Source organism: Oreochromis niloticus, linkage group LG3 (assembly GCF_001858045.2).
Source record: "Oreochromis niloticus isolate F11D_XX linkage group LG3, O_niloticus_UMD_NMBU, whole genome shotgun sequence".
Taxonomy (NCBI): Eukaryota; Metazoa; Chordata; class Actinopteri; order Cichliformes; family Cichlidae; genus Oreochromis; species Oreochromis niloticus.
In genome coordinates, this window is record NC_031967.2 from 27,305,970 (window position 1) to 27,363,044 (window position 57,075).

The 57,075-nt window shown below is 38.4% G+C and overlaps 3 protein-coding genes and 1 long non-coding RNA gene across 4 annotated transcripts in view; all 4 read left to right on the forward strand.

Moving 5' to 3' along the window:
* The first annotated feature begins 3,406 nt into the window (after window positions 1–3,406).
* Window positions 3,407–7,209, forward strand: LOC112846272 (uncharacterized). The gene is made up of 3 exons (XR_003219171.1): window positions 3,407–3,450; window positions 6,675–6,715; window positions 7,185–7,209. It is a non-coding gene; the product is annotated as an uncharacterized LOC112846272 (long non-coding RNA).
* Window positions 7,210–7,225: 16 nt separating this feature from the next.
* On the forward strand, window positions 7,226–8,751 carry LOC109198758 (C-type mannose receptor 2-like). The gene is made up of 3 exons (XM_025904780.1): window positions 7,226–7,571; window positions 7,729–8,088; window positions 8,405–8,751. The coding sequence occupies exons 1-3, from the start codon at window positions 7,307–7,309 to the stop codon at window positions 8,749–8,751; spliced, it is 972 nt and encodes a 323-aa protein (XP_025760565.1). The 5' UTR covers window positions 7,226–7,306.
* Window positions 8,752–16,615: 7,864 nt separating this feature from the next.
* Window positions 16,616–26,662, forward strand: LOC109198759 (putative C-type lectin domain family 20 member A). The gene is made up of 5 exons (XM_019354108.2): window positions 16,616–16,644; window positions 23,654–23,694; window positions 24,073–24,444; window positions 24,592–24,942; window positions 26,154–26,662. Exons 2-5 carry the CDS (start codon window positions 23,661–23,663, stop codon window positions 26,498–26,500), a joined length of 1,104 nt encoding a protein of 367 aa, XP_019209653.1. The 5' UTR covers window positions 16,616–16,644; window positions 23,654–23,660; the 3' UTR covers window positions 26,501–26,662.
* A 14,062-nt stretch (window positions 26,663–40,724) lies between these two features.
* LOC100709484 (C-type mannose receptor 2) overlaps window positions 40,725–57,075 on the forward strand; it is a 75,527-nt gene continuing 59,176 nt past the window's right edge. Inside the window, exons 1-3 of the mRNA XM_025905668.1 lie at window positions 40,725–40,812; window positions 41,033–41,413; window positions 41,569–41,922. Coding sequence (XP_025761453.1) covers window positions 40,779–40,812; window positions 41,033–41,413; window positions 41,569–41,922 — 769 coding nt within the window. The 5' untranslated portion in view covers window positions 40,725–40,778. The remainder of the gene's footprint in view (window positions 40,813–41,032; window positions 41,414–41,568; window positions 41,923–57,075) is intronic.

The window sequence follows — 57,075 nt, forward strand, 5'->3', positions numbered from 1 at the left end:
CGCCTCCTCCCCCCCAGAGTCAGTGTCGGTCGACCATGCATCACCGCTGGGTGCCACGCAAACGTTACACAAATTTACTGGTCGCGAATGCATCCCCGCGTACTGCCCCAGTAAGCTGTGGAACCCCAGCCAATTCGTGCCCAAAATTAGGGGATGCAACAGGCACAGGCTAACCGCCGCCTTTATCCTATGCGTTTTCCCCCTGAATTTTAGCAGCAGCGACACTATCGAATACTTGTGAATATCGCCGTGCACACATCTCACCTACCCCCACTCTGCTTCGAACAATGCCCCGGGGCGAACCAGGCTTTGGTGAACCAGGGTCTGCGTGCAGCCCATATCCACCAAGGCATGTCGTATACCCCCTCAACACCTTACTGGTATGCGGGACGTCCCTGCTGGACCAGGGGCAGGTGCTGGAGTCCCGGCGACACAAAACAGTCTGACACAAAACTATAACTGTAATCTCAGCCAAACCGATTTACCCATGAACAAATAAAACACTGAAAAAAAATGGTAAATGGCCTGTATTTATATAGCGCTTTACTAGTCCCTAAGGACCCCAAAGCGCTTTACACATCCAGTCATTCACCCATTCACACACACATTCACACACTGGTGATGGCAAGCTACATTGTAGCCACAGCCACCCTGGGGCGCACTGACAGAGGTGAGGCTGCCGGACACTGGCGCCACCGGCCCTCTGACCACCACCAGTAGGCAACGGGTGAAGTGTCTTGCCCAAGGACACAACGACCAAGACTGTCAAGCTGGGGCTCGAACCAGCAACCTTCCGATTACAAGGCGAACTCCCAACTCTTGAGCCACGATCGCCCCCGAAAAAGCCAAACAATAACATTTTTAAGTTATCTAAGTGACTTATATATCATGTTTAACCTGAGTAGCTAAAGACCACAAGGGGTTTGAAAACGATGTGCGAGGAGTTTGCTGTTATCACCCCAGTTAGCCATCGAGCTGGTCGGTAACATACGTCTCCGAAAACATCAGAGCACTTTTGCAAATATGTGATATCTTGATAAACCGAGCAGATATTTGAAGTTTACACAGCTACATTCTCGCCTGAAAATATCTTAAAAGTTTCTTTTGTGACCCAGAAAGAGTAATACGAGTAATATAAAAACTTAGTAGCGGCTGCCATTGTTGAAAACTGTAATTGGCTGGTCCGCGCTATGAATTCTGGATATAGTGGGCCACAAAGGATACACCTGACCCATCCTTCAAATTCTGAGAAAAGGAGGACGCATTTGTCCGCTGCATTCGGAGGAGTCTACGAATTTGGACAACCTTCGTCGCGTCGCTGTGACGTAATCGGTCTACAAATGCGGCCTCAGGAGGATGCAGCCCATGAATTTGGACACCCCCCGTGCCTCACCTGCCTACCCTCCTTCCATCACACTCCCTTGGAACCACGGAACCTCAAGTCAGCCAACTCACACCATCTAAACTAGTCTCACCTGGACTCACCTGGACTCACGCCGCCTCTCCCTCCAAGCATCTTTCACTCCGCCTGCAAGTAAGCTAGAAATACAGCTGCGGTCAGCTTCTCTAGGACTCCCTTTTTACCACTATTCTAACACTGCTCTCCTCTCTACTTAGTGTGATCATTACACGTAACCACCCCCCACGACCAAGTTACCACGCTACGCCATGCCCCTGTTACAGTCTGAGCTTCGTTGTGTTCAGTTATTGACAAATATTGACTTGTGCTAGTACAATAAACATTGTTAAAACTTTCTTGTCGCCTCTGCTCTGGGTTTCTGCGTTTGGGTTCAGTTTTGGTACCGGCATTCGCCCCTATAAGAACCATTCACCCACTTTTAACTAAGGCAAAGGTTTTTTTTCATTTCTTGTCTTCATTTAATGCTATTTTACTTCAGTTAGATTTTTCTTTAGCACATTCTCAAAAGGAAAGTCATTTTAGCACAATCCCTCTTAAACTAGTTATACAGAATACTTACTCTTTAAAACTGTTTGTCAATCCTTTTTCACTAAATCATACACCTTAAAAGTCAGACAGTCAGAGATCAGTGTGTCCTGTGTGTGCTCTCATTCACACACACACACACACACACACACACAGACACACACACACACACACACTTTCAAAGCCATTCTATTGGACTGTAATTTAAAAATACGAAATAATGTTAAAGGCTGTCTCTCAATGGAATAATTAATTACCATTAAACACAACAAGTGGAGGCTTCACATTGGACAATCATTCATCATCAAGCAACAATAATTTGAATTCAGGAAACGCTCCTTCTCAAGTAACTTCTATGTTCCCAGTCAAGTATTCACATCGACTATGATAGTAAAATCTTGCCATTTAGTGGCTAAACAGGTTAGCAGCAGAGTAAATATGAATTTCTGATGTGTCTACAATACACATCATACACAACATTAGTGTTAGTTTGTAGGTATCTACTACAAACCACCACAACATCTTTAAAGGTTTAGAAGGAAATAATGGAAGTCTACTGAATGCTGATGTACAAGCCAACAGACATTTTATCCTCTATGCTTCATACACATTTGGAAATTGTATGAAGGGGGGAATTGGAGGGGAATTGGAAAAACTAAAATTAAAATAAAAAACTACTTTTGAAGAAATAAAATAAAACTTACTGAAACGATTTTGTAACAATTAGAAAAATTATCTCTACATCCACATGTCTTCTCCCATTTGACCTTTTCAGGACCGTGTGTGGGAGTGGAGCCGATCCCAACTGTTGTGGGGTGAGAGGCAGATTGCACCATATCTGAGTATTGATGCTGACAAGCTGCATCCTGTTGTCTCGATAATTCAGATTTCTTTTTAAAAATTACTTTGTACATAGTAGAATATTAAATGTATAAATAAAATTTAAATTGATTGAAATTGAATTCACATTGTGCATTTCATCTTCTTTTAATGTTTAACATTTTATATTATGTCCTTGACGTCTCTGCATTTCATAGTGAACCAGTCCTATATTTTATTTTTGAACCTGTGCTTTCTGTGCTCTAAGGGAGAGTTAGTTTTATGTGTTTGGTTTTCAGTTTTGACTTTAGTATTTACTTTTCTTACCTCCTTTGTGTGCTTGTATCTCGGCATTTAAGGGATAACTCTAACAGTGTCACTGAACATTGTGCGATGAAGTTAACCTGGAACATTTTGCAACAACTATAAATGGGGAAGACTTATTTGTTGTTATACATTTTGTTTCCTCTTCCTGCTCTTGCTCGTTCAACAGTGAACAGTGAGTGTTATTTTTGTGTTTTACACAGTATTACATAAAACCCCCTTGTCATATCTGATAAAAATTGGATCCTTCTGGTAAATTATTTTAATATTCAAACGCTGACCCTTGGCAAACAAGATCTTCTTTTGACAACAGCCTCTATGAACACACTGAGGAGAGACATCAAGGAGAGAACTAACCAGATGTAAGTTTAAACTTTCTTATGTCATTTAATCTTTGTTTCTATGCACAGGTCGAGTGTAGATGATGTCATTGCTCAGTATTTCTGACAGTGTTTCTGTTTTTCTGGTTTTCACGTGATTCAAACATTAAAATTAATCAATTTATATTTTGTGACCAAATATAAAAGCTAAAATATTTGACATGAGTATTTTTTTTATATATATTATATTATATTACTATATTACTGACACTATACTATATTATATTCAATGACCAAATATTAAAAAATAAAATATTTTACATAACTAATTTTTAAGGACAGCTGAGAAGTGAAATGTTTCAACTACACTTCTCTAGTATGGAAGCTGTCCAGACTACGAAATCTAAAATTTGGGACTGATTGTGGATAAAGGTTCACTCATGATTAGCACAAAAACACAGGATCAGACCAAATCACAAAATGAGTCTGCACTTCTTTAACTAAGCAAAACTTTTCAAAGGTTTGTCTTTATAGCCTTAGGAGCTTGGAAAGAAAAGCGTCTGGACTTCTTTAAGTTGCTTGAAGACGTTTCACCTCTCATCCGAGAAGCTTCTTTAGTTCTAGGGTCAAATGGTGGAGAGCCCCAGATTTAAGCCCTGTGGGAGTGTCCCCACGAGAGGGACAAAAGGACACCCTAATGATCCTCTACCTAATCACATGAGCCAAGGTGTGAAAACAGGTGTAGGTCACATTCAGCCAAGGTTTCGGGTGAGCTCATGGTGAAACCTAACCCCACCCTATCATGTAAATTAGGTAGAGGATCATCAGGGGGTCCTTTTGATTGTCTTTATATTTAACCATCATGTGTAAGTATTAAAAACTTCACAGTCACTCAAATATATCACACAATATAAGACACATACAAGTACATTATAAAGTGCACATTAATTTGTGCTTTTGAATGACCTGGAATTTGGCACTAATTTACAATCATTTAGCTGCAGCTAGTCTTTAATGTTTCCCTCTGTCCTCCTCCTTTCTTTATTCCTCAACATTAAGCTGAGGGACTTGTTTAATGCAATGTGTGGCGAGAGTTTAAAGTATTTCAGTTATTTTATATTACCTCTATAATAAATGCCTGATTAAATAAAAAAGGACCAGATTTGGAAAAATAGATTAAAATAAATATGTTTCTGTGTTGATCTGTTTGATTGTCGTTTACATATTTCAGCCTGACATATGCTGTTCATGCAGCACAGAACAGAGTTGTTACCAAACTTTCTATATGTCATCTCAAATATGTCTGACATAAAAGATGCTGTGGAGTTTATTTCTATTTATTCTAATTGGTGATTCAGCGTTCATGTCCCCAGTGCTACTTTATTTATTTTGGTTTTTTATCAGCTCTAGTTCAGCTGGTTTCATCAAAGCATTTGGACTAGTGGCACTATTTATGAACCCTGTGGCTCATTTATGGCCCCGTTTGATGAATTTGAGTTCATGATTTATCAGACTGCTAACAATCAGATTGCCTTAATCACCAAATAATTGAAAACAATGTCTTCTGTTGTTGGTCAGTGCTGCTTCTTTACATGAACTGAGCAATATACAGACCAGAGTGTTTGACAGGACAGACATGATCAGACTTTGTAACTACACACAGAATCAAGGAGAAGCCTGGATTGGACTGTACAACAACAACAATAAATACTGTAATGTAGCATCACCTCTCTTGCTTCTATTTAGCAGTTCAACAAAAGATGATTTTACCTGGTGTGTTTATAGAAAACAGAAGTTCAACTAATATTCACAAAGTCTTTTAGAAAAACTTGGTAAAAAATATAAAGTGTGATAACCTGAGAGTATCAAGTCTATATGCACAATGAGAGTCACCTTTTCACTGAGCATGATATTTGTTTCCCACTCACAGCACAGAATTTGTTTACAACTAAAAGCAGAAGTAGAGTTAGAAACTCAGCCTAATTTGCATCAATACACAAATTTATTAAAATTACTCAAGTTTTAAAACAAGAGACTTTTTATGTATATAAAAGTGTAGTTTTATCAGAAATACTTGGAAATAAACATAACCAGCCTCTCACAGAGACAGCTGGAAGAACCTCCAAGCTTGCCTGAAAGTCTGAGTTGGATAAGCGGTTAAGAGGATGGATGTTAACAGTATATATTATAATCACTTTAAGTTTATGTTTTTTATTGAATAATCTTCATTTAGTTGATCGTCTGTAGCTGAGTAACTGAAAAGTGGTCAAACCTAGAGTTAGAGTTATTGTTATAAACACCTGCTTCAGATCATATTATGTCATCGGGGTCATCTCTATGGGGCTGATAACATCCAGAGTGTTTGTATATAAACTATTATTGTACATAGACAGACTTGTTTGCTCAGTAAAAACTTACTTTTAGATGGAGTTTGGATTAAAAATGAGTAGATATTTGACTAGCTGCAGCTGAAGCTGTGATATATTCTCATTATTGAGTAGATCAAGTTCTCCCTGTGCCTCACACCCAGTTTAAGATAATGGATGAAGTTATTAAACAACACAAATAAGGACGACATGTTTATATGTTCTTGCTTGTTGAACAGTTAGCAGTACAGTGTTTTCTGCCACTTTTTTCTTAATGATCATAAACATTTTTAAATTGCATTTGTAAATGACCCCTTCCAATTCAATTCAGATGGAATTTTTTTTTTTTGTTTAAAAATCCCTCTCATCAGTCGATCATACTTTCAGGGAAAATAGTCACACGCTTGTACTTTAATATTCAAATGCTGACCAGGACAAAGAGAGCTCTCTTTACTGTAGAGAATAAATTATAACATGTGAGTTTAAAACCTGTAATATCATTTCATGTTTGTCGTACAGAGGTGATGTGTACAGAATATCTGACATGTTTTTTCTCTTTGTATTCAGAAAAAAAATATTAGATTTATTTTACGCAACTCTTATTGAAAAGATGAACAGGCTTAAAATGACAAGAGCTTTCAAAGTGAGTAACATTGATGCTTTAAAAAGCTTGTTAATGAGCTGCTAAATTATTAAAAATTAATTAATTTTTATTCTGGTTCATAATGATAAGCATTATTTTTCTTTCCCAAGCTTGTTCTTTTTTTATGTATATTTCATATTTCCTACCATCTTGAATTGATCCATCTTTTCTTTTCTGACATTATAAAGTGTGCATCAAAGAAGCTCCATTCAAATCTTTGTTTCCTTGAGCAATACAACATCACTTTCATCTGTCAGATCAAAGATGCAGTGGAGTCTGTATCTGCTTATTCTGATGGGTAAGTGGATTGTTTCACCAAATATACTTTGTGTTTTTAATCTGAAATAAATGTTGATTCATTTCAAATTAAAGATTTGGAATATTTCTACCAATACATTCACCGAATATTGATCCATCGTTATCGAGCGTAGCTTTTATCCATCATCTAAACTTCATATGATTAGTTTCTTGTATTAGCACGTTTTTTTCTTTTGCTGTTTTTAGGTCAGTCTCTCTTCTTGACAGGTCAGCTGTATAATTATCATTTTACTGAAGAAGCTCCTGGATAGAAATAAAACATTTCAAATAACTCGGGAAAAGTCTTTGACTGATTTATTTGAATTTAGTCTCATCTGTGTGACGGTTTCAACCTGTAATATGATTTGCAAATCAGGTTTTTATGTTTATCATATTTCTTGTTTTTAATAATTTATTCTTAAAATACTTTCCTTTTTTTTCTTTTTTTGTATCATATTTCTGTATTTTAGGTCAGTGTTGCTTCTTTACATGCCAACAGTATGAGTACCACTTTACTGCAGAAAACAAGAGCTGGTATGAAGCACAGAGATACTGCAGAGAGAAATATACAGACCTGGCCAAAGTGTTTGACATGACAGACATGAGCAGACTCCGTAACTCCACACAGAATCAAGGAGAAGCCTGGATTGGACTGAACAACAACACAGGTGGAAACAGGACGTGGCATTGGTCTCTGCCAGGAGTGGAATACATTCAAAATGACAGCAGCTGGAATCTGACTGGAAGACAAGACTGGGAACATCCTGGGAACTGTGTGAGGAAAAGATACAATCAAGGAGATAAAAAGCTGGCAGATGTTTCATGTGACACTATGTTTTGGTTCATCTGCTATGATGGTGAGGAGATGTGAATAATATTAAATATTATTTTAATATCAAGATATAAAAGTATAATGACATTACAGAATAGTTTTTTAAAGAAAAAAAGACAGAAAGAGCTTCAGGAGACAAATTATTGAGGAATGTCTTTGTGTGTTTTCTGTTTGTTTCACAGAAATGAAGAAAGACAATAAAACATTGTATTTGATTCAATATCCAAGACTAAATTGGACACAGGCTCAGAGTTACTGCAGATATAATCACACTGACTTGGCCAGTGGACTCGATCAGGTTGATGGAGAAGAAATTGAGGCCGTGATAAAAGGTTTAACCCCTCCATTTAACCTCTGGATTGGTCTGTTCAGAGACAGCTGGAGGTGGTCAGATGGGAGTAATTTCTCTTTCAGATACTGGGATATGCAGTTATTCAATGATACACAAAGCAACAAGACATGTGCTATGACTCTGTTAAACAGATCAGGAAAATGGAGCTCTGATGAATGTGACAAAGAAAAACCCTTCTTCTGTTATGATGGTGAGTTTGTACAAAAGTTTTTTTTTCATTTTCCTCAAAATGCAATACCACTGTCATTACTGAGAAGATTCATTATAATATATTTGTATACTTTGTATACTCATTATAATATAGTTATTTCTTCATTCAAGATGGATTTATTTTAAAAGACCAATTTTATTATCTGGTAGCAAATTCTCAGGAAGATGTGTATAAGTGCAAACTTGGTTTTCTACAATTTTATTCTGCAGTTAACGTTTCTAATCTTCATTTTGAAAATAAAAGGAAAAGAACTGAAAGTGAACTTAAAAATCTTTTTAACTTTTTTAACTATTAGATAAAATAATCCTGATCAAAGAAAACAAGGCCTGGGAAGAAGCCTTGAATTACTGTGAAAACAACTACAAGAGGCTGGTTTCTATCACCAACCCTGAGGTGCAGGGATGGGTCCAGGAAACAGCCAAGAATGCTGACAGTCCCTATGTTTGGATCGGACTGAGCTACAAATGCACTCTGGGATTATGGTTATGGGTCAGTGACTACGTAGTCTGCTATGAGAAGTGGGCCACAGAGGGGAAGACTGAAGGGTGTGACATGTCTGTAGGCGTGGACAGAGGAGGACAGCATGAGTGGATCAGTCGCAGGAATAATGAGACGTATAATTTTATTTGTTCTAAACAGTAAGTTTTAAACTTAAACTCACTGCTGGGTTAACTTTAATCTTACAGCTACTGGGTTGCCGCAGCAATCCCTAAATTTAATCATGAGAAATTATCTCATGTTATTATGTCCAGTTAAAATCAAGAATGTACTCAGCTTTGTAACCTGGTAAAAGAAATATATTGTATATGGATACATTTTTTTTAACTGTTGTAACTACAACAATACTGACATTTTTTTTATTTACAAAGACATTTACTCAGTCATTTGATGGACAGAATGTCTCCACGCGGTGTAATTTTTGTTTTTGTAAATTTTACTTTTCACTGTGGACATTTAAAGACACAGAATAGTTTGTTGCAGATGAATGAAATGTAGACAAAAATATTGCAACGATAAAAATAGTATAAAAGCAGAGTGATTATTAATATACTCAGAAATGTAAATACCGCTAAATTAAAAGGAAAATATAAACTAACAAAAGAGGAAGTGATGTGGACGTGAAGACAGACATCATTAGGTGGAAAGGTCTGTCATGGTCCCCGAGTCTTGGACTGTTTTTAGATTTTCTCTCTGTTTTTATTGTTGCTGAACTTTGGATTATGGTTGTGTTTTCTGGGTTGTTGATATTTAGTTTCCTGTTATTTCTTCTTTATTTTCTTTATAAATGATACAAATGTCTTTGACATATTTTCATGTCTTTAATTCTGAGCTTCTGTTCCAAAGATCTTTAGATTCATTCTGTGTTTTATGGGTTTATGACTTCCTCGTGGTTTTAGGTTTGTTGATCTCCTTTTGTGCTCCATTCTGTTCCTTCAGTCTCATGTTTGTCTTCTGCCTCTGTAAAGTAATGATGGGAAGTTTGGCTCTTTACAGAGAGCTGGCTCTTGTTGCATGGCTCCCAATGAAGAATCGGCTCTTTTGATTATCTAATTTGATTAATGTTTTTTTTTATTTTTTTTTATTTTTATTTGTAAACATGACATACAGACAAAGGTAAACTCAGCAATTAGCGGGATAGTCGGAACTACAATCACCTTCTGCTTCTCACTCATATGAGAGCACCGCAAGTGTGTGAGTCAATGAGAAACATGAGGCTCAAAACATTAGACCACAAAACACGCAATCTTGACATTGTTCACAGATCATAATTGCATTTAAGCTCAGCATAGAAACTATGCTGTGTGCGATGTATGTGGGAATACAGTTAAACACTGTGGCAACACAACAAACTCCTCGATGGGAGTCGGCTCTTCTGATACTCTACAAAGCATCGGCTCTTTCAGCCAACTCAATACTGTCCAGTTTATATCTTTGAGTCTTGGTCTCAGTGTTTGTTATTTCCTGTTTTATTTTGATGTTCTGTTGTCACTCGTTTTTTGTGTTTAGTTCTACTTCCCCTGTCTCATCCTCTGTGAGTAGTTTCAGCTGTCCTGACCTGTTTCCTCTCCCCTCATCATCTGCTGTGTATTATTGTCTCAGTCTCTCCTTGTCCTTTGTTGCTTGCTCTCTCATAAATGTGTTCCTCCTTCTGGGTTTATTTCTGGAAGAGTTATTGTTTTGGATTCTTTATGGCTGATCTGCATTGGTTTTGTATCTTATAAAAGTTCATCATTAAAGATGCCTAAGTTTATGCCAGTCTCCTGAGTCCTACATTTGTGTCCACATCCTGGTTCTTGTCACAGAATCCAGTATACTGCTGATTGATGTACATCTGCATTGCATTAAATACCAGCCTGTAGGTGGCAGCAAGTAGTAACGTTGATGACTATTTACCACTTATGGCATAAATGCTCAAATAGTGCATTTACAATGTGTTTTCTGTATTTGTTGAATAATTGTCAGTGTATAAAATAAGTTGATAAGTAAAATGTTAAATAAGCTGCTAGAGTGTAAAAAAAAGTCTGCTCTGATGATGACCAGGCTGCAAATGAAATGATCAGGAAAGCAAAATAGATCTGTGTGCTTGTATTAACTGTGAGTGCTGAATGTAATAATGTGAGACTGCACAGCATATCTCAAAACTATTGGTGACAAAGTGAATTTTACTTATTTAGACAAGAACTTTTGGGTAGAGCAGGACAAAGAATGAGTAAGAAGGCTCCTCACATCCCAGACATGAATTGTTCATACCTGCTCTGTCAGGTTCCCACTCATCTTTAGATATTCAATCTGTGTTTACATAAAATCCGTGTTAGCCAGGCCCAATAATCCTCTCCCTCTCCAACCATTGTCTTGATCTCCTTTGTATCTGCCCCTGGGCAGGGCCGTCAGATCTTCAATAGCTCCACTTACCTGGAGCTGATTTGAGGCAATCAGGCTGGAGAGATTCAAGCCGTATGCTGACGTTCCTTCTCCACCAGTTTGTCAACTACTTTATGTTGGTAGCCGGTTCTAATGTTCTACGATCTCTTTGAAAAGTGCTTTACTTACCTTGTTTTCTTCTCCGGACCCTCCTACCGCTCATCTCTTGAACCTTGGATAATCTACCTTTTCGCTGGAAATCTCTCCATGCCTCACCTGCCTGCCCTCCTTCCGTCACCTTCACTCGGAGCCTACAGAACTCAAGTCAGCCAACTCACACTGTCTAACTCACCTGGATTCACACCGCCTCTCCCTCCAAGTGTCTTTCACTCTGCCTGCAAGTAAGCTAGAACTACAGCTGTGCTCAGCTTCACAGCAAAATCACCAGTGTGAAATTGACACTGTGTTTAATTGAACACTAGAAAAGTGTCCATATGTGTTCACTCTTTTGAGTGTTAAATTAACACTTTTCAAAGTGTTATTTTTATAAATGAGCTAGTGTTATTTTAACACAGTGCAGAGTTAAAAATTAACACTGACTAACAATATTGTGTCAACAATATTCTACACTTGTGTTAATTGTTAGAAAATTAGCACCGAATAGTGTTGGTAGTACTTTACACTAGCCCTGGCATTTAAAAATGTAACACTTAATAGTGTTGATTTTCTAACACTAGTGTCAGACAAATCTGCGATATCTCTACTGCTACAATTAATTAGAATGTATTCACAACTACAGACACTCTACCCATTACAAGAAAATACAAGACATTAACGTTCCAAAATACTTTGTATTCAAATACAAAAAAGTAAACGCATAAAGTTATAAAAAACTACAATATGGGACAATGTGCATTTGGTCATCAGTGTCATTCAAAAATTGCCAATTGTAAGGTCTATAATAGACCACATCATCAACACAGATTAGTGCAAAGGCATCCAATATATCCTCAATAACAAGTGCATTTTATTCCTGCATGTAACCAGAGTACGTGCAAAAGATAAATGAACATCCAGGCTCTCCACAGGTCAAACGTAAAAACTTCCTGGGTACAAACTATGCTGGAACTTCAAATGTCTAAATAACACTGAGCAACTTGTTTGGTGTATCCCGCAAATGAACATTTCCGGGCAAAATGCTGTATATTCTTTGTCTTTAGACTGCAATGAAGAACTCTTGCTCTGATTTCCCTAACCTGAGGACTCTCCTTCACGTTGCCAACATCAATGCCATACACGGTGGTCCTTGAAAAGCTCATCAAAACCTGCAACTCCCGTCTGCATCACACAGGGAATGACCTTTTGATCTAGGACAATGTAGAAACTTTGGATGAAGTTCTTTCTTTCTCTAACACACAGGAGGAATGGCTGAGTGGGGCCATACTTAAGAAACGTCTCCATGTGACCTCCCACCTGAGGGAGAGAAAGAAATCAAGTGATTCACATTAAACACAATTGGTAATCTGATGTTGAGTGGTAGCATTGCTGCCTAAAATTAAGACGATATTTAAATGTTCCACTCCGGGTGCCCAATTACTTTTGTTCCACACTGTTAAAAAAAAAAAAAGAAGAAAAAGAAAAACAGTAATATTCCAGCAGCTGGGGCGCCAAAATAATACCATCAAATAACAGAAAATAACTTTCTCATAAAAATACGGTTATTTTCAGTAATGACAATACAGTTTGTTGCCCTAATTTTACATGGGATTTTGCCTTTTTCAAGTGCTTTTAAACATTAAATTAGGAACATTTTAATGTGATTAAACAATGAAATTACCTATAAACAAGGTCAATGAATGTGGCAATATGAATAATAATACTTAAATGTACAGAAATATACAGTTAACAGTTGGTTTAAATAATAATGGATTGCATGCCCTGGGACAGACTGAGGCTGCCATATTGCATCATCGGCTCCTCTGGCCATCACCAGTAGATGAAGTGTCTTGACCAAGAACACAACGACCGAGAGTGTCCGAGCCGGGGCTCGAACCGGCAACCTTCTGATTACAAGGCGAACTGCCAACTCTTAAGCCACGATCGCCCTAAATAGCAATAATAGTAATAATTATTTGATGTTGAAAAAATTCATAAGACTAACTTCATATATTTTTCCATAGCATTACATTTGAATTTAACAGTTCAATCTTTCAAATAACGGACAAATATTTGTCACATCATGATACATCTGTGAATGTATTTTAACAATCTAAATATGCATATGTACAGACAAATACATTTAAAAAACAAGAAAATTATGTTTTATTACATTACAGTGATTTTATGTTAATTTACATTTGAAATGTGAAGTCACAGTCTATTTATGTAAAGTTAATGATATTCTAGAAGAACAGAACAAAACTGTAAAATACACAGTAAAATACTTTTATATCAGGACTTTTTCTTACAGTGCAATGTGTACATGTAGTTTCAATAGAAACAATGATGTGTCAGTGCTGCAACACCAAGCCTGTCTGGGATAGATACATCTGCTGCACATTGGATCCCCTTGCCATCTTAAAACATCAGCCCTTGATAATCTGCATCTGTTCTCATTAAAAGAAAATATACGTTAACACAATTCAAATAATCATACCTTCATGAATTTCATTAGGTGGTGAGCAGCATCTGATGTGCTAATCTTTGAAGACTTCCTTCCCCTGAATGTTGGAGGCAACAAGTGAAGCAGCAAAAGCATGGGAGCCACCTCGCAGTCCCATACTATAGAATAAGAATTAAGATAATCGCAATTACTGTCATTTAAAGGAACACAGCAGTCATTTTTTCCATGCTATATAACACCATGATGACATTTTAGATAACTGACAGTTATGAAAAATATGATATAATAATTGTGATAGCTGCATGCAACCACACAACTGAAATACTTGGGTAATATTCATGTTTACCCTTGTCTTATTTTTACATTGTGTTCAAAGGTTCTGTGATCATTAGTAAACCAATTTAAAACTGAGTTTATCTGTAATGCATGACAATACTAAGCTACAGTCCAAACAGAATCTGTTTGCATTGTTTGTTATTTTTATATTGGTATATTCAATTCAATTCAATTCAATTCAATCCTATTTTATTTATGTAGCACAAAATCACAACAAAAGTTGCCCCAAGGCGCTTTATATTGTACAGTAGATACAGAGAAAAGTCCAACAATCATATGACCCCCTATGAGCAAAAAACAGTTTGGCGACAGTGGGAAGGAAAAACTCCCTTTTAACAGGAAGAAACCTCCGGCAGATCCAGGCTCAGGGAGGGGTGGCCATCTGCTGCGAGCGGTTGGGGTGAGAGAAAGAAAACAGGATAAAGACATGCTGTGAAAGAGAGACAGAGATTAATAACAGATATGATTCAATGCAGAGAGGTCTATTAACACATAGTGAGTGAGAGGTGACTGGAAAGGAAAAACTCAATGCATCATGGGAATCCCCAGCAGCCTACGTCTATTGCAGCATAACTAAGGGAGGATTCAGGGTCACCTGGTCCAGCCCTAATTATATGCTTTAGCAAAAGGAAAGTTTCAAGCCTAAGCTTGAAAGTAGAGATAGTGTCTGTCTCCTGAATCCAAACTGGAAGCTGGTTCCGCAGAAGAGGGGCCTGAAAACTGAAGGTTCTCCCTCCCATTCTACTTTTAAATACTCTAGGAACAACAAGTAGGCCTGCAGTGCGAGAGCGAAGTGCTCTAATAGGGTGATATGGCACTACAAGGTCATTAAGATAAGATGGGGCCTGATTATTTAAGACCTTGTATGTGAGGAGCAGGATTTTGAATTCAATTCTGGATTTAACAGGAAGCCAATGAAGGGAAGCCAAAACAGGAGAAATATGCTCTCTCTTTCTAGTCCCTGTCAGTACTCTTGCTGCAGCATTTTGGATTAACTGAAGGCTTTTCAGCGATTTTTTAGGACATCCTGATAATAATGAATTACAGTAGTCCTAGAAGTAATAAATGCATGAACTAGTTTTTCAGCGTCACTCTGAGACAGGATATTTCTAATTTTAGAGATGTTGTGCAAATGGAAGAAAGCAGTCTTACATATTTGTTTAATATGTGCATTGAAGGACATGTCCTGGTCAAAAATGACTCCAAGGTTCCTCACAGTGTTACTGGAGACCAAGGTAATGCCATCCAGAGTAAGAATCTGGTTAGATACCATATTTCTAAGATTTTCAGGGCCGAGTACAATAACCTCAGTTTTATCTGAATTAAGAAGCAGAAAGTTAGCGGCCATCCAGCTCTTTATGTCTTTAAGACATTCCTGCCGTTTAACTAATTGATGTGTGTTATCTGGCTTCATGGACAGATAGAGTTGGGTGTCATCTGCATAGCAGTGTAAATGTATACTATGACTTCTAATGATACTGCCTAAGGGAAGCATGTATAATGTAAGCAGAATTGGTCCTAGCACTGAACCCTGTGGAACACCATAAAGTAAAGAACTTTCTAAACCTGATAACTTGATGAAATTGGAGAATTTATGTGAAGATCCAAAACAATAGAAACAATACTGTTAACAAAAACATTAAACAGCTGAGCAATAATATACCAAAGCTGCAACATGATGTATATTCTGAACTTTCTACACGTTTCTATAACAGACGTTTTCCCAAAGCGAGAGACTGAGCAACTGCCTCAGCTATCACCTGTGCAGCTACCTCATGGAGTCGCTGAGCGCCAAACTGAGCCTCCTTCTCCATCTCAACCACTCCATGCACAGCCTCGGCCTCATGTTGTACAAACTGCTCTGGTACAGAGAGCAGAAATGGTCTAGGTAGGTGAACCAAGAATACCTGACTTCAAAGAAGGTGAGGATCTTAAAAGTTTCTTTGTACGATTAGACGGCAAAGCTAAAACCCACCATAGGTGAGATTGAGAAGAACTTAGTGCTGAAGCTGCAGCGGATCCCACATGATGTGGGGTGAGAGGCAGAGTGCAGCATATCTGAATGCTGATGCTGGCAAGCTGCATCCTGTTGTCTCCATAATTTTGATTACTTATTAAAAATGTATTTTCATGGACATTTTCATGGGTTTGGTCTTCTTTTTATGTTTATTGATTTATTTTAGAGTTTTTATCTGTCCTCGATGTCTCTGCATTTCATTGTGAACCAGTCCTATATTTCATTTTTGAATCTATGATTTCTGTGCTCTAAGAGTTAGTTTTATGTGTTTGGTTTTCAGTTTTTAGGTCAGTCATGTTTAATATTTACTCTTCTTACCTTCATTGTGTCCTCGTGTCTCAGCAATTAACAGAAAACTCTAACAGTAACTGAACATTGTATGATGAAGTTAACCTGGAACACTTTGTAGCAACTATAGATGGAAAAAGATTTATTTATAGTTTTACATTTTTTCCTCTTCCTTTTGCTCATTCGATGTTCAACAGTGCAGCGGTTTATTTCTGTTTCCACAGCATTACATAAAATCCCTGTTTCATCCCTGAAATATACACTGGATCATTCTGGTGGAATATTTTAATATTCACATGTTGACCTTTGGCAAACAAGATCTCTGTGTTAGTGTAGCATACAACCTTCTTTTGACAGCAGTCTTTATGAACACACTGAGGAGAGACATCAAGGAGAGAACCAACCAGATGTAAGTTTAAAGTTTTTTAAGACATTTAATCTTTGTGCATATGCACAGGTCGAGTGTAGATGATGTAATTACTCAGTATTTCTAACAGTGTTTCTATTTTTCTGGTTTTTAAATTTTGCGACCAAATATAAAAAATAAAATATTTTACATGAGTATTCTTTTAAAGCAGCAGAGCACTTAAATTTTTCCACGACACTCATCTAGTATGGAAGCTGTCCAGAGGACAAGAGCTAAAATTTGGGAATGATTGTGGATAAAGTTTCAATCATGATTAGCACAAAAACACAAGATCAGACAAAATCACAAAATAAGTCTGCACTTCTTTAACCAAACAAAATTTTTCTTGAAAAACTTAAAAGTCACTGAAATATATCACACAATATAAGACGCATACAAGTTTATTAAGTGGAGATGAACTTGTGTTTTTGAATGACCTGGCATTTAGCATTAATTTACAATCATTTAGCTGCAAATCTTTATTCTTTTCCTCTGTCCTCCTACTGCCTTTATTCCTCTACATTACGCTGGGTGACTTGTGTACTGTAATGTGTGGAGACAGTTTAAAGTATTTCACTTATTTTTATATTACGTCTTTAATAAATGCCTGATCAAATAAAAGAGGGCTAGATTTGGAAAAATAGATTAAATAAATATGTTTCTGTTTGACTGTGGTTTACATATTTCAGCCTGACATATGCTTTTCATGCAGCACGTAAGAGTTATTGCTGTCTCTATGTCAGCTCCAGTAGCGGTTTTAGATACGGGCGACACGGGCGGTTGCCCGGGGTGGCATCGTGATGGGGGGCGGCATCACGGGCATCGGCAAAAAAAACAAAAGAAAAAAAAATGCTCGTACTCATGCTGCCCCGACGGCAGCCAGCGCATATTGGGAATGTCATAGGCACCGATCGGTTTTCTATCGCCCATTTGCTGGGAGTAAGGGCGCCCTCCGTTTGCGAGGTGCGCCTGCTGCTTGCGGCACAGGGAGGAGAGGGCGGGGCGGCGGGGGATTCTCTGGCTGGCTGGAGCAGCATCTAATAACCAACTCGCAAAATAAAACAAAATAAAAACAAAACAACAAACACGAAAACACCGGACATTATGATACAGACTTATAATTTGCACCGATGTTTTTTCGAAATTCTATACACGAAAACTGAGCACGAGAGCCCTCGGTGCGCCTGCGCGCTGCTGAAGACAAAGTAAACTTTATTGTCATCTCCGCTACATACAGTCCAGTATATTAGTGATGGTAAATTTGATTCTTTTTACTGAATCAAGTTTTAATGAGTCACTCACCAAAGTGAATCGGGTTTTTTGAGTAATTTGAGTCACTGAGTCAGTTGACCAGAGAGTGCAAAAAATTTACATTTTCACTCAAACTTAATTTGTTTCTCTTTTAATGTAAATCCTACTGCTAAGATGAGTGATTCTTAAAGAAAACAACTATTTTATAGAGCAAAAAAGACCAAAAGAATTTCTAAAGGGAACATTTCTTTTGTTTATTTTTATTTTATTAGTATTTTCCTTACATGTGTCAAATATATATTTTCTCATCTAAATGTCCACTGGCGCTGTGAGCCAGGGGGCGGTAGTGCGCCTTAACATTGGTTGCCAACCAAGAAGAAGAAGTAGCTGCGAGCCAGGAGGGAGGGGGTGAGTGAGTGAGTGAGTGATTCGTTCGCTCTATGATTCAGCACAGGAGGGAGGGGGTGAGCGAGTCATGAGTGATTCGCTCGCTCTATGATTCAGCACAGGAGGGAGGGGGTTAGTGAGTCCTGAGTGATTTGCTTACGCTACGATTCAGCACAGGAGGGAGGGGGTTAGTGAGTCATGAGTGATTTGCTTCCCCTACGATTCAGCGCAGGAAGGGAGGGGGTGAGTAGCTCAGATGTGCTGTTAGCATGTTAGCAGAGCGATGCTACTGTGAACCGAGGAGCTATTGTCTTGATGTGAGCTTCTACTCAGGGTTTTTTCTTCCAGTTCAGAGCAGAAATGTTTTTGTTAAGATACTGGATGTTGTGTTTTTCTTCACAATTTGAATTATAAGCTAGATATATTTCTACTAATGAAATTAGTTTGCTAACAGCAACAGGGATGAGTCAGTGAGTCAGTTGCGCTTGTGAATCATGATTCACGAGTCAGTAAAGTGATTCTCGAGTATTGAACGATTCGTTCATGATTCGCGCATCACTACAGTATATAGAGAGACGAGACGACGAGGCTCCAGTTACAGCAGTGCAAATAAACGAACAATAAATATAGTAGAGTAAGAAAATAAATATACACTTTAGGACTCGGGGTAAAGGGACCAATAACAATCTAAAATTTATAATTTACAGTTTGATGATTTAAAGTCTCACACAACCCGTCGAAAGGGGAGGGAGACCTGCTGCTTCCAAATAGAGCACATTTCATTCATAATGTAGTAAATCCAAGTCCATTATGTATTCATGATTTGAATCCTGGGTTGTGTGAAATCCCAGAAATACACCCTAGACAAAGTTAATCTGTGAACTAAGGTGTAGGTCTATTAGGTTATGTTGTGGTGATCCTCTGGTTGAGGGATGGGTGTTCATACTGGAGTGCAAAATTGTGCAAAAGTGCAAAAGTGCAAGAAAAGTTCAAAGCCATCAGGTGCTCAGTTTAGAAAAAAGAGAAAAGAAGAGGAGAAGAAACGAACAAATGATACAGGTAAACAGATGTGTCATTGGATAATGGCAGGTCATCCTGAAACAGTCAGAATCAGAATACTTTATTAATCCCTAAGGAAATAATGTGGGTTACAGTTGCCCCAAGAAGAAATGGTAAAAAATAGTAACAGTAACAGACTAAACTCCAAACAATACATTATGTTACAGATTTTAATATTAATTAGTCATTGTCAATTGTTGATTTGTCCTGTTCTCATTGTATGACGAATTATGATGGCTGTTTGGTAGCCGTTTGCATACTATGCATACTCTCTCTCTCTTCATATGTGTGTGTGGACAACAGTTTTATGTTAATGTACAATCCTTAACATGTTTTGTGTGTGTGTGTGGGGGGGGGGGGGGCAGAGGGAGTGTTCGCCCAGGGCGCCAAACAGGCTAGGACCGCCACTGGTCAGCTCAAATGTATCTGACATAAAAGATGCTGTGTGTTACTTTCTATTTATTCTGACTGGCAAATGGATCATGTTAGTGCTACTGGAATTTATTTATTTTTTTCTATTCATCAGCTCTATTTCTGCTGGTTTCATGAAACCATCTAGATTACTGACACTATAAACCCTGGTACTCAAGCTGCTCAGTTCTGATCAGTTTGATTCTATGATTTATCAGATTCTTTCTCCTATCAGCAACATTAGGTCAGGGTTTCTTCTTCATGTCTCACCTGTACCACTTTATTAAAGACAAGAAGTCAATTCAATACAAATCTTTTTTTATATATATATATCACAACAACATTTTCCTCACAGCACTTTATATTGTAAGGTTAAGACTAGAGATGGACCGATCCGATATTACGTATCGGTATCGGTCCGATACTGACCTAAATTACTGGATCGGATATCGGTGAGAAATAAAAAATGTAATCCGATCCATTAAATTTCAAAAAAGCACCTCACAAAACTTGTGACACGGCGTAACTCTGCTCATAACCGTAGCACGTCGGAGCAGTGTGCTCATGTGATAAAGCAGCTGTGTATTTGTAGCCTCGCTACCAAACCAGCATTTCATCTCCGAGGAAGTTATCCCAGAAGTTATCCCAGAGAGAAGTAAAGCAAGTGTGTAAGTTCATCTCTGAATGTTTGTAAAGCATTCCCATGTTATGCTTAACAACCGATATATGGAGCGACTGCCTCTCTCTCTCCCTCACCTTCCTGCTGCTACTTCAATTGTGACACTGCTTATCAGCTGATCGGCTTTTCTGTCTCGAGTCCGTCTCTCTTCTTTGTTTTTGGCCCACTTTGCACCAGAAAGAGGAAACCAGCGGCTGAACAACAGCAGCACGTTTAAGCTTGATAAGCTGCTGTTAGAATTTTTATTTAATATTACTTTCTAGACCAGGATCTTTTTCTACGTAGCTGACGGCTGGTAACTGTGCAGGGGCGGATCTAGCAAAGTTTAGCCAGGGGGGCCGATAGGGCATGAACAGGGAAAAGGGGGCACAAAGACATACTTTACTTTCTTATTCTCATTTAAAATGTCTAGCTTTTAATAAATAATTATGTGAATCTTACACCCAAAGTTTTAATCTGATGTAAAATGTATAGAAGTCCATTACTGTATATAGTAACTGTTAAGTCTAATATACTCTAGTAAGCTATAGTACTTTTTCCTTTGGGAAGGTACCATCTGTGAATTCTGCAATTCTGTTGAAGAAAGATGTTGCATCTATTTAATTATTCTTGAAAAATAATTTATTTCTGTGCTTTTTTTTCACCCTGCATTAAATTGAAGTTGATTACATCGATTAAGCATCATGAGGTGGAGGGTGGGGGGTGGTTCCCTATTTTCTTTTGCTGGGGAGTTTGCAACCCTATTAGTTAGGTTGCTTAATATTTCTGCTAAGTACTCTTTAAAATACCAGAATAGGAAGGATGGAGTAGGTTTAAGTTTATTAGATTGATCAGTGTTGCTGAACTATGAAATATTTTGGGTGCAGTGTATTTTTTACATACAGGTATAACAGAATAGCTTTAGTGTTGTTGTTTAGTTAAACTTGAGTATGAACTTATACAAAATGCAGCAAGATATTAAAAAAACAGTTCTATTGATTAAAAAACACACTATATCGGATTCATATCGGTATCGGCAGATATCCAAATTTATGATATCGGTATCGGTATCGGACATAAAAAAGTGGTATCGTGCCATCTCTAGTTAAGACCGTACAATAATTAAAAAAAAGAAATGAAAACACAGAAAACGTCCTGAAAAGACGCACAGAAATACTGCAGAGAGACATTTGCAGACCTTACCAAAACGTTTGACATGGAAGACATTACACTCCACGCAGCATAAAGTTGAAGCCTGGACTGCACAACAAACAGATAGAAACATGACATGGCATTGGTCTCTGCCAGGTGTGAAATGCATATTTTAAAAAGCAGGTGGGAAAGTTTGGAGTCATAATCTTCTGCTTATCTGGGGCCAGCAGCCTAAGCAGAGAAGACCAGACTTGCCTCTCCCCAGCCACCTAATCCAGCTCTCTTTTCACCTCAATGTTTTAGCACAGTGTCCACATCACTGCAGCCACAGCACCAATCCGTTCATAGATCACCCTCTCCCCTCACTCATCAACAAGACCCCAAAATACTTAAACTCCTCCACTTGGGCCAGTAAGTCACCCCACTCTGGGAATGCTGGTGAAGCTCTGTCGGAGTTGTGAGCTGAAGATCTTGAGAGTTGAGAGCATGTCAGGCACCTGTGTTTGTCCCTGACATGCGCGCCATGTGATGTTTGTCATCACATCTGTGTTATACCTGTGTCGCTGGTGTATTTTTCTCGGCTGTGTGGACCAGTTCAGCTCAGTTTTCTCTGTTTTTTCTTGTCTGCTCTTTGCAGAACTTGAAAGACTTTTTTATATGACATGTTCAGATTTGATAAGACTTTACACATTTTATATCTTAGAACGTAGCAACCCGCCCTTCCAACTGCTACAATGTGGAAAGAAAATACCTAATACTTAAAGTGCAGTTCAATGTATAAAAACAAACAAACAAACCAAAAAACCAAAAGAAAAAGAAAAAAAACATAACAAAACATTTCAAACATTTAACTGTAATGTTACATCACCTCACCGCTCTTAGTGTATGCTTATGTAAAACAGTTCAACAGAAGCAGATTATACCTGGTGTTTGTTTAAGGAAAACAGAAGTAGAGCTAATATTCATGAAGTCATTTAGAGTAATCTGGTAAAATAGTCAAGTTTGAAGTGAGAGTGCTGGAAGTAGAGACCTGACAGTCACACATTAAAGTCTTGCACATGCAAAGCATTATCTTCATCTCCAATTTCCAGCACAGAATTTATTACAACTAAAAGCAAATTAGAGATAGAAACTCAGTCTAATTTGCATCAATTTAAAAATTACTCAAGTTTTTATGTATTTTTATGTATATAAAAGTGCAGTGTAACCAGAAATACTTTTAATTTTTATTTTCTCCAATATCCCACCTTAACATTACATGTTTTGTTAAACAATATAATAATAATAATAATAAAATAAATGTAAGCAGCCTCTCACACACAGTCAGCTGGAATATCCTCCAGGCTGGCCTGCAAGTCTGAGTTGGATAAGTGTTTAAGAGGATGGACGTTAACATTATATAAAATGAGTAGATCATGCTCTCCCTGTGCCTCACTCCCAGATTAAGATAATGGATGAAGTTATTAAGCAACATAAATAAGGAAGACATGTTTATATGTTTTTGCTTCTTGGACTGTTAGCAGTGCAGTGTTTTCTGCACCTTTTTTCCTGTTTCCTCATCATGTAAATGACACTTTTTATAACTCTCATATAAAAATCCCCCCATCTGTCAGTCAGTCTGTCAGAGGAAATAGATACACTCTTTAAAAATTTAATAGTCAAATCCTGACCAGCACAAAGAGAGCTCTCTTTTAGTGTATTTTAATACTTACTTGAGAGCTGTCTTCATGAACACACTGAATAGAGAAGAAATGATCACATGTAAGTTTAAAACCTTTAACATTATTTCTTATTTGTGGTACAGAGGTGACGTGTAATGTACATTTGTGTATTCAACAAAGAAAAAAAAACATATGTTATACACAATTATTACTAATAACAGTTAAAATACCAAGAGATGAGTAACATTAATGGTTTAATCAGCTTGTTCATGAGCTGCTGTCTATTCTGGTTCATAATGGTTCACATGTATTTCATATTTCCTACCGTCTTGTATTGATCCATCTTTTCTTTCCTGACATAAAGTTTGCATCAAAGAAGTTTTGTTCAAATCTTTGTTTCCTTGAGCAATAAAACATCACTTTCATCTGTCAGATCAAAGATGCAGTGGAGTCTGTATCTGCTTATTCTGATGGGTAAGTGGATTGTTTTACAAATACACTTTATTTTTTTAATTTGAAATGAATGTTTATTAATGCTGATTAATTAAACATTTGCAATAATTCTACCAATACATTCACTGAATATAGATCCATATTTATCAAGTAAAGCTTTTATCCATAATCTCAACTTGATATGATTAGTTTCTTGTATCAGCAGTTTTTTTTCTTTTGTTTGTTTGTTTTTTGGTCAGTCTCTCTTGACATGTCAGCTATGTAATTATCATTTTACTGAAGAAGCTCCTAGACAGGAAGTCAAAGATATATCAAATTACTCTTTGACCAAGTTCTTTGAATTCAGAGTCACATATTAACCTTTAATATTTCTATATATGTAATATTTCTGTATTTCAGGTCAGTGTTGCTTCTTTACATGCCGCCTGTATGAGTACCACTTTACTGCAGAAAACAAGAGCTGGTATGAAGCACAGAGATACTGCAGAGAGAAATATACAGACCTGGCCAAAGTGTTTGACATGACAGACATGAGCAGACTCCGTAACTCCACACAGAATCAAGGAGAAGCCTGGATTGGACTGAACAACAACACAGATGGAAACAGGACGTGGCATTGGTCTCTGCCAGGAGTGGAATACATTCAAAATGACAGCAGCTGGAATCAGAGTGGAAGAACTGATAAAGAAAAGCCTGGGAACTGTGTGAGGAAAAGAGACAAGCTGGCAGATGTTTCATGTAATCATACTCTGTGGTTCATTTGCTATGACGGTGAGGCAATGTGAATAATGTTAAATATTATTATAATATCGTAAAATACAAATGTAATCATATAATTTTGATTTTAGAAAAAATTCAGAATTTCGAGAGACAAATTATTGAGGGATGTCTTTGTGTGTTTCTGTGTTGGTTTCACAGAAATGAAGAAAGACAATAAAACATTGCATTTGATTGAAACATTTATGAAGTGGACACAGGCTCAGAACTACTGCAGATATAATTACACTGACTTGGCCAGTGGACTCAATCAGGTAGATGGAGAAGAAATGAAGGCTCTGTTCGCTGGCCGTGTCATGAGTGTGTGGGTCGGTCTGTTCAGAGACAGCTGGAGGTGGTCAGATGGGAGTGATTTCTCTTTCAGATACTGGGATATGCAGTTATTCAATGATAAACAAAGCAACAAGACATGTGCTATGACTCTGTTAAACAGATCAGGAAATTGGAGCTCTGATGAATGTGACAAAGAAAAACCCTTCTTCTGTTATGATGGTGAGTTTGTACAAAAGTTTTTCTCAGTTTTCTCAAAATGAAATACCACTGTCATTACTCAGAAGATTCATTATGATGTGTTTGTGTAGTCATTATTGTATCGTTATTTCTGCATTCATGCTGAATTTATTTGAAAAAGACCGATTTAATATCTGGTAGAAAATTCTCAGGAAGATGTGGATAAGTGTAAACATGGTCGTCTACGATTTTCTTCTGTAGTTAACATTTCAGTTCAATTCAATTTTATTTATATAGCGCCAAATCACAACAGCAGTCGCCTCAAGGCGCTTTATATTGTAAGATAGACCCTACAATAATACATACAGAGAAAACCCAACAATCATATGACCCCCTATGAGCAAGCACTTTGGCGACAATGGGAAGGAAAAACCAGGCTCAGGGAGGGGCGGCCATCTGCTGCGACCGGTTGGGGTGAGAGAAGGCAAACAGGATAAAGACATGCTGTGGAAGAGAGACAGAGATTAATAACAGATATTATTCGATGCAGAGAGGTCTATTAACACATAGTGAGTGAGAAAGGTGACTGGAAAGGAAAAACTCAATGCATCATGGGAATCCCCGGCAGCCTACGTCTATTGCAGCATAACTAAGGGAGGATTCAGGGTCACCTGGTCCAGCCCTAACTATATGCTTTGGCAAAAAGGAAGGTTTGAAGCCTAATCTAGAGATAGTGTCTGTCTCCAAACTGGAAGCTGGTTCCGCAGAAGAGGGGCCTGAAAACTGAAGGCTCTGCCTCCCATTCTACTTTTAAATACTCTAGGAACAACAAGTAAGCCTGCAGTGCGAGAGCGAAGTGCTCTAATAGGGTGATATGGTACTACAAGGTCATTAAGATAAGATGGGGCCTGATTATTTAAGACCTTGTGTGTGAGGAGCAGGATTTTGAATTCAATTCTGGATTTAACAGGAAGCCAATGAAGGGAAGCCAAAACAGGAGAAATCTGCTCTCTCTTTCTAGTCCTTAACAGGAAGCCAGCTCTTTATGTCTTTAAGACATTCCTGCAGTTTAACTAATTGGTGTGTGTTATCTGGCTTCATGGACAGATAGAGTTGGGTGTCATCTGCATAGCAGTGAAAATGTATACTATGTCTTCTAATGATACTGCCTAAGTGCAGCATGTATAATGTAAACAAATTGAAAAGGAAAAGAACTGAAAGTAAACTTAAATTTCTCTTTTTACCTGTTACAGATAAAATGATCCTGATCAAAGAAAACAAGACCTGGGAAGAAGCCTTGAATTACTGTGAAAACAACTACAAGAGGCTGGTTTCTATCACCAACCCTGAGGTGCAGGGATGGGTCCAGGAAACAGCCAAGAATGCTGACAGTCCCTATGTTTGGATCGGACTGAGCTACAAATGCACTCTGGGATTATGGTTATGGGTCAGTGACTACGTAGTCTGCTATGAGAAGTGGGCCACAGAGGGGAAGACTGAAGGGTGTGACATGTCTGTAGGTGTGGACAGAGGAGGACAGCATGAGTGGTTCAGTCGCAGGAATAATGAGACGTATAATTTTATTTGTTCTAAACAGTAAGTTTAAAACTTACTTACTGCTGGGCTAACCGGAATCTTACTACTACTGGGTTGCCGCAGCAATCCCTAAATTTAATCATGAGAAATTATCTCATGTTATTATGTCGAGTTAAAATCAAGAATGTACTCTGCTTTATAACCTGGTAAAAGAAATATATTGTATATATACATATACAGTGCTTTTTTTTTAAATGTTGTAACTACAACAATACTGACAGTTTTTTTTATGTGCAAAAACATTTACTCATTTTATGAACAGAATGTCTCCACATTGTTTAATTTTTGTTTTTGTAAATTAAAATTTTCCCTGTGGTTCAATGAAACCTAGCAGACATTTAAAGACACAGAATAGTTTGTTACAGATGAATGAAATGTAGATAAATATACTACAGCCATAAAAATAATGTAAAAGCAGAGTAATTATTGAAATACTCAGAAATGTAAATACTGCTAAATTAAAAGGAAAATATAAATTAACAAAAGAGGAAGTGATGTGGACGTGAAGACAGACATCATTAGGTGGAAAGGTCTGTCATGGTCCCCGAGTCTTCGACTCTTTTTAGATTTTCTCTACGTTTGTATTTTTCTTGAACTTTGGATTATGGTTGTGTATTCTGGGTTGTTGGTATTTAGCTACCTGTTATTTTCTTTTTAATGTCTTTATAAATTATACAAATGTAATTGAGATTATTTCATGTCTTTAATTCTGAGCTTCTGTTCAAAGATCTTTAGATTCATTCTGTGCTTTGTGGGTTTATGACGTCCTCGTGGTTTTAGGTTTGTTGATCTCCTTTTGTGCTCCATTCTGTTCCTTCAGTCTCATGTTTGTCTTCTGTCTCTGTCAACTTCAAATTTTTGAGTCTTGGTCTCAGTGTTAGTGATTTCCTGTTTTATCTTGATGTTCTGTTGTCACTCGTGTTTTGTGTTTAGTTCTACTTCCCCTGTCTCATCCTCTGTGATTAGTTTCAGCTGTCCTGACCTGTTTCCTCTCCCCTCATTATCTGCTGTGTATTATTGTCTCAGTCTCTCCTTGTCCTTTGTTGCGTGCTCTCTCATAAATGTGTTTCTCTTCCTTCTGTGGATTTTCTGGAAGAGTTATTGTTTTAGATTCTTTGTGCCTGATCTGTGGTGGTCTTGTATCTTGTGAAAGTTCATCATTAAAGATGCTTATGTTTATATCAGTCTCCCGAGTCCTGCATTTGAGTCCACATCCTGTCTGCCACACACGGTTTTTGATAAAGTCACAGAATCCAGTTTACTGCTGATTGATGTAAAGTACATATGTTTTAATTACTTGCCTGTAGGTGCCAAGTAGGAGTGACTTTGATGACTGCTAAGGTCTTACAGCATGAAATAGTGCATTTATAATGTGTTTTCGGTAATTTGTTGAATTATTGTATGAGTCAGTGTATAAAATAAGTAAAATGTTAAATAAACTGAGAAAGACCTGGTTTCTAGTTTTGAACACCACCGTGATGGCAGCGCTGTGAGCTCACGAGGGAACCTACGACTTTGAAGAGCTAACCCACAGAAATGACCACATCTCAAGACCAAGACCACGCAAATTTGTCCTTCGACAGAAGGGCGTGAGCGAAATACATTAAACCGATATTCCAGGCTAGCTACCTGGGGCTGTCCCAAGATGAAGTTGAGGGCGGATCGTTCCTTAGGCCCACCATCCCTGGGCGATGCGCCCCCGTGATCTATTATTGTGAAATTCTTCAGCTTCAAAACACAAGAACTCCTGCTACGTAGGGCATGGGAGAACAGAGGATTTACCCTGAACAGCAGACAAGTGAGTTTGGATCATGATTATCTCCCCAGATTCTAAAAAAAACAAAGAGAATACGCAGACGTGCGCAAGATACTGAAAGAGCAGCAGATCCCCTTCCAGACCCTCTTCCCAACTCGGCTTAAGAAAATGTACAATAAGGCGGCGAAGGCCCCTGAAGACATGTCCATTAGAGGCTGTGAAGGTGGTTAAATCATCAGAAACAGCTCTGGAGCAACTGAAGCAGCTAACCTGGAGCAAGGTGGGCAGAGAACCAGCGAGTGCAGCAGTGAACAAGAAGCAACATCCTGAGTACAAACAAAAACTCAGAGCCTTCAGGAATAAGGCACTTTCTCCCTCGGGAAATTGAGGTTTACCCACTCTACACTGAAACAGGGTCTCATTTTGATTTTTGTTCCTTTTTGATGTTATTTTTTTATATGTTCTATGTTCAGTTTTTATAAGGCTGAGCATGGAGCCTATCAAACTGTGTATAACCACAGAAACTATAACTTAGATGAGTAGCAGGTCATTACAAATATTGTCAATAATATCAATGGCTTACATAGTCCAGTGAAAAGATGGAAAGCCCTCTCTAAGTTTAAAAGAGACAAAGTGCAAATTGTTTTGGTGCAGGAAACACATCTAGCAAAATTGAACAAACTAGGTTTTCAACATGTTTTTTATTCTTCTCACAGTTCTGGGAGGTGAAGTGTGGTGGATTTTTGTGTGACATGAATACCTATATAACTATAGGGCTTTGGAGCATGATGTCACGGGGGTGGGCGTGGAAAGGATTTTGGCCCGATCCGCCATTTTGGGGGTCTAAACAAAGCGCATGCGAAAAGGGAGCGAAGGCTATGTGGTCCGCTGCAATGTTCGATCGCACGACCGGCAAGAGAATAAGCTTGAAAAGGGTTTGTCTTTTCATTCTTTCCCAACCTGGAAGCAACATGAGGCAGCTCGTGTATCGGATGTTACCAAACGAAGGCGTCTAGCCTGGATAGCAGCTGTGAGACGAGCTGATATCCAGTTCTCTTCCATCTCCAAATATCTGTTGGTGCTCCAGACGGTTTCATTCCGGTAAGTTCTAAATATGTTCATATCACTCTTTATAGCCTATTAGTTTTGTTTTCAACGCGCTCTGAGGTCATAGCAAATTAGAACAAACATCCTACTGAGTGATTTTGCAGAACTACCTTCTCTTTATAGAGTTTCTAATTATTTGGCATTATTGCAGGCAAACCAGCCTATGAAATGGATGAAACACATCGTGACTGGGTTCCAGCGCTACATAACGGACCTGCTTCAAACTTACCACCATGCCAATCAGATTACTTCTTCCATGTGAGGGTGAAGAGGTGACCCTTCTGGATAAGATGGTGAAAGTTTGCTGTGTTTGGTGAACAGTGTGGTAGTAAAACCAGGGAAAATGAAACTGGCTCCTGTTAAATATTCTTAAGTCTTGTGCTGTTTAAATAGTGGTATTTTTTTTTTCAAAAGATACAGTAAATAATGTTAGTAGTGGGTGATATCATGTAAACACTGTCATGATTTTGTGTAAACATTTTGTCTTTTATAAACTATAAATGACATGGATTCTACATTGTAACTGATGTGATGTTCTATAAAGTGGTTTTAATTAAAAAAAAGAGGCAAAAATTAGTTTGTTTCTTTATTCAACTTTTGAACAGTGGTACTCAGTCAGTACATATTCAGTAAATGCAAATTATTTACATGGCAGTGCACTTCAGGCATAAATCTAGACCCCTATATAAAACATTATGGCATTATAGCAGTGACAACTCCTCCACAGTAGCAGGTGGGATTTTTCTTTTTTGAGGACGGCTCCTTTTACCTTTCAATACGAATGGTCTGTTTATGTTTTGATCAAGAGCCTTTTTTTGGGCAGCTGAAGAGGAGAAGTCTATCTTATGGCCAACCTCTGGCTATATCTTGGTCACATAACCCAGCAAAACCCAGTATGCAGGTTCATCTGTAACAGTCCTTGTGTCACGGATCCGCACTGTTGCTTCTACATTAAACAGAAGAGCAGCGACATGGGTGCAGGTCTCTGCGACTCCGGCCATACAGGTGCAGTGGGCGGCTTCAACCTTCCCTGTGATGCTCACAGTGACCCATGGCTGCAATGCCGGTTCATTCAGTCTTTGAGAGTGCAGCACCTGAAACACACACAGACAAAGTTCATTTAAAGACAAGAACTATGAGCCAAGGCCGACATAAATGTGTTTTATCTACTTTATCATAAATGTAACAAAGTGTTTAGAAAGTTAGCACATACAAGTAATTTTTCATTTCTTTATGTGTCCATCTATAGAACGCTGCATTTTATATTCTAAATCTGCCTGTTCTCTCTCAGAAACCTGCCTGCAGAAAATGAAGCAAGATGTATAATTAGAATTATTTATAATAAATATGAATAAATTATTGCAATTTCTATAACCATAGAGAACAACTAAATCCTTCAGGACAATGTCACATCAATGCACTGAACTCACTATGTTATCCACCTAACAGCCTCCACATGTTCTCACTGCAATTTCTCCCTCATGAATGAATTAATGCTGCACTAATCTGAATGTTTGCAGGGAAATCAAACACATTTCACTCGCAGTACTCGAGCTGACTTACCTTTGTTTGAATGACGACTTGTACGCGCTGATTCCACAGATAAGGTACGAAAATATGTCAGGCTACGTCAATAGCGGTTGGTCTTCAGGGTTTCTATTCCACGACCGTATTTCATACGGGTCCACATTTCCAATGCACGCTATTTTCTGCAGGTACCGCCGCTTCGCCTCTGAACGAAATCGGTTTCAATACAGTCCGTTTTCTTTTGAGCTGCTTTTAAGCATCTTTCTTGTAGTCGTCGTTCCAACACAGTGTGTTTGTTTTGATTCATAGACCCCGAAAATGGTGCCGCGCTCCCACAATGCATTGCGGCGTGACGTCAACTCCAAAGCCATATACCATGGTGGCCATTTAGAAGTCGGCCATCTTGGATACAACTTTTGTTTTTTTCAATAGGAAGAGGGCCATGTGATACATCAAAAGTATTAGTAATGTCACAAGAAAAACAATGGTGTGCTTGGTTTCCAAGATGGCCGACTACTAAATGGCCACCATGGTCACCACCCATCTTGAGGAGTTCCCCCCCTCACATATACTAATGTGCCACAAACAGGACTTTAATATCACCAACCATTCCCATGTTATTACGGTGTATCCATTTAAATGGCCCACCCTGTATATCTATGTGCACTGAACATATATTTTAACTTTCATGTAGAGTCTTAAGCACAAGACATTTTGCTTCACCATGGTTTATTAAGGTGGTACAGTAACAGGGCAGTTAATGCTGCTGAGAGTTAACTAACTCTCCAGCTCCGGTAACTAACCTCCCCCAATACACACTCAACGTCTTGCAGCACAACCAAAACAGTAACATTGTAACAAAGATCCTGAACACATCACGATTAAGGCTACGTCCACACGTACCCGGGTATTTTTGAAAACGCAGATTTTTCTATGCGTTTGCACCTTTCGTCCACACGTAAACGGCGTTTTCGGTCACTGAAAACGGAGATTTCTAAAAACGCCTGCCAGGGTGGATATTTTCGAAAACTCCGTTTTTGCATTTACGTGTGGACGAGAAAAACTGAGAAAGCGCAGCGTCAAAGGTGTGCGCCTTTTTTGACGTCACACTGTGCGCCACGTTATTGTTTCGGTGAAATGAATTTCTACAATAATGTTACTGTTACTGGTACTCTCTGCGGTGTTTAAATGCTTACATATACACACACAGTTACTGTCCCTCCACACATACGACTCGGTTCTGCTTCTATGCCCCATCTTTGTTTACTATTTCACACCGAGGCTTCTAGACTTCTGATTGGCCAACATTTCTACACGGTTAGGAATATATCGCCACCTGTTGTTTTGGCATGCTCCTAGCAGCGTTTTCCTTCATTTCTGCAATTACGTGTGGACAGGATTATTTTTTTAAACGAAAACGGAAAATCTCCGTTTTCAAAAATACCCGCGTACATGTGGACGTAGCCTAAAATATCATACGATATAATCACACACACACACACACACACACACTGTGAACCTACACTGAAGTGTTTTTATATATGAGAATCACCACGTTAAGTATGTAACATGAGTAGTTATAAGATTGTATATTCTAAGATTGTGCCACTCACCGTGTAAGAGTTAATAATTATGATTAATGTGCGATGTTTGACCATGTCATGACCTATTGTGATAAGCCAAAGCCAAAGGGTAGCTGGAGTCTTGCCAAGACCTTGGCCGCTTCCTGACCCCTGCAGCTGTGTTTGGCTGGAGGACGGGTGGGAAAGTTACCCAGCAGCAGGGGGCAGGGATACTGGTCCCTATATATTAGGGGACCAGAGGACACCCCAGCATTTTTTTCCCCTCTGCTGTTTCTCTCTGTCCGTCTCTGTGTTACTCTGCTGCAGGGGCGATTCTAGGATCAGAGCTTTGGGGGTGCTGAGCACCCAGAGAGCTGCCCATCCAGGCAAGGTAAACTTTACTCGTCACGATGAGACTTCTTCCCTGTCTCTGTCAGTCCCTGCATCCTTAAATGTCTCCAGTTGTCCCGAGTTCCCTCTGACTGTCTCTTTGGTGCATTTAGACCCCTGTTCCTCCCTGTCCTCATCGTCTGTTGTCTTCATCTCCATTATCAGTCATCATAATTTTACCCTCTCTGTGCAAGTCTGCAAATTTCTTTATTAAGTCATAAGATTCTTAAATTCATCAAGTCTCTCTCTGCCTGGGTCCTCGTCACAAAACATGACATCACTGTTTTGTACATTTTAACACAATTTAATCCCCACATTTGTGAAAGAAAAGCAAAACACTTTTTTGAAAAGTCTGTAACAAAACCATCAAATCTGATAAAGGATATTTAAATGCTGCTAAAGAAGAATGGATTGGAATTTAAAAAAAAAAATACATATTCTAACCTTAATTACTGCTGGAGAATAATGAAAGATGCTCATAGTCAGTAAAAAGTAAACTGAGTGCATTTTTTGGACAGAGATTCACTTTTAATGTGTATGTATAATATAATACAGATACATAAAAAATACACTCCAAAAATAGAAGAGTCCTTGAAATGTACAAAATATTATTAAAAAATTAAAAAAATGGAGACACCTTGGCCTATGGTACAATGTATACAATGTATGAAAAGATCTTTACTGCAGATACTACTATGGCTCTGCAGATTTTTTCTTTTCTTTTAACCTATGTTGCCTCACCTTGAGGTTGGCAAATCTGTCTATCACATTTTGGTGGTTAAGTCTCTCGAGCATCTCTTTCTCAACTGACATCACAGCCAGGTGCTGGAGTCTGCTTTGACTCATGGTCCTTCTCAGCCAGGTATGGAGCTGACTCAAGACACTAAAAGACCTTTTACAGCTACAGCTGCTAACTGGGTTTGGTAGGGCAACCTGAATAACAGTTTTCAGTGTGGGGAAGATCTGATTATCCAGAAGATTCTACAATGTTAACATATCTGGAATGGCACCAGCCTCACTCTTGAGCTTCAAAAGGTTTTTGGCAACCGTGACTTCCTCTGACTGAAGTTCAATATGGTAATGCAGTGCCAGGGCTGACAACCCAGCTTGTTTTGCAGATTCTGTATAGCAGCTTTAATATAGGGAGAACACAACTTCCAGATTGTATGAGTAAAATTAGTTGGGGTTTTTTCTTTGCCAGTTTAACAGTTTCTGTTTTGCCTGTTAGTATTCCCTGTCTGTTTTCTTACCTGGTTCTTCCTGACCTTGTACTTTCTCCTCATGTTCCCCTCTTTCCTCTCTCCCTCTTTGGACCGACAATCATACACAAATAGATTGTATTCAATTAGATTAAAAAAAATACTATTAAGATCACTAATAAAAAAAGTCCTCTCTCAGTGTACTTTCAACCAAAAGGCAAATAACCAAACCGCATGTACATCTAATAAAGGATATAAATATTGAAACACTGATCCAACATTATCCTTTATTGAGGGATAATTTGACCTTACACTTTTACCTAAATGTGGCTTCTTTTTTTGAAAAAACTTCCTCATATCCATTATGAACCTGGCTGTCTCTCTGTACACAAACACACACACACACACACACACACACAACAGTGGAGTTATAAGGTTAATGGGCATCCAGCCAGTTAGCTAGTTAGTACCTTGTACATAGGACAAAATAACCAGTTTCTCTCATTACATTTCAAACAGGACAGTGGTAACAACAGTAGGCTACGGACAATGTTAAGTTTTAGATTTTAAATAGGCTGTATACATTTAAATGGGAGCAACAGGACGGTCAAATGTCGCTGATGTTACTACAGAATAGGACGGATTGTAGGGTAGCAAACATAGTCGGGAAACACATTTTCAACACAGCAGGTTACCTGGGTGTAATGTTTTTCAGCTAAAACGAAACATGGTCTGACTCCTACCTAACTATATAAAGAGTAACTGAAGGTTAAATGCAGCTAATATGTCCTGTTTTAAGGCAGGCGCTTCCACCTCCGCTCCGCTGCGTCTCAGCCACCATCGCTCTGGCAGCAACGGCGCTAGAGCCAGAGCAGGCCCCAAGAGCAGGGGAGAGCCGAGCTGGAACAAACCACTTTGGGAGGGGGAGAGGGGTTATCTATACTTTTGTTGTTAAAATGGTCCATCTCAATTACGTACTGTATGCTTTTTATATTTTTAGTAGTGTGTCACACAAACAGCAAATATTGTTAAAAAAAAGTAAGAAATCTTTGGGGGTGCTTTGATTCATTCCCCAAAAATGGGCTAAAATCGCCCGTGCTCTGCTGTCTGTGCTTAAGGATGTACACCCCAGAGTTTGGCTTTGCTTGCTTTCTGCTATGTAACTCTCTTGTTAAATGTCTGTATGTATTTTTCCTGCTGTTCATATGATTCAGTGTATTAAACTCTGGCCAAGGTAACGAGATAGTGCAAACATGTTGAGGGATTGGCTGTGTTAGTTCAGTGACAGATTTATTTGGAAAGGAAACAATTTTCACTTGCAGTCAAAAACTAATGTGTACGCTTATGCCTGCATTTTTATTTTGTTAAATACAAACAAAATTGTACCAATAGTGCTGCCACGTTTGTGACCAGAAAGAGCTGTTTAATTGGTAGTTCAATGAAACTACTGTACTATACTGCTGAGTGACTGTCTTCTGCTCGTCAAATACATTTCATTGCAATGTTGACCCTGCGCTAACTTGCATATGACAAATGAAACTGAAACTAAAAGGCTTCAGATAGTTAAGAGTGAGAAAAAATTGCTTTCATTTTTGCAGTTTTGTCTTGTTACACAATATTTGGAATTAAATAAAACGAACAAAACACTACATTTTAGGAAATATTAGTGGGTGTTTTCATGATTTTTTTTTTTTGTACTACTTGAACACTAAAGTGGCCCTCCAATGAGATGACGGTGCCAGAAGTGGCCCGCGGCCCGAGTTTGAGACCCCTGCAGTAGAGTATTCACATTGACTATGACAGTCAAACAGTGCCATCTAGTGTAGGGCTGTTCGATATAACGATATATATCGGATGATGATATAAAAACGTCTATCGTTGCATTTTACGCTATCGTTTGTTTCGTGGTGTCGCAAAATAAACTTTTATGGCAATATTTTTTCATTATTTTGATGGTCACTGTAGTGGCTATATTAATTTCCTAAAGTTCTCTCTTTCTCTTATATTTAATATAACCACACTACAGACAGACAAGCGCCTGTTTTTATGCGTTGTCGTTAGCAACAACGACGGTAAAACCACGGCGAGTCTGCTTGTTTATTTTCCACATAAACCTTTCACAATAAAGCTCAAGATCCTGTTGAGACTTTTCAAAATAAACTGAATCACGTGAAAGATGCAGAGTATTTACGGATGAGAAGCAAAAAAGAGCCGCCAGGTGCTAAAAAAAAACCTTAGACTCAAACGTTAGAACAGGCTTTTCCCCGCAGCACGCTGTGTAATAAATACTCACAAAGAAAACGGCGGCCATTACAACCTATGTCTAAAAATTTATCGTTTCATGCATCAGTTCGACTCCAGGTACGCGACGCCCAGCTGGAAACAGTTCACGCAAGTCGAGCTGCCCGAGATTCACAGAATTTACAGAAAATGATACATTGTTGTGATTTATATCGTTATCAGACGATAGATGTCTTAATATCGGGATATGAGATTTTGGTGATATCGCACAGCCCTAATCTAGTGGCTATAAAGGTTAGCAGCAGGGTAAACATGTATTACATTACTAATGTGTCTACAGATGTGACTGTCAGGGGCTGATCTAGAAGGGTGGAACGTGCCATCCTAAAATGATCTCTTGCCACCCCAGTTTTGCATATGACAGTGTTGTTTATTAAAATAAGATAGCATTAACACTTTGACCATATTAGGAAGCACTAAGTCCTTCCCCATCTCACCTATGGTGGGTTTTTAAAATGTAAAATGAGTGCTAAACACACCTGTGCACCAAGATGTTTGGATCCCCAGGTCAGACCTCTGTGGCAGCCATCTTGTCTTGTCGGGAAAAAGGAAGCCCACCTCATATGCAGCACTTTTATTGGATGTGAGCTGGCAAGAGTAGGAGTTTGGTTTGTCAACCATTAGAGACATGTGAAATGACCTTTAAATTGTGTATGTGCACATATGACATATCTGCTTCGATCCCTGACAAGTGATTGATAATTTTAGGATTCCATCGATTCATCCAAGGATTATTTGTGAAAACTAATCTTCTTTGTTTTTCTTTTTCATCTCTGGGAGGATTGTCATAGGCCAGTTTGAATTGAGAAGGCGTGGTCTGAGAGTGCGTTAAGGTGGAATGTGGGATGTGGGAGAGAAATGAATAGCTTGCAATTTTTGGAAGTCGCTGTGTGTGTAAAAGACTGATAAACTAAGGTTGTCCTCTGTTTAGTCAAGTCAGAGTGATGGAAATATACTATTTTCCACATCTCACCTCTCTGCGTAACAGTGGTGTCAACAGGGGTATTAATTACTCCTAAAGAAGAAAACACACTAAATGAGAGGAGTAGGCCATAGAAAATCTGTGGGACAAAGAAAAGCCCCCTTTCTGACAGGAAGAAAAGAGAAGGTGGAAAAACAGTTGAGCCAGATAGCTGGTAAATAACGATGTGCTGCGTGTTGGCTAGCTACACAGCTATGGTTGGCATAATATAAACACAGTGAAGCTGGAAGATGAACGCTAACTTTTTTCCACTCAATAAAAGTTAACATGACGTAACGTTAACGGGTTCTTGATGGTTAGGGACAAATGTAATCGCATGGCAGGATGCTGTAAACAGACCAAACTTCAATCAGGAGAACAACTGCAATATGAGGTTAGTTATTGATATCCTGCTGCATGGGCTGGGCTGTACTTACATTGTAAGGTTTTAAAAACTGAGCTTTAAAATGAATTGTAATGATAAAAACCGAGAGAGGCTAAAGGTGATGAGTGACTTTTTAGGGGATTGTTCAAATTAAATAGAACAAAATACGAAGCATTAAAACATGTTAAAAGCACAACAGCCTTAATAAATGCAGAGTAGTTTAAACCCGCAACCAGGTTTCATCAGGTCATCACTTAAAGATTGGATATCCCACCTGCTGTGAATGTTTTAATGCAGTACAGTTGTTATTATTATCACTCCTCACATCATGTTTATGACAGTTAAAATAAATAACATTCATATAAGAAATAAAATTGTCTGTGTAAACTCTATGTGGTATTAAATAGGCCTATACTACTGTACTTTAATGTCAGTCATAAGGGTGGTACTCATTGTGAAACGAATCGCTGGTTTACAGAAAACAGAAGTATTTTCACAAAGTCTTTTAGACAAACTTGGTAAAAATATGAAGTCTGATGACCTCACAGTATCATATTAAAGTCTATGTGCATAATGATAGTCACCGTTTCACTGAGAGTGATATTTGTTTCCCGCTCACAGAATTTGTTTACAACTAAAAGCAGAAGTAGAGGAAGAACTCAGCCTAATTTGCATCAATACACAAATTTATTAAAAGTTTTGAAAACAAAGACTTTCTATGTGTATAAAAGTGTAGTATAATCAGAAATACTTGGAAATAAACATAACCAACCTCTCACACAGACAGCTGGAATATCCTGCAGGCTAACCTGCAAGTCTGAGTTGGATAGGTGCTTAACAGGATGGATGTATCTTAACATTATATATTAAAAATAGTTTTTGTATTTTATTCAATAATCTTCATTTACCTGATAGTCTGTATCTGAGTAACTGGAAGTGGTCAAACCTAGAGTTTAAGTTATTGTTATAAACACTTGCTTCAGATCATATCATGTCACCGGGCTCATATCTATGGGGCTGATAACATCCAGAGTGTGTGTATATAAACCATTCTCGTACATTCTTGTTTGGTCAGTAAAATCCCACTTTTAAGTGGAGTTTGGATTAAAAATGAGTAGCTGCAGCTGAAGTAATGATACTCTCTACTTTCTAGAGCAGTGATTCTCAAACTTTTCACAATGAGTACCACCTCAAAAAATATATGGCTCTTGCAGTACCACCCTTATGACTGATGTTAAAGTACAGTAGTATAGGCCTATTTATGACATGATGTGAGGAGTGATAACAATAACAACTGTACTGCATTAAAACATTCACAGCAGGTGGGATACCTGGTCATTAAGTGATGACCTGAAGAAACCTGCTTCCAGGTCCAAACTATTCTGCATTTATTAAAGCTGTTGTGCTTTTAACATGTTTTAATGCTTTATATTTTGTTCTATTTAATACGAACAATCCCCTAAAAAGTCACTCATCACTTGTCCGAAGTGATAGCAGTGCTGTATGTTTTAATTTTTGCTGTGGTGGTTAAGCTGCCGGATTTTTGGCTTCGTGGTTCGTGCGTCAGCGACACGAAATACCATCATGTGATAGCCTCGCTGGATCCGCTGTCCACTCGCTGTGTGATGACCCTCCTCTGGGATACCATCACCCAAGGGAAATACACCGCTCTGAAGGCGCTGCTGCTGTGGGGCTCCTGATGGCCAAGAAACTCCTCTCTCTCTCTCGGGCCTGGGTGATGGTACCACTCTCGAGCTCATGGAGAGCACGCTGTCCTTGCTATGAATGCATGACAGCGGATTCCTCTTCACTCTCGTCTTCCTCCGATAGTTGCCGGTGCAAGCTGGTCTGGCCAACTCTCCACTGCTGGCTGCTGCTGGCTCACAAAAGAAGTGGATTGCATTCTCCTGACTACTGGGAGCTTTGGCAACCAGGCGATAGTTCCCGACTTACTGACAGCATCTCTCGCGCCCCCACCAATTCTCCCGGGCGCCTCCGATTCATCAATGGTGGTTGGAATCGCGGCACCGCGGAAAAGAGCTGTGTTTTTACCATAAGCGTGACAGCGCTGTCCACCTTTGCAGTTTTAAGGCCCAGGGAAACGAGCCAGCTAGCGCTCTGTAGCGGTCGCGACAGCTGGCGATAAGGAAAGGCTGCTTTTCATAGTAGACTCACGCTCGGGGAGACATTTTCTGGTTGACTCCAGCTCCCAGAAAAACCTCTGGAACTCTTGTGTCATCTTTGCACACCTCCAAGATGTTATTATTTTATCTTAAAAAACAAAAAACAAACAAACAAAAAAACTGGAGATAGCCTGCGTACCACCAGCGAGAGCCCAAGTCCCACTAGTGGTACGCATACCACCATTTGAGAAAGAGTGTTCTAGAGTATATCAAGTTCTCCCTGTGCCTCACACCCAGTTTAAGATAATGGATGAAGTTATTAAGCAACCCAAACAAGATAGACATGTTTATGTTTTTGTTCATTGGACAGTAAGCAGTGTAGTGGTTTCTGCCCCCTTTTCTCTTTACTTCTAAACATCTTTGAATCATATTTGCAAATAAACCATTTCACAACTGGAATATTAAACAAATCCCTCCCACCAGTCGATCATTCAGGGAAATTTCAGGGAAATAGATGCACTTTTGTATTTTAATATTCAAATATTCAAATCCTGACCAGGACAAAAAAAGAGCTCCTTTTTACTGTAGAGAAGAAATTATCATATGTAAGTTTAAAACTTGTAATATCATTTCATGTTTGTGGTACAGCGGTGATGTGCAGACAATATCTGATGTATTTTTGTCTTGTGTTGAAAAAAAAAGAGATTATTATGGGCAGCTCTCATTGAAAAGGTGAACAGGCTTAAAATAACCAGAGCTTTCAAAATGAGTAACATAAATAATTTCATCAGCTTGTTAATGAGAGCCTGAATTAATAAAAAAAAAAAAGAATTCATATCTATTTTTGGTCATAGTGGTTCACTATTTTTCTTTAACTAGCTGAAAGTGCATAAAGTGTCCATCGAAGAAGTTCTGTTCAAATCTTTGTTTCCTTGAGCAATAAAACATCACTTTCATCTGTCAGATCAAAGATGCAGTGGAGTCTGTGTCTGCTTATTCTGATGGGTAAGTGGATTGTTTTACCAAATATACCCTATGCAATTTATAATGAATATAGATTACTACTTCACATATTTTTTTTATTATTATTTAAACTTGATTTGTTGATGGGATGATTAGTTTTTCCTATCTTTAGTCAGTCAGTCTTCTCATGTTTGACAGTTTTCACCTATAATGTTTGATTTACAAATCAGATTTTTATGTCTATCATATTTCTGTATTTCAGGTCAGTGCTGCTTCTTTACATGCCGCCTGTATGAGTACCACTTTATTGCAGAAAACAAGAGCTGGTATGAAGCACAGAGATACTGCAGAGAGAAAAATACAGACCTGGCCAAAGTGTTTGACATGACAGACATGACAGACATGAGCAGACTCCGTAACTCCACACAGAATCAAGGAGAAGCCTGGATTGGACTGAACAACAACACAGGTGGAAACAGGATGTGGCATTGGTCTCTGCCAGGAGTGGAATACATTCAAAATGACAGCAGCTGGAATCTGAATGGAAGAACTGATAATGAAAAGCCTGGAAACTGTGGGAGGAAAAGAGACAAGCTGGCAGATGCTTCCTGTGACTATCCTATGTGGTTCGTCTGCTATGATGGTGAGGACATGTGGATAATAAGAAATAATATTATGATATCATGATATACAAATATAATTAATCACATAATTGTGAATTGAGAAAACATACAGAAAGAATTTCAGTAGACAAATTATTGAGGGATGTCTTTGTGCTTTTTTCTGTTTATTTCACAGAAATGAAAAAGGACAATAAAACATTGTATTTGATAACAACACCTATGAACTGGACACAGGCTCAGAGCTACTGCAGATACCATCACATTGACCTGGCCAGTGGACTCGATCAGGTAGATGGAGGAGAACTCATGATGATGAAGAAAAAGAGAGACCCGAGTAGTGCATGGGTCGGTCTGTTCAGAGACAGCTGGAGGTGGTCAGATGGGAGTGATTTCTCTTTCAGATACTGGGATATGCAGTTATTCAATGATACACAAAGCAACAAGACATGTGCTATGACTCTGTTAAACAGATCAGGAAAATGGAGCTCTGATGAATGTGACAAAGAAAAACCCTTCTTCTGTTATGATGGTGAGTTTTTATCAACATGTGTCTGACTGGTTTTCTCTAAAAGGAGGATCACTGGAATCACTGACAAGATCCAACTGAACATGTTGTATATTTTTCTGCAACCTATTTATAGATGATGTATGATTTTCTTTTACAAATGAATTTCTAAGTCATGAATGTATTTATGAATTTATGAATTCAACCAAATCACTTTAATTATCTGTGGGATAACTGACAGCAACTGTTGAGCCACTTTCTCTATTGTCTGTAAAGAAGTTGAATATTTGAGGATCTTGTTGACTTGAGTGCAGATTGTTACTATTATCACACTTTGTTCTGCTGTGGGTAGAGAAACACATGATGTGGGGTGAGAGGCAGAGTGCAGCATATCTGAATACTGATGCTGGCAAGCTGCATCCTGTTGTCTCCATAATTTTGATTACTTTATAAAAATGTATTTTCACAGACATTTTCATGGGTTTGGTCTACTTTTCGTGTTTATTGATTTATTTTAGAGTTTTTATCTGTCCTTGATGTCTGTGCATTTCATTGTGAACCAGTCCTATATTTCATTTTTGAATCTATGATTTCTGTGCTCAAAGGGAGAGTTAGTTTTATGTGTTTGGTTTTCAGTTTTCAGGTCAGTCATGTTTAGTATTGACTCTTCTTACCTTCATTGTGTCCTCGTGTCTCAGTGTCACATTTTGTAGCAACCATAAATGGGAAAGATTTATTTATAGTTTTAGGATTAGGGTTTTCTTTCCTCTACCTGCTCTTGCTCGTTTGACAGTCAACAGTGCAGCGGTTTATTTCTGTTTCCACAGCATTACATAAAATCCCTGTTTCATCCCTGAAATATACACTGGATCATTCTGGTGGAATATTTCAATATTCAGATGTTGACCTTTGGCAAACAAGATCTCTGTGTTAGTGTAGCAAACAACCTTCTTTTGACAGCAGTCTTTATGAGCACACTGAGGAGAGACATCAAGGAGAGAACCAACCAGATGTAAGTTTAAACTTTCTTATGTCATTTAATCTTTGTTTCTATGCACAGGTCGAGTGTAGATGATGCCCTTACTCAGTATATATGATTGGGTTTCTATTTTTCTATTTTTTAAATATATAACAACTAAAATATTTTACATGAGTATTCTTTTAGTGCAGCAGAGCACTTAAATTTTTCCACGACACTCATCTAGTATGGAAGCTGTCCAGAGGACAAGAGCTAAAATGTGGGACTGATGGTGGATAAAGTTTCACTTATGATTAGCACAAAAACACAGGATCAGACCAAATCACAAAATTAGTCTGCACTTCTTTAACCAAACAAAAGTCACTGAAATATATCACACAATATAAGACACATACAAGTTTATTAAGTGGACATGAACTTGTGTTTTTGAATGACCTGAAATTTAGCATTAATTTACAAGCATTTAGCTGCAAATCTTTATTCTTTCCCTCTGTCCTCCTTCCTTTTTTATTCCTCTGTGTTACTCTGGGTGACTTATTTACTGTAATGTGTGGAGACAGTTTAAAGTATTTCAGCTATTTTTATATTACCTCTATAATAAATGCCTGATTAAAAAAAAGGACTAGATTTGGAAAATAGATGAAAATAAATATGTTTCTGTGTTGATCTGTTTGATTGTGGTTTACATATTTCAGCCTGACATACTCTGTTCATGCAGCACATAAGAGTTGTTGCCAAACTGTCTGTTACGTTCCCCTAAAAAGGTCCAGGCAAATAGGGAATGTAACAAAAAGTGTTCAGGTAAGAAAAAAGGAGACAGGGAGGCAAAAGGGTTAAATTAAAGAAGTTTATTAAAGTTTCTATTACAAGCTGCTATCACCATTTAAAGAAATAAAACAAAACTTAAGCATTGGTCAGTAAACTGAAAAGTAAGTCAAAAAGAGATTAGTGACCAAACACACTCCTCTCCACCGAGGAGGAGCAAACGATCACAAAATACAGCTCACTAGCTGCAACCACCAACATGACTCTCTGGCACCAAAGCTCACCTTTCTCCTCCCTTAAATACTTTTAATTGTTGATGGGAGTCAGCTGGTGAAGCTCTGCCAGAGTTGTGAGCTGAAGATCTTGAGAGTTGAGAGCATGTCAGGCACCTGTGTTTGTGCCTGACATGCTCACCCTGTGATGTTTATCGTCACATCTGTGTTATACCTGTGTCGCTGGTGTATTTTTCTCAGCTGTGTGGACCAGTTCAGCTCAGTTTTCTCTGTTTTTTCTTGTCTGCTCTTTGCAGAACTTGCAAGACTTTTTTTTATATCAGATGTTCAGATTTGATAAGACTTTACACATTTGATATCTTAGAACGTAGCAACCCGCCCTTCCAAGTGCTACAATGTGGAAAGAAAATACCTAATACTTAAAGTGCTGTTCAATGTATAAAAACAAACAAACAAACCAAAAAACCAAAAGAAAAAGAAAAAAAACATAACAAAACATTTCAAACATTTAACTGTAATGTTACATCACCTCACCACTCTTAGTGTATGCTTATGTAAAACAGTTCAACAGAAGCAGATTATACCTGGTGTTTGTTTAAGGAAAACAGAAGTAGAGCTAATATTCATGAAGTCATTTAGACTAACCTGGTAAAATACTCAAGTTTGAAGTGAGAGTGCTGGAAGTAGAGACCTGACAGTCACACATTAAAGTCTGTTTGCCTTAAACATTCAGATCTTCATCTCCCACTGCCAGCACAGAATTTATTACAACTAAAAGCAAATTAGAGATAGAAACTCAGTCTAATTTGCATCAATTTAAAAATTACTCAAATTTTTATGTATTTTTATGTATATAGAAGTACAGTGTAACCAGAAATCCTTTAAATTTATCATTTTGATTTGATAGTCCAATATCCCACCTTAACATTACATGTCTTGTTAAACAATATAAGAATAATAATAAAATAAATGTGAGCAGCCTCTCACACACAGTCAGCTGGAATATCCTCCAGGCTGGCCTGCAAGTCTGAGTTGGATAAGTGTTTAAGAGGATGGACGTTAACATTATATAAAATGAGTAGATCATGCTCTCCCTGTGCCTCACTCCCAGATTAAGATAATGGATGAAGTTATTAAGCAACATAAATAAGGAAGACGTGTTTATATGTTTTTGCTTCTTGGACTGTTAGCAGTGCAGTGTTTTCTGCACCTTTTTTCCTGTTTCCTCATCATGTAAATGACACCTTTTATAACTCTCATATAAAATTCCTCCCCCATCCGTGAGTCAATCTGTCAGAGGAAATAGATGCACTTTTCAAAATTTAATATTCAAATCCTGACCAGCACAAAGAGAGCTCTCTTTTAGTGTATTTTAATATTTACTTGAGAGCTGTCTTCATGAAGACTGAATAGAGGAGAAATGATCACATGTAAGTTTAAAACTTTTAATATTATTTCATATTTGTGGTACAGAGGTGATGTGTAATGTACATTTGTGTATTCAACAAAGAAAAAAAAACATATTATACACAATTATTACTAATAACAGTTAAAATACCAAGAGATTTCAAGATGAGTAACATTAATGGTTCTGTCAGCTTGTTCATGACCTTCTGAATTATTAAAAATACATTAAAGTCTATTCTGGTTCATAATGGTTCACATATATTTCATATTTCCTACCATCATATATTGATCCATCTTTTCTTTCCTGACATAAAGTTTGCATTGAAGAAGCTTCGTTCAAATCTTTGTTTCCTTGAGCAATAAAACATCACTTTCATCTGTCAGATCAAAGATGCAGTGGAGTCTGTATCTGCTTATTCTGATGGGTAAGTGGATTTTTTTCCAAAATGTACTTTTTTAAGTTTAAAATGAACACAGATTAATGTTGATTTATTAAACATTTGCAATATTTTACCAGAATATTCACTGAATATAGATCAGTGTTTATCTGACCAAGATTTTTCTATCCTCTAATTTTTGTTTTATTTTAGGTCAGTGTTGCTTCTTTACATGCCGCCTGTATGAGTACCACTTTATTGCAGAAAACAAGAGCTGGTCTGAAGCACAGAGATACTGCAGAGAGAAATATACAGACCTGGCCAAAGTGTTTGACATGACAGACATGAGCAGACTCCGTAACTCCACACAGAATCAAGGAGAAGCCTGGATTGGACTGAACAACAACACAGGTGGAAACAGGACGTGGCATTGGTCTCTGCCAGGAGTGGAATACATTCAAAATGACAGCAGCTGGAATCTGAATGGAAGACAAAACTGGGAGCCATATCCTGGGAACTGTGGGAGGAAAAGAGAGAAGCTGGCAGATGTTTCATGTGAATATCCTATGTGGTTCATCTGCTATGATGGTGAGGAGATGTGAATAATAAATAATATTATTATAATATCATAATATAAAAATATAATGAAATTACCGAATAGTTTTTTGAAGAAAAAAATTGCAGGAGATAAATTACTGAGGGTTGTCTTTGTGTGTTTTTCTCTTGGTTTTACAGAAATGAAGAAAGACAATAAAAGATTGTATTTCATTCAAGATACAAAACTAAATTGGACACAGGCTCAGAGCTACTGTAGATATAACTAGAAAGCGAAAATTTCAGAAGAAATTTTAAGTGTGCCTATGCCGCTGCTATTCAGTGTAGTTTGCCATTCATACAGCTACAGACAGCAAAACTCAGAAGAGCACCCATTCTCCACCATGAACTATGGTAAAAACAAACACCGCTCACGCTTCACAGATAACAGCTTACAGTTTTGTGTAAAGATGAAGTTACTTCGTACAGCGCCGATTTGCAGACGCTGTGCACACAGGTTCATGAGCAGAAGTCCCATTGTACCACGGCAGATCCGACAATGTTTGCATGAACACGCTTTGAAGCATTACGTTATGGACCACTTTTCACACATGGTTGGTGTACCCACACAGCCGGCTGTAGCTTTTCAACTCACAGCCCGACACACACACAAAAAACAGCCGAGAGAGCACAGACTACGCCCGAGAGGCGTGATTGCAGGTGCCGCTCAGGTGGGTCCACCTCCCCTGCAGCGGCACTGCAGACCACGCCCCGCCACACACATCAAACACGTAAAATAAATATTTATGCACTTTTGCATTCACTTTTTGTTTTTTGTTATTTTTACACAGTGTTCTGAATGATGAACAATGGTCTACAGCCAATCTTGTGTATTATTATACAAACTTTGGTTGTAAGATTCAGATAACTATTTAATAAAAGCTAAATATTTTATATGAGAGTAAGAAAGAAAAGTATATCTTTGTGTCCACCTTTCTCTGTTAATGCCCTACCTGGCCCCCTGGCAAAAGCTTTGCTAGATCCGCCCCTGCACAGTTACCAGCTGTCAGCTACACAAAAAAAGGAGCTTGGTGTATATTTGTCTCTCAGAAACAGTTCATAACTTCCCTTCAACTCATTCATGTCACCTAAGGGTAAACCTGTTTCTCCATCACCAGTTCAGCTCTGATGATTCAGTAAGGACATCTGGTTTGGAACAGCCGTTTTTACAGCTGTGGCTCCAGCAAACATCAGCTGATACTAGAAATTAAAAGCAAATGAATTCTAACAACAGCTGATCAAGCTTAAACGTGCTGCTGTTGTTTAGCGCGATAAACAAACAAGAGAGAAGAGCCGATCATTGATCAGTTTCATGACTGAAGTTTCAACAGGCAAGAGAATGACAGGGGAGGCTGTCATAAAGCTAGCTAGCACGCAGTACGAGTTATTGTAAGTGACTGAAAAAGTCAGCACAACGAAAATAAACTACACCTAAACTCGGTTTATATCTGACCCAAATAGAGTGCAGGTCATAACTTCTTACCTGAAATTCAGTTCACCTCACGCTCCTGCCTTCGCTTTCCCTGATCCACGATTGACCTCCGCGTTAGCAAACACCGGTCGATCGGCAGTCGCCTGCCCCGCCTCGATGTCTCGTTCGCGGCATGTCCTTTCTGTCATACACCGGTGGATAGCTGCCCACTGTTGTAGCTCCGCATTATAGCACCACCAAACAACTCAGTTATTTTTTCCACATCCAGCTGTAACTCCGATTCTGTGCGAGCATTTGCGAGAGACCGGGGAGGTGAAACGAGAGAGTCCCCTCGCTGTCCATTTGCAGCCAAGTGCGGCAGCTAGCTAGGTAGCCGGCTAGCTGTCAGGCAGGACCGACGTCGTGTGAGCACTGTCGCTAATATGGGATGTCTTGATAAAACAAGCAGATATTTGAAGTTTACACACCTACATTCTCGCCTGAAAATATCTTAAAAGTTTATTTTGTGACCTAGAAACACTAATAAAAGACATATAAAACGAAGTGGTGGCCGCCATTGTTTAACTCGGCAGAGGTGTGCTATGAATTGTGGGATATGGAGTTTTCCACCAAGCATAGAAGCCATTGTGTTTACCGTAACTATTCAATGGTTCGCGCAACCTTAAAACCTCCAATGGTTCCTGAAAGCAGCGAGGCTGTGCGCGCCATTGATATTGTCATCATTACGGTATCCAAATAAGGGTAGACAGGCTGTACCACTCCCGGCATACCACTAGAGAGAGCCAACACACCACAAATGAAGTTTGAAATTTGTTTCAATGGGACCAAAAGATGGCGCCAACACACCACAAATGAAGTCTGTTTATTTGGCGCCAAAAGATGAATTGGCCTAAATTTGCACTAAAATATTAATATTTAAAAAACTATAAAAGTCATAAACACCAAAAGTCATGACATAATAGTCCAGCTCCAGCCGCACAAAATGATCTAACATATGTAACCCTAATGTCAAAACTGTTCGGCAGAGGAGCGCGGGAAAATTTTCACTAAAATATTAATATTTAAAAAACTATAAAATTCATAAACACCAAAAGTCATAGCACACCATTCCAGATCCGGCCGCATAAAATGAGGTAACATATATGAAGCTTGTCTCAAAACTGCGGGGCGAGTTTCGCTGCAAAATTTCAGGCGGAAACTGGAGAATAATAATAATAATAATAATAATAATAATAAATCCGACGAATAGTAATATGTGTGCCTCTTGGCATAGGCACACATAATAATAAATCCGAGGAATAGTAATATGTGTGCCTCTTGGCATAGGCACACATAATAATAATAATAATAACTAGAAAGCGAAAATTTCAGAAGAAATTTTATGTGTGCCTATGCCGCTGCTATTCAGTGTAGTTTGCCATTCATATAGCTACAGAGAGCAAAACTCAGAAGAGCACCCATTCTCCACCATGAACTATGGTAAAAACAAACACCGCTCACGCTTCACAGATGACAGCTTACAGTTTTGTGTAAAGATCAAGTTACTTCGTACAGCGCCGATTTGCAGACGCTGTGCACACAGGTTCATGAGCAGAAGTCCCATTGTACCACGGCAGATCCGACAATGTTTGCATGAACACGCTTTGAAGCATTACGTTATGGACCACTTTTCACACATGGTTGGTGTACCCAAACAGCCGGCTGTAGCTTTTCAACTCACAGCCCGACACACACCCAAAAACAGCCGAGAGAGCACAGACTACGCCTGAGAGGCGTGATTGCAGGTGCCGCTCAGGTGGGTCCACCTCCCCTGCAGCGGCACTGCAGACCATGCCCCGCCACACACATCAAACACGTAAAATAAATATTTATGCACTTTTGCATTCACTTTTTGTTTTTTGTTATTTTTACACAGTGTTCTGAATGATGAACAATGGTCTACAGCCAATCTTGTGTGTTATTATACAAACTTTGGTTGTAAGATTCAGATAACTATTTAATAAAAGCTAAATATTTTATATGAGAGTAAGAAAGAAAAGTATATCTTTATGTCCACCTTTCTCTGTTAATGCCCTACCTGGCCCCCTGGCAAAAGCTTTGCTAGATCCGCCCCTGCACAGTTACCAGCTGTCAGCTACACAAAAAAAGGAGCTTGGTGTATATTTGTCTGTCAGAAACAGTTCATAACTTCCCTTCAACTCATTCATGTCACCTAAGGGTAAACCTGTTTCTCCATCACCAGTTCAGCTCTGATGATTCAGTAAGGACATCTCCTGATTTCATCTTCATGCTCCAGCAAACATCAGCTGATACTAGAAATTAAAATCAAAAGAATTCTAACAACAGCTGATCAAGCTTAAACGTGCTGCTGTTGTTTAGCGCGATAAACAAACAAGAGAGAAAAGCCGATCATTGATCAGTTTCATGACTGAAGTTTCAACAGGCGAGAGAATGACAGGGGAGGCTGTCATAAAGTTCAACATCGGTAACATCGGTAACTTAGCGCGCACACCGCTGTATACAAACTCCGTAGTGCTAGCTAGCACGCAGTACGAGTTATTGTAAGTGATTGAAAAAGTCAGCACAACGAAAATAAACTACACCTAAACTCGGTTTATATCTGACCCAAATAGAGTGCAGGTCATAACTTCTTACCTGAAATTCAGTTCACCTCACGCTCCTGCCTTCGCTTTCCCTGATCCACGATTGACCTCCGCGTTAGCAAACACCGGACGATCGGCGGTAGCCTCACCGCCTTGTATGTCTCGTTCGCGGCATGTCCTTTCTGTCACACACCGGTGGATAGCTGCCCTCTGTTGTAGCTCCACCACCAAACAACTCAGTTATTTTTTCCACATCGACCAGCATCATCGGCCCATATAAACGAAAAATAAGTCCAGCTAAGACACAGACCCTTGCCGAGCGATCGGGCGATTAAACAAATTTTAGCCACCTCACTATCAGCCAAGCCTGGGTGGTTTTTCACGAAGGGTCGCTAGCCGCGCTAGCTAGCTAAGCTAGCGGCGCTAGCTAGCTAGCCAGCCGGCTATCAGCAACGCGTAAGAGAACTGTTGCTAAATAAACTACACCTAAACTCGGTTTATATCTGACCCAAATAGAGTGCAGGTCATAACTTCTTACCTGAAATTCAGTTCACCTCACGCTCCTGCCTTCGCTTTCCCTGATCCACGATTGACCTCCGCGTTAGCAAACACCGGACGATCGGCGGTAGCCTCACCGCCTTGTATGTCTCGTTCGCGGCATGTCCTTTCTGTCACACACCGGTGGATAGCTGCCCTCTGTTGTAGCTCCACCACCAAACAACTCAGTTATTTTTTCCACATCGACCAGCATCATCGGCCCATATAAACGAAAAATAAGTCCAGCTAAGACACAGACCCTTGCCGAGCGATCGGGCGATTAAACAAATTTTAGCCACCTCACTATCAGCCAAGCCTGGGTGGTTTTTCACGAAGGGTCGCTAGCCGCGCTAGCTAGCTAAGCTAGCGGCGCTAGCTAGCTAGCCAGCCGGCTATCAGCAACACGTAAGAGAACTGTTGCTAAATAAACTACACCTAAACTCGGTTTATATCTGACCCAAATAGAGTGCAGGTCATAACTTCTTACCTGAAATTCAGTTCACCTCACGCTCCTGCCTTCGCTTTCCCTGATCCACGATTGACCTCCGCGTTAGCAAACACCGGACGATCGGCGGTAGCCTCACCGCCTTGTATGTCTCGTTCGCGGCATGTCCTTTCTGTCACACACCGGTGGATAGCTGCCCTCTGTTGTAGCTCCACCACCAAACAACTCAGTTATTTTTTCCACATCGACCAGCATCATCGGCCCATATAAACGAAAAATAAGTCCAGCTAAGACACAGACCCTTGCCGAGCGATCAGGCGATTAAACAAATTTTAGCCACCTCACTATCAGCCAAGCCTGGGTGGTTTTTCACGAAGGGGCGCTAGCTAGCTAAGCTAGCGGCGCTAGCTAGCTAGCCGGCTATCAGCAACACTTAAGAGAATTGTCGCTAATATGGGATGTCTTGATAAAACGAGCAGATATTTGAAGTTTACACACCTACATTCTCGCCTGAAAATATCTTAAAAGTGTATTTTGTGACCTAGAAACACGAATAAAAGACATATAAAATGAAGTGGTGTCCGCCATTGTTTAACTCGGCAGAGGGGTGCTATGAATTATGGGATATGGAGTTTTGTAACAAGCATACAGATTTTCAGCCGTACTACTCCCGGTATGCCACTAGAGTGAGCCAACCCACCACAAATAAAGTCTGTTTCTATGGAAATTGGCCTAAATTTGCACTAAAATCTATATATTTCAAAAACTATAAAAGTCATAAACACCAAAAGTGTATACCATACTAGTCCAGCTCCAGCCGCACAAAATGATCTAACATATGTAACCCTATTTTCAAAACTGTTTGGCAGAGAAGCGCGGGAAGATTTTCACTAAAATATTAATATTTAAAAAACTATAATAGTTATAAACACCAAAAGTCATAGCACACCATTCCTGATCCAGCCGCACAAAATGAGGTAACATATATGAAGCTTGTCTCAAAACTGCGGGGCGAGTTTCGCTGCAAAATTTCAGGCGGAAACTGAAGAATAACTAGAAAATTTGCATTTCCTGCGAAAATGCTGTGTGGATGCCTTGACGCTGAAGCTGTCTGCTGAAAAGCTGAAAAAGATGAAAAGTTGCAAAAAGTTGTTGTGGAGAGATGGAAAATTCTGCTGAAATGAGCAGAAGCTGCTGAGAATTGTGCTGATAACAGGTGAAAAGGCTGAAAGTTTTGCAGAAAAGAGGTGGATCAGCAGAATTTCCTGCAGAAAAGAGGCAAAGAAGCAGAACGTTGCGCTGAATAGAGGTGAATCAGCAGAATTTCTGCTGAAAAGAGGCAAAACAACCTGGTTCTGCTCAAATTCACCAATCAGAGGTACTGCCTCTGTCTGCTTCATCAGGTGGGTACTTGTATGTATTTCTGCCATGGAGCGTTAAGAAGAATCTGAGGTCCATATTAGAAAAGCTGCTAAAATGATAAAACTTGCGCTGAAAAGAGATGAATCAGCAGAGTTTCTGCTGAAAAGAGTTTTTTTTTTCTGAAAACAGCCAAAAAAGCTGGAATTTGTGCTGAAAAGGGGTGAAAAAAAATGAAAATTTTGCTGAAAAGGGGTGAAGAAGCTAAAGCATACCAAATCAAAGTATTTGTGCCAAAATATAGTGTTTCTGCCATATTGTGGTACTACTACATTACAACATGAATACGGATTAAAGATGAAAGAAACTGGCAACAAATTGCTCCACTACAAACCAGTCTGATACCACTTCTTTGCAGTGTTCACGTTTACTAAGGCACTACCCAAAAGGCGCCACAAGAGGGCACTCCAACACAAGAGATGACCTATGTACACTGATGCACTTAGTAACAGTCAGCCTCCTACTTAGCCACTACGTCAATACAGCGATATTACAGTGTACAAATTCACATAAATTTGCAGGGGGAACAAACAAAGCAGGAACAAGCCCAAAACAATCAAATAACTGTGCTGCCATAGCTATCGCTAACTAGCACATACGCTAAAGGTAACTAAAACCAATACACACAAGTAGCAGGGTAAACATCTTAAGCATGGAACATTAACTCACGTTTATGTGACACACACCATCCCCAACAAATACAGGATGGGCTATTTGCTCCCCTTCCCAGCAGCTCTCTCCTCAATCGTTAACACAGGAATGAAGGAAGACCATGTAGCTCAGAAGTCCCATGAATTCCCTCACTGCTCAGAGGCTGCTGGGTAATGTAGCTCACACTAACACAGGTTTTTCTACAAGCACAAATACTATAACATAGCAGAAATACTGTGATTTTGTTGAAATACTATGCTTTAGGACAAATACTATGATTTGGCAGAAATACTATGTTTTAGGACATATACTATGATTTGGCTCAAATACTATGATATAGCAGCAATACTATGTTTTGGTACAAATGCTGCACTTAGGCACAAATATTATGATTTGGCAGACACTATGATTTAGCAGAGATAATATGATTTGGCAGAAATACTAAACTTTGGCACAAATACTATAATTGAGTGCAAGTACTTTAAGATAACAGAAATACTATGATTTAGCAGAAATAAAATGTTTTTGCAGAAACACTGTAATTTCACTCAAATACTTTGAAATAGCCGTAATACTATGATTTGGCAGAACATAACAGAAATTCTACGACTTAGTAGTAATACTATAACATAACAGAAATATTAATTGGGCACAAATACTATAATTTGGCACAAGTACCATGTTTTGGCAAAATCCCATAATTTGGCACAAATACTATGATTTGGCAGACACTATGATTAGCAGAGATAATATGATTTGGCAGAAATACTAAACTTTGGCACAAATACAATAATTGAGTACTTTAAGATGAGAGAAATACTATGATTTAGCAGAAATACAATGTTTTTGCAGAAACACTGTAATTTCACTCAAATACTATGAAATAGCAGTAATACTATGATTTGGCAGAAATACTATGTTTCAGTACAAATACTATGACAAAGCAGAAATACTATGACTTAGAAGTAATACTATAACAAAAGGGATTCCTCAAAATACTATGAAATTGCAGTAATTCTATGATTTGGCAGAAATACTGTACTTCGTACAAATACAATGCTTTGGTACAAATACTATATTTTGATTTGAATACTATGATTTGGCACGAGTAGTATGATTTAGTACAAATACTCTTATTGGCACAAATACTATGTTTCAGTACAAATACTACGATTTGGCAATAATACTGGGTTTTAGCACAACTACTGAGATTTGGGTGAAATACTATGATTTAGAAGAAATACTATGACTTCGTACAAATACAATGTTTTGGTTCAAATAATATGATTTGCAAAAAATACTATGATTTGGTACAAGTACCATGATTTAGTACAAATACTACAATTTCGCTCAAATACTATGAAATTGCAGTGATACTATGATTTTGAAGGAATACTATGATTTGGTAGAAATACTATGCCTTAGTAGTAATACTATAACATAACAGATATACTATGATTTTACAGAAATTCTATGTTTTTGCACAAATACTACAACAACTACTACTACAAATACTACAAGAAATACTATGTTTGGGCAGTAATACTATTATTTGCTATAAATACTATTATTTGGCACATATACTATAATCAGCAGATATACTATATCATAACAGAAATTCTACGACTTAGTAGTAACACTATAATATAACAGAAATTTTAACTGGGCACAAATAACATGATTTGGCACAAATACCATGATTTGGCAAAAAGATACCATGATTTGCCACAAATACGATCATATTGCAGAAATACTATGATTGGGTACAAATACTATGATTTGGCACAAGTACTATGAATAAGTACAAATACTATGATTTGGCAGAAATACTATGATTTAGCAGAAATACTACGTTTTAACATAAATAATATCTTTTCACAGAAATTTCTGCTAAAAGGTACTATTTCTGCTTTTTAGCAGAAATACTGTAATTTTGCATAAATACTATGATTTGGGATAAATACTATGATTTGGCAGATATACTATATTCAGCACATAAACTATAACATAACAGACATTCCTCCACTTAGTAGTAATCTCATAACATAAAATAAATATTATGGTTCTGCCCTAAAACCATGATTTGGCACAAATACCATGATTTTTCAAAAATACTATGATTTAGCAGAAATACTATGATTGAGCAGAAGTACTAAGATGTAGTAGAAGTACTTTGATTTAGCACAAATACTATTATGGAGGAGTAATATGTAACATGGGAGAAATATTGATACAGACACACAAACATACACATACACAGAGCCTAAAGGGAGCAGTGGCTGTTTAGAGTCTGGGCTTGGTATATCTAGGTCAGCTAAATTAGCTGCACCTGTTGTAATCAGCACTTACACACACAGACACAGAGAGAGGTATGAGTTTTCTGCAGTGTATTTCTCACATTCAGGATTCCCCTCGAACAAATGGCCATAATTTCCTAACCGTAGGGGCTAGAACGCTCATTCTGACACCGTTTTGTTCAGAAGAGATGGGGAATCTGCAGGTCTTCATAAATCAGAGATAAAATATAAATTATTAAAGATATATGACTTGTAATACACTGTAACTGAGCAGAGGCAAAGCAAAACTGCCTTGACTTGCCCTCAAACAATGTTTGTAACTCTAAATCTATATGGAGCATCAAAATCATTCTTTCACCGTAAGAAACAGCAGGCTTTGGTGAACAGGCATGGGAATTTTCAGGACTCTGTTGCAATCCATCAAAAAGATATGACGAGAGAAAAAAGTGCCTCATTTCCAGAGTTTGAAATCTGAAGAAATCTGAGCGAGGGACAAATTTCCTATGCTCAAACAAGTGTAATTCATGGCCAAACGGTAATAGGTGAGGAAATAATTCTTGAATTGTGAGCATCAGGATGTCTGAAGATATATTGGCACAAGCCTCATGTCTCAACTCTGTTTTGTTAAGGAGATATGACGATTTGAAAATGCCTCTCATTAGAGAAATCCAGCGCTGATTTTGAACAAACTCTCCATTGACTTTGTATGGAGAGTTTTCAGACTTTGTGTTGCTCTGAGGAGATTTGCAAAAAATGTGTAAATCCCACAAGAATGATAGTGAATTTTGTGAAAGCCAGCAAAAATACCTACGTTTTGATGTATAATTTGTGGGAGTTGAGTGGAAATTGAGCGAGTAGCAAGAAGTTGTTTAGACATGAAGAGAAAATTCAGAACGGACCAGCACTCACTCTGACTTAATTGCATAGCAACCATAGCAACGCATGTATTTTCTGAAAAATCACATTTTTGCAAATGAAAACTTAAAGAGGTATAAGATTAAAACGGTAGAAGATCTGAAAAAGCTGAATCATTCTGGAATAGCCCAATAATCTGAGAACATTTTAAAGTTTGAATAGAGTTTCTAGGTGAAAGTATGACAAAGTAGTTAAGTTTCAAAAACAAGCAAGTTTTAGCAGAATTGTGGAAGTTTTCCATTCATTTCAATGGACAAATTAAAGGAAAAAAGTGTAATATTTTAAAAAGTATAATAGTAATAAACACCAAAAGTCATAGCAAACATTAGCAGAAAGAGCAGAACAGTAGAGAGTTTGAACTGAGAAAATCGGCTGAAAACTGAAGCAGTAGTTAAACGGCAAAAACGTACGGAAGCAACTTGAAGAATAATAATAACTAGAAAAATCTGCATTTCCTGCGAAAATGCTGTGTGGATGCCTTAACGCTGAAGCTGTCTGCTGAAAATGACTGAAAAAGATGAAA

What these genes read in the sequence shown, in the direction of transcription:
- LOC109198758 (XM_025904780.1), top strand. Translation starts at nt 7,307, where the DNA reads ATGACAGACATGAGCAGACTCCGTAACTCCACACAGAATCAAGGAGAA. An exon ending in TTGGTTCATCTGCTATGATG is followed by an intron (nt 7,572 to 7,728) that starts GTGAGGAGATGT and finishes TTTGTTTCACAG; the next exon opens with AAATGAAGAAAGACAATAAA. An exon ending in ACCCTTCTTCTGTTATGATG is followed by an intron (nt 8,089 to 8,404) that starts GTGAGTTTGTAC and finishes TTTAACTATTAG; the next exon opens with ATAAAATAATCCTGATCAAA.
- LOC109198759 (XM_019354108.2), top strand. Translation starts at nt 23,661, where the DNA reads ATGCAGTGGAGTCTGTATCTGCTTATTCTGATGG. An exon ending in GTGGTTCATTTGCTATGACG is followed by an intron (nt 24,445 to 24,591) that starts GTGAGGCAATGT and finishes TTGGTTTCACAG; the next exon opens with AAATGAAGAAAGACAATAAA. An exon ending in ACCCTTCTTCTGTTATGATG is followed by an intron (nt 24,943 to 26,153) that starts GTGAGTTTGTAC and finishes TACCTGTTACAG; the next exon opens with ATAAAATGATCCTGATCAAA.